Source organism: Durio zibethinus, chromosome 18, assembly GCF_047325235.1.
Source record: "Durio zibethinus cultivar Kanyao isolate XHJ-2024 chromosome 18, ASM4732523v1, whole genome shotgun sequence".
NCBI classification, from domain to species: Eukaryota; Viridiplantae; Streptophyta; class Magnoliopsida; order Malvales; family Malvaceae; genus Durio; species Durio zibethinus.
The window spans coordinates 20400530-20472618 of record NC_143179.1 but is presented as its reverse complement, the minus strand read 5'-3'; the positions used below and the strand labels follow the sequence as shown (position 1 = coordinate 20472618).

At 31.7% G+C, this 72089-nt stretch overlaps 3 protein-coding genes and 3 pseudogenes across 5 annotated transcripts; 3 read left to right on the top strand and 3 right to left on the bottom strand.

Moving 5' to 3' along the window:
• Window positions 1-15655: 15655 nt before the first annotated feature.
• LOC111299896 (glycine-rich domain-containing protein 2-like) lies at window positions 15656-21519 on the bottom strand. Its single transcript, XM_022895408.2, has 9 exons — window positions 21440-21519; window positions 21152-21329; window positions 20706-20823; window positions 20351-20605; window positions 19487-19942; window positions 18439-18980; window positions 17496-17694; window positions 16772-16927; window positions 15656-16679 (listed from the first exon to the last, which is right to left on the bottom strand). Exons 2-9 carry the CDS (start codon window positions 21313-21315, stop codon window positions 16002-16004), a joined length of 2568 nt encoding a protein of 855 aa, XP_022751143.2. The 5' UTR covers window positions 21316-21329; window positions 21440-21519; the 3' UTR covers window positions 15656-16001.
• Window positions 21520-23138: 1619 nt separating this feature from the next.
• LOC111299897 (uncharacterized protein At4g37920-like) lies at window positions 23139-28703 on the bottom strand (annotated as a pseudogene). The gene is made up of 5 exons (XR_016329975.1): window positions 28420-28703; window positions 27864-28138; window positions 27351-27518; window positions 26937-27180; window positions 23139-23326 (listed from the first exon to the last, which is right to left on the bottom strand). The product of XR_016329975.1 is annotated as an uncharacterized protein At4g37920-like (transcript).
• A 7506-nt stretch (window positions 28704-36209) lies between these two features.
• On the bottom strand, window positions 36210-41261 carry LOC111300697 (serine hydroxymethyltransferase 1, mitochondrial-like). The gene is made up of 15 exons (XM_022896316.2): window positions 41004-41261; window positions 40876-40923; window positions 40629-40715; window positions 40348-40469; window positions 40141-40217; window positions 39773-39897; window positions 38879-38971; window positions 38476-38568; window positions 38167-38364; window positions 37884-38054; window positions 37558-37635; window positions 37205-37316; window positions 37022-37132; window positions 36676-36842; window positions 36210-36419 (listed from the first exon to the last, which is right to left on the bottom strand). Exons 1-14 carry the CDS (start codon window positions 41094-41096, stop codon window positions 36697-36699), a joined length of 1554 nt encoding a protein of 517 aa, XP_022752051.1. The 5' UTR covers window positions 41097-41261; the 3' UTR covers window positions 36210-36419; window positions 36676-36696.
• Window positions 41262-47030: 5769 nt separating this feature from the next.
• LOC149513858 (uncharacterized) lies at window positions 47031-48358 on the top strand. Its single transcript, XM_089746863.1, has 2 exons — window positions 47031-47752; window positions 47876-48358. The coding sequence occupies exon 1, from the start codon at window positions 47070-47072 to the stop codon at window positions 47394-47396; it is 327 nt and encodes a 108-aa protein (XP_089602989.1). The 5' UTR covers window positions 47031-47069; the 3' UTR covers window positions 47397-47752; window positions 47876-48358.
• Window positions 48359-53507: 5149 nt separating this feature from the next.
• On the top strand, window positions 53508-56382 carry LOC149513857 (L-type lectin-domain containing receptor kinase IX.1 pseudogene; annotated as a pseudogene). Its single transcript, XR_016329974.1, has one exon. The product of XR_016329974.1 is annotated as an L-type lectin-domain containing receptor kinase IX.1 pseudogene (transcript).
• Window positions 56383-60722: 4340 nt separating this feature from the next.
• On the top strand, window positions 60723-66699 carry LOC111301033 (L-type lectin-domain containing receptor kinase IX.1 pseudogene; annotated as a pseudogene).
• The last annotated feature ends 5390 nt before the right edge of the window (window positions 66700-72089 follow it).

Below are 72089 nucleotides of genomic sequence, written 5' to 3'. Positions count from 1 at the left end.
AAACTTGACCTTGAGAACTATTGTCAGAATGGAAAGCCATCTGCTAGAGTTGCTCTGAAGAATACGATACTGTCCCAAAAAATAGCTTCTGTCGAGGCTTCTATCAAGTGCACCATCTGCTCTCTTTTTTAGCCGGCTTAGTTACCAGGGCTGGGAGAAAATCAGAAATATTGGGCAGACCCTAAAGTCTCTATTATTTCTGAGATGATGTACCCGAACTTGGTGCCAAGGCTGGCCATTGACAGGCGATCCAGCCTTGCTGTACAGCCTTGTTTTCTTAACATCCTGCACTCAGGACCATAGGGGTTAGCCGGTAATGTTTGACCAGCAAGCATTCGTGATCTCCTTCGTTGGGTAACTTTGTTTTGGCTCGAGAGGGTGCCTCCAGCACCTCGATCTAACGGGATGCCCTCAGGATTTTGATTTTGCGATAGACCATGATCCTGGACGGGATCATCATTCATTGTGGGTGTAATACCCGAAACACACCACTCACTACTTCTGTAATATTTTATGGACTGCAAGAAGTGAAAATGATGGAAAAAAGAGTCATGTATGACACCCCGAATACCCTCATGGTCCTCTTTCCATATACCACTGTCATAAAAACCAATCCCTGACTTGATTATGCCTTCGCCTCTGAACACACAAAGCATGGGAAAGAACTTGTCTTTTTATCACCAGCTTGAAGCCGCTGAACCCGAGACTGACATCTCTAAAATTTTTTTTCCCTCTTAAGATCCTGCTTCAATGATTTCGCCTTTACATGGTCACACACGGGCTGTCTAGCTAGCTTCTCCCTCACCTATTCGATTCTCCTTCTCTATTTTTTTTTTCCACCAGTATTTTTTTTTCTTCTGTTTTCTATGTTGTGCAACTGATACGGCCTTGGCCTGCTGAGAGCTGTAGGCGTCGTGTCGTTGTTGAGTGCTAGCTATTGACTGCTTGGGTTCTATTACCGAATCTGGAATTGTGGTTCGGTGAAAAGTAGTTTTGGATACTGCTGGAAATGGTTATGAATGGAGATAGTGGCTCTGGCAGCAATGGTGGGAGTTTGGCTTGAGTAGAAATGGTGGTGTAATATGAGGTCTGGTTTTCAATTTAGCAATGGCATCCCACGGGACTAAGGCTAGTGATGGCAATGATAGAGAAGGGTGACGTTGGGTTCAGTTGCTGCTAGAGTCCAAGAGAATAGATGAATATCAGAGTCTTTTTATGACTCTTTCCTTTTTTTTTTGTTCTCTCTTTTTCTTCTCCTATTCGGATTTCTCTCCCTCTCCTAATCAAATTCTTCTTCTATCTTTTCTCTTTTTTTTTTCTTTCCGTCTCCTATTCGGATTCTTCTTCTCTCCTATCCCCCTTTCTCTTCCATCTTTTTTTCGTTTTATAAAACCATGCTGTTTTTTTTTTTTATAGAATTTCAGTTCTATTCCACTTAGTCCTCCAATGCTAAAGATTAGCCACCAATCATGCTTTCTGATCATCATCCAACTTAATCTCAATCTTTTCTTTTTTTTTTTAAACAATAATCAGATAATAAAAAAATGATAAATATGAAATAAAAAATCTAAAATAAAAATGAATGAAAATTCCTGCAACTGAGCTTGGATTAGTCTCAATTGATAAAGAATCCCGGACAAAATGGGGTGTCTACAAAGTGGTTATTGTAGAGCTCTTGATATAACTCCATATAAGTTATGGAGATTAGATCAAATATGAGTTTTTTTCAGGGTAGCTCGTAGCTCTAGTGAACCATTTGTTGAGCTAACAGGATGAATTTGAGATCTTACGAGAAGTTAAATGTTAAGGCTGTATGTAGGAGCTTAAAAATTAAAAATGGGTTGATATATGGATGAATAAGATGGTTGTGGTATAGCAAGATAATATAGAGAGTAATCTTGAGGTGGATAGGGTTGATATCCTCTGAATTATTTGTCGAAGTTCACAGCTTGAGCTTCAATCTCTTTCTTCTTTAATGCCTTCTTAGTTTTTTCTCTTTTCAACTTACCATTTTTAATGACATTCTTAATGATTTCACCTGAGATCACCATGTCAATGAAATTTTTTGTTGCATTCTCTATTATATTTTCATAATATGGAGATTTTAAAATGTTGACAAACAGTACTGTGATCTCCTTCTCAATAAAAAAAGGTTGCACTTGAAAAACTACATCCCTCTACCTCTGGGCATATTTCTTGAATGACTCAGTTGTCTTCTTTTTCATATTCTATAAAGAAAGGTGATCAGGGGCTAAATCTATGATATATTGGTATTGATTAATGAAGTCATGGATCATATCACTCCAAGAACGGATACGAGTCCTATCTAGCAAGACATACCATCTAGCAGCACAGCTAGTGAGGTTGTCTTGGAATATATACATCAATAGCTTCTCATTATTAGTATGGGCGGCCATTTTTTGATAGTACATAGTAATATGAATTTTTGAATACTTTGTACCATCATATTTTTCAAACTTTAAAATCTTGAATTTTGAAGGAATAACCACATCTGGGACTAAACAAAGTCTAGTAGCATCTATTAAACCATGAAAACCAATACCCTTTATGGCCCGTAACCTTTCCTCTAATAAGTTTATTTTCTGCTCAGCTTTTGAGCCTTCTAAAGTTTTTTTTTCTTTGGGCCTTAGTTTTTTTTTCTCTTCTGGATCATCAAATTAGGGATCGATACTGGTTCTACTATCTTTTTAGTAAAGATAAAATTTATGTAGCTTTGGTACTGTAGTGGATTTGAAACTGATGGTAGCATTTTAAGGTATGTGTACCTTATAAGATATATGAACTGTTATGATTGTGGACCTTATGCAGGTTGGGCTTGATGTAGCCCAAAACTAAAAGAGTACAATGGGTCATCTACCTCTTATGATGGATGATCTTGTTGACTAGTGCTTTCTTCTATACATTTCCCCTTGTTTAATCTGTTCAAAGCCTCTAAAATCTTATTCAACTCCCCTTCTAGCTTCTCTTAGGCTTTCTCTATCCTCTTAAGACGATTGAAATTTTTTTATTTCATCTGTCTAGTTCGAGCCCTTATATTGTATTGGTGAGTGAGGTTGCTTGGTGGAGTTATCATTAAAGCTTTAGCACCATAATTATGATTAGAAATGCTATGCTATGCTTTATGTGTGATATGTTGATGCATGAATGGAATGTGCATTTTCATGGATGTAGGTATGAGATGATGCATAGAATAAAATGATATATAATGATGCATAGAATGAAATGAAAATGATTTAGGTGCACAAAATCAAGCAAACAAATTGGTTAGATCACATATTATTCCTTCTTGTGTCTTAACTTTGGGTTACATCTATCACTGGGTAGGAATGGCTCTATTTTAGGGTTGGCCTCTTAGGAGTGAACTATATGCAGGGTTAGGTGATTTTGATCACTAAAGGTTCTCAAATTGTTTCTTATATCATAGTCAATCACAAACTAGTAAGGCAGTCTAATCTTCACCCATTACAGGCTACAAGCGAAAAAGGTTCAATTTGAGTAGAAGTATTTCGCTAGCCACTATAGAGGCATTAGAACCTCACAAAAGCATAGATACTTTACTCCCTCCTAGAGGGATGAAACTCGGGTATAAAGCTTATGTTATACATATGCATATGAATGACATAGTTTGCAACATAAATAAATAAAATAAATAGAAAAGAAAGAAAAAAAAAATCTTTACAAAGAATTTAATTTTATTAGGCTTTTTGGATAACACAAATTTATTTGTCGGCCTGACTCTCGGCGTCCCCAGTGGAGTCGCCAAACTGTCATAACGTCTAGATCTAGGGATCTATTGCTAGACATTGACGTAAGGAGTCACCACCATTCTTTTTTTTGTTAAGGTGCGATTGGTCACCTAACTGAATCTGTCCCTTTTAAAAAGGAATCCTAAGTTCAACTTAGGTATCTCTAAAAGGTAAATTCAATGTTTGCAAAACCAGAACTAGGTTCGAAAGTACGATTACATGTGAGAAATATTATAACATCCTCACTACGCCTATCGAAAGATGGTACCGGCTCGATTTCGTGTTATCTAATAAGCCTTTAAAATTATCAAATAATTAATTATTGGAAATTATCCTTAATTAACTCCAATACTTTTGGTAAAAAATTAAGAAAATTCTCTCACCTCAAGAATATATAAGAAAACTACTATTTCACTTTCAGAGGCTCTATCGTCGGATCATTTAACATTAAAAATTTTTCAAAAATACAAAAAGAAAAAGGGATGATTTTGATATGGGTCTTTTTTGTGTTTTATCAAACAAAAATTCATGCTTTTATACAAGAAAAATTGATACTTTCAATATTTTCTTAAAGCATTTTAAGGTTTTCTTTCTATTTTTAAGAAAAATTAATACTTTCAACTTTTTTCCAAAATGTTTTTTTTTTAATTTTATTTTCAAGAAAAATTAATACTTTCAACTTTTCCTTAAAAATATTTTTTAGAAATTGAAAATATTTTTAGAAATTTTATTTTCAAGAAAAATTGATACTTTCAACTTTTCCTCAAAAATATTTTTTTTAGAATTTTATTTTTTAAAAAAATTGATACTTCCAACTTTTTCTCAAAATATTTTTTTTTAATTTTATTTTCAAAGAAAATTGATACTTTCAACTTTTTCTCAAAAATAGTTTTTTTTTAATTTTTAATTTTTGATTTATTTTTATTAAATTAAAACATGCAAAAAAATGCTCCTAAAAATTAATAACACATAAATAAACAAATAAATAAATAAACAAAATACCAAAAAAAAATGAACGGCTCGGCTCGAGGGATTCGACGCAGCTCGGCTCCAAGCACAAAGAATGGCTCGAGAGATACGGCTTGGCAGCTCAGCTTGGCTCCAAGGATCGGTTGGTAAGCGGGTCAAGCGCGGGTTAGAAATGGGCTGGCATTCGAGTCGAGTCGCCCGCTAGAAAGCGCGTAAATCCTGGTCCTTTCTTAATCTACAAAACGATGCCGTTTCACACCTATATAAAAGCCAAAATCCTTCTTTTTTTTTTTTAGATTCCTTTTCTTCCTCTTTCTCTTTTTCTTTCCCTCTCTCTCTAAAGTTGAAAATTCTGGTTGAATTTTCATTGAAAACTGAAAAATTTTCCTCCGAAAATCATCGAAAACGTCAAGTTTGCGAAAAATTTCGTCAGAATTTGAAAATTTTTTAGAAAATTTCCAAAAAAAAAAAGCAAAAAATTCTATAAAAAAATCTTAAAAATCCTATGATTGCTTCTGGCTCTCTTAAACGTTTTTTTTTTTTTTGCTTTTTTTTTGTATTTTCATGTCTCTATTTTTTTATTTCTCTCTTTTCTGTGTTTTTCCCTTGTGTTTTCTGTGTTATCTGTATGAGTATTTATAAGATCAAAGCCCTAATCCGAACAAAAATTCTAACTTAGCTCAAATTCAACCACATAATCCCAATCAACCTCAACTTCTTATTTTCTCATTTTTCAGCTTTTTTATTTTTTTATTTTTTATATTAACAAAAATCAAATGTAGACCCTTAGACATATTGGGGTGTCTACATAAATGAAGAAGTTAATTGACATCAAAATATCAAAAAAGTCATTTTAAATGATGGTAATAATAATGAAGTAACAATTAAAAATATACTATCTTTTTATTTAGTAGAAGAATTTTTTTATGGAAAATGTGAAATATTTTTTACTCTTTTTAAAATGAGAAGTTGATTGGCATCAAAATATCAATAAAGTTATTTTGAATGGTGGTAATTAGAATGAAGCAACAATTAAAAATATATCATATTTCGTTTAGTAAAAAAAAATTATGAAAGATACAAAAGTAATTATTGAATATAATATTTTTTAAAATTATTGTTTGCTTAATTTTTATAAATTTTACTTTGTAAATAAGTTCAAAATACTTTTATCATATATATAACAAAATTTTTACTTAAAATTACTTAAAAATAAAAATATAAAGTAAAGTTTATTACTTCCATCGATGATAGAACACTTTAAAATTTCAATCTTATATATATATATAATTTTACTTTGCTAATAAGTGTGAAAATATATATACTGATAATTCAATCAAATCATCAGTAATACTTATCTTAATATCTACTATTTTACCATGAACTAAAAATTTTGAAGAAAATCTTTACAATATTGACTTAATATATAACATATATTTTAGTTTTAATACTTATATTAGTGTAAAAGGTTATGATTTTAACTTATTATTACATGTTAAGCTATGGAGTAAATTTAGAGCTTTTACTCATACTTTTCAAATCATTTAAACTTGAACTTTTTCTTCTTTCTTTCTCTATCTTACAAATTACATCATCTAGCATACATTGTGATTACTTTCTTTTTGGTATACATAAATCAATGATAACATAGTAGTAGATAATTAATAACTTAGTAATTAATCAGTATAATATAGTAATAATCATCGATAATTTAGTAGTAAATTAATAATAACTTAATAATAAATAAACGATAAATAATTGATAGTTTTTTTAGTAAATCGGTAATAATATAATAATATATGATAATACCTTAATGATAAATCAATTATAATATAATTGTAATTGTATAATAACATAATACTAAATCAAGGATAACTTAACAAAAAATAAGTGATAATTTAGTAGTTAATTATTGATAGCTTAATAATAAATCAATGATAATTTAATAGTAAATTAGTAATAATTTAACAATAAATCAATTTCAATTTAATATAATTTATTGATAGTAAATCAATGATAAATTAGTAGTAAATAATTGATAATTTAGTAGTTAATCATTGAAAACTTAAAAGTAAATCAATATAACTTAGTAATAAATAATTTATAACATAATAGTTAATCAGTAACAACTTACTAATAAATTATGCATAATTTAATATAAATCAGTAATAACTTAATCGTAAATCATAGATAATTTAGTGGTAAATCAGTAATAATTTTGTAGTAAATAATTATAAATTAAGTAGTAAGTCAATGATATCCTAATAGTAAATATATAAAAATGTAATAACAAATCATTGATAATTTAATAGTAAATTAATAACTTAGCAGTAAATTGCTAATAATATAATAGCAAATTACTAATAATTTAATTGTAAATTAGTGATAATTTAGTTGTATATTAGTTAATTATTGATAACTTTTTAGTAATTTATCGATAAATTAGTAGTAAATTAATTATAATTTTATAATAAATTACCAATAACTTAATAGTAAATCACCACCAATTTAATAGAAATCATTTACAGCTTAATAATAAATATTTTATAATTTAATGATAAATCATTCATAAATTAGAAGTAAATATCATTGATAATTTAGTAATAAATAACTGATAAATCAATTGTCAAATAACCTTTTTATACTTGAAGTTGCCTATGAACCTTAGTTGCTAATAGAAACGAAGTCAAAACTTTCATTTTGACAGCTAGGATAAACTTACCATGAACTTATTCAATAAAAAGAATTTGTGAAAAAAATTCTAAATTTAAATAAAACAATAATGTTATTATGTGAAAAAAAAATTATCTCATATATTATTAGTGGATTGTTTAGATTCCATGTTTCATGGTTTTAAAAGTACAATAGCATATTAGTAAATCAATAATAAGTTAATAAAAACAAGTGATAATTTAGTTGTTAATTATTAATAACTTAATAAAAAATCAATTATAACTTAATAGTAAGTAAATTTCAATTTAGTAGTAGTTAATTGATAAATTTAGTAGTAAATTATAAATAATTTAATAGTAAATCAATGACAATTTAATAGTTTATTATCGAAATTTAAAAGTAAATCAATATAACTTAGTAGTAGTTAATTATCAATAACTTAATAGTTAAATAATTTAATAGTAAATTGTAGATAATTTAATATAAATTAGTGATAACTTGATAATAAATCATGGTTAATTTTATAATAATTATGTGATTATTTTGTAGTAAATAATAAAAAATTAAATAGTAAATTAATGATAACAAAAAAAAATAAATGCATAATAGCATAATAGTAAATCATTGATAATTTATATATAAATTATTGATAATTTAGTAGTAAATTAGTGATAATTTAGTCGTAAATTAGTTAATTATTGATATCTTTGCAATAAATCATCAATAAATTAATAGTAAATCAATTATAACTTTATTACAAATGATCAATAATTTAGTAGTAAATCATTAACAATTTAATAGTAAATCATTCATAATTTAGTAATAAATCATTCATAAGTTAATAATAAATCAATGCTAATTTTGTACTAAATTATTGATAATTTAATAATATATCATTGATAGCTTAGTAGTAAATCGTTGATAATATAATAATAAATTAATGATAACTTAATTATCAATCATTGATAAACTTTTTGGACTTAAAGTGGTTAGGAATTGAATCTTGATTATTAGCAAAAACAGAACTTGAAATCTATCTTGGGAGATTTGGATAAATATATCTCGTACCTATTCAATAAAAATTTACTAAAAAAAATTTTAAATTTAAATGAAACAATATTGTTATTATATAAAAAATTAATTTATACTAGAATTGAATCTAAACTTTCTTACGAGAATCCATTATTAAATATATGATAACTCAAATTTTATCAACAATTACTAAAAATATATTATAAGTTACTAAAAGGTTAATTATTAAAATTACATCAAGCTATTACTAAAATTTTATTAATGATTACCAAAATTGTATCAAAAGTTACTAAAATTTTATAAAAATTTATCAAAATCAAAATTAAATTAATATTATTTATCATTGTTATCATAATATCAAAAAAATGTATTAATATGAATTTTTAAAAATAAAAATTATACATACATCATGCACATATTAAAAACTAATATATATATATATATATGATTGCTTTTACATCTAAATAGATATTTTATAACTAATTTCACTAAAATAAATCTCATTATCGGTTCATACGATCTTAGATTGAATGATTTCGTATGGTGTTTTTAGGCAAAGCACCCTTCATCGTCCCATGTCTCTCCAACACTGATTCTTCTCTCACAACTTTTTACTTTACTGATTTCAATCTCATCATTAAACCCAAAACCAGAATTCCCACGTAAACCACCCCACTTTAACTCCTACCCATTCTGAAATACTTCAATATCTATCAAAGACGTAGCTCAGTCTCTCATTTCTCTTCTGAACCTCTAATAAAAAAATCCAACAATTGTCCAACAATGCTTCAGAAATTCCAAGACTTGCAATTCCTGCTTGTCAATGGTGTTCAGAGTCTCTTCATGGGATTTCCAGTAATGGTCCAGGGGTTTCCTTTTAACCAAACGAGGGAAAAATATATTTCCTCCATTTATTTCATTCCTTTTATTTCCCTCTGACATTCACAACGTGAGCATGCATTCCAATGAGATATTGGAGTCTTAATGCTCTTTCTTTTGTAGACAAGCATGGTCCAGGCTGTTGTTCACGTTATAAAAGTGAAGGTCCAGATCTTCTCGTTATGAATGAATGTGGCTTTTCTTTTTTCTTGTTGTTAAGTTTGACCTTTTTCGTCATTTCCATACCTTCACGAGACAATCTGTCCCAAAACTCTATATCACCTTGCATGTGCTGGCCATTGCTGGGACTAGGCTCACATGCTTGAATATCATCAGGTCCAGACTGGCTCTGACTAGTTGGCTCTTTCGCGGTATCATTGGCGGCTGGATTTCACATTTTTGGTCTAAAATATCAGCAACTTGTGTTTATCACATTCTCTAGATTCCAATCAAGCTTAACCTACAGTTATGATTTTCTTCAGCTGATAGAACACTAATCAGTCACTAATGAAAAAAAAATGGAAAAACACAAGTTGAGCATCTGTAAGTTGATTCAATTGGTAAGGAATGTCTTGGCTTACATAAAAAGTACACGTCAACTTCATGCCTATGTAAGGAGTTGGAAGATAAAAAAAAACATGGTGCGTGCCATAATGGAAAAGCATGGTGGATTACATCACAGAAGTTTTATATTGCATGGCAATGTATCACATGGTGTAGTCAATCCCATCATCATCCGATGTAAATTTCCAGAAGCTTGTTATCATTTTGGACTGCATATGTTTTTCTGGTCTCATGCAGATTCTTCATCTGCTCATTCAATATAAATAATAGCTATAAAAAGTATAAGGGTGCTGAATTGTACTCCCTCTAAATAATTACAGATTGTCTAAACATTAAATTTTAGTATAAAAAACATCTAAAATTTAAATATAATCACAAATATGTCACTCATATGTCTTGTAATGCCACCCCACCTTTTTTTTTTACAACAGAAAATTCCAATAAAGAGTTTTTTGGTACATGAATTCCAATAAAGAGTTGTTAAATTATGATAAAATCCCAGCCTCTTCTTCTTCTCCTTATTTTTTTTTTCTTTCATTCTTGACATATTTTGCTTTTTGATGAATGTCAAGAATTTACGTGGCTTGTTTGATTCCAAATAAGTCTGAATAAGAAAACCTTTTTCGCATTTGTTATCCTTCAAACTTATGCTAATAGAATGGGTTTTTTCTTGTCTATAAGAAAACAAACTATCAATTAATGTGCTCATCAACGTCTGATCCGGAGATGTGATTTTATCAAGACGTATTAGCATGACATACTTCTGTTTGAACAGTAGTTTGAAATAAAAGTTTGTAAAAAAAAAAAAAAAAGATAGATAAGACGATAAAGGCGAGATCCAATATATAGATCTAACTTTCTATTCGTTATGGGATTTGGGCGTTCCAAGGGAACCACCTAAAAAAGACTATATAGGGTCATTAAAGAAAAAGAAGAAGAATAGGCAAGCAATATCTGTCTTTCTTTTTGACAAAGTGAGAACAACTTCATGCCAACCATGGCTAAAATTAAAAAATGCCAACTGGGGAAAATTTTTTTTTTGTTCTGTGGAGTAGTTTTCTAGGGTGGGGACAACTAGCCAATTTCATTAACATGCAAAAATGCAAACTAGGGAATTCTTTTTTGGGTTTGAACTAAATTCACTATCTAAAACTTCCTAAGATAAACCCAAAGATAAACAATAAAGCAAGCAATAAAAAATACAAAATCATAAAAAAAAAAATCAATATGTTCAACATCTCTATACAAAAAAAATGTTGAACATGCATGTTACTTGTAAAAGAAAAGTGTAATTACAAACTACTGTATGGAGAATTATATATCTTAGATTGAGTTTTAGTGGTACAATGGTTCAAAGGCTAACTTTTTGCCATCATAGCTAATAAACCTTTACAAAACAAGAACTAAGAATGCTAAAAAAAAACAAAAATTCCTAATTGAATTTTCCCGATCTGATCTTCACAAGAGTGGGGTTATTTTTTTTGTATAAAAAGTCGCATTTTAAAAATAAAAAAGAAATTATAACTATTAAAATTAAAATTAAAATTTATTCGATATTAATAATTTTTTAAAATGATTATACAGTAGAATTAAATCTTAAATTTAAAAGTGAGTTTGCTCTAGACAAAAAGTAACCAAATTTTCTTTTGATTTCATTTAGAAAATATGACGTACTGCTGAGCTGTCTCAAGGATCCTAAGGCTTTTGCTTGCACCACTCCACTCATTTCTTCATTAAGCAATCCAGTGGCCACCTGTCATGACATTAGCTCTCCATGTAAGCATATATAAACTTTTTCTCAATTTAACACGTCATTATTTTGAGTTTGCGGGGGCGCCCGAGGCAATGATGAACTTCGAAGAAACCAGATAAAGTGATATAGACAATGAGAAAGTTTGAATAAAAAACAAAACAAGATTGTATTCCACCATCAAAAAAGCGATATAGACAGCAGCGCAAACATAAACTGTGCCACCGAAAGGAAACTGATTGAAATCTTTTGATTTTTGACATATAAAAACCCCACCAGACATACCCCAAACTCTTTCTTCCCAAGCAAATTTATCCTATATAGTCAGTTCTATAAATCTTTGTCTTTTTTTGTATTTATTTTCAGTTGCAATTTGCAAATATGAGTGACCCCAAGTATGCTTATCCCTACCCTGCTCAAGGTACTCTGTTTTTGGTTTCCCTTTTGTGTATTTTCCCCTTAGATTTTACAGTAAGCGAAGTTGTTAAGTTCCCAGTTATCTTATGTTTACGGTCAGGGGATTCTGTTTGCCAGGATTATTTTTTATTCCAAAAGAATTGAGAATTTATGGTTTTTTTTTTTTCCCTTTCTTGGCTCTTTCTCTTGGATTAAAGAAAAATTATGTGTAAATATTTTGTTGTAATTTGGTTTAGTTGGTTTGATGTCTGAATTTTTGGTTACCAGGTTATTATCAAGGGCCCCCGGTGATGGCACCACCACAATATGCTGCTCCACCTCCACCACCAAGGAGAGAACCTGGTTTCCTTGAGGGCTGGTATTTCTTCTTCACATGTCCTCACTTTTCATCTCTTTTTTTTCCTATGTTATATTTTATTTTCATGGTTCAATACTTCAATTTTAAATGAAAATTTTCTTTTGTGTTTAATTCAAAATTTTGTATGTTTGCAGTCTTGCAGCTTTGTGTTGCTGCTGTCTCATTGATGAGTGTTGCTGTGATCCTTCCATCATCTTTGTGAGCTGATAACGTCTGTAATTACACTGCATCATTAATCCCACTTCTATATTTTTTTTCTGATATAGATTGATAAAATGTAATGTAATGCAGAAAGTCTGATCTTAAGGAATCTTTTTAATAATTTATAAATACTAGTAGTGCCTTTTATTTTGCGCGCGTGGTTTGGACTTCAGGTCTGTTCCTTGAAGTTGCTGTATCTTTATCCGGTTAATTTTCTTTAGCAGTGAAGATAAAGAAAATTATCAAATTTGTAATTGTGAAGGAGCTTCCAGATGTATAGTCTCCAGACTTTTTTTTTTTTTTCAATAATTACACTGCATATATACTTGCAATTTTAAACACCATACGATAAAATTAATACAAAAAAATATTAAAATAATACAATTTAAAATTTTAATTAAAAATTATATATAAATTATTAAAAATAAAAATATATTTTATATTTAATATGTTCGATTAAATTTATAATACAATAATTTTTATGATTTATATATTTAATATTAAATAAATAGACATAAAAACTTGAATTCAAGTGCCCTTTTCTACTTATTGTTACTAATATTTCTTCGGACTTGAGAAATTAAAATTATTTTATTAAGGAATAATAGTGTTTCTGTTCATAAATGGAAAGAAGAGTTAATTTTGGGTAATGAATGTAACATTGGTGGTGGTTCAGTTTATTGAGTTGTAAACAGTTCAGTCTGCTAAGTTTTCCAGAACTGTGGGGTCCTAAGGTGATTGAAGGCCAGAAGAAGTCAACAACAATAATGGTTGATCAAATCACTTAAGTTTTGCTTTGGAGGAAAGATTGAAAAAAAAAAAAAAAAGAGAATAAAATTTTATAATTTAATGATTAAATTAGAAGGTAAAAAAATGATTGTGAATTTTAATCATTGTTTTTCATTATCACTCTTTTTCATCTTTCCTGCAAATGATTATGAATTTTAATCATTTTTTTTTCATTATCACTCTTTTTCATCTTTCCTGCAAAGCAAACCTTTAAACCTGGAACGAGTGTGAAAGGCTGGAAGTAACACCTCTCCTACGCAAATAAAGGTTAAGAACTGTTTAGTTTTCCAAATGAGAACTTAATTTTAGCAGAGAAAGATTGCCAAAAAAGAAAAGAAAATTGAGGCAGAGACAAGCATAAAACCTCCCATGAACCCTGGCTTTCTGTACATATATTATTGGGTTTTGGATTATATATGAAGGAAGGCAGTAGTAGTCTTCCATTTTATTAATTAATTTCATTCTACCATTGAAGTTACCTTCAAGCACGGTCTTTATTCCTCTATGTGGGGGAGGACCAGGCCATGCGGCATTATCTGAGTCTTAGGTCTGACTTGGAAACTTGCAATGTTTGGTAGTCAAACCTGGTGAGTCATCTTATTCTTATACGCGTCTGGCATGGTTTTAGAAGGAAAGGCTTTTAGCCGCACAAAACTCAACGAATTCGCATGTGGGTGTCCGATGCCTTAATTATTATAATAAGCTCAGCCCGTTGGTTGGATTGAGTGGCTCAATGTTTAGGTATCTGTTTATAAATTGGGAGTTGGGGCCTGGGGGAGAAAATTCAAGGATGTTAATAAGGACAGAACGATGTTTGAGTTTTTTTTTTTTTAAATAGTATATGTTGTTATATATTATTTTAAATTTTTTAATTTAATATAAATATTCATAAATTTGTATATAATAATACTATTAATAATTTACAAAATTATAAGTAATATCTTAAAAAACTAAATAAATAAGTTTAAAAATAAAAGAAATAATATCTTTAATTTATTAATATTTTTAAACACTTAATTTGATTATATAATATTTAAATAAGTATTTTTTATGTAAATATTAAGATAAAAGTAAATAGATGAAAAAACTAACCTTCACTTCATAATTATTAAATTTTAAAGAACGAACACAATTGTTTTCTTGAAAAAAATTAAAATATTTATGAATTTTACTTTGAAAAATAAAATATAAAAAAATTGAAAAACAAAACTTTCAAGAGTTATTATGTCAATTAATTTTATTTTTATTAAGTTAAAAATAATCACATAATAAAAAATAAATTAAAAATTACAAAACATTTAATTTATCAAAATTTAATGAAATTAGTTAAAACCAACGAAAATAATTAATATTATACAATACTAAATTTGACATGAAAAATTACCTTTAAATATATCATATTTTGATATAACTAAAATATATCGACTAATACAATCAATATTAAAACTAATTTAACGATATTGAAAATATTTCAAAGGTGTGCTAACATTTTGCCAAGGCTCCAGCATCACAAATTATATATTTTTTGTTGAAATTGTGAGAATTTAAATTTTGATAAGTGAAACAAAAAATTTTGCCTTTTTCTAACAAATCACGTCACATTATTGATAGGTCACAAATTATATTCTTAATCCCATCTTCATGGCTTAAAATAAAGGAAAAGGAATTGTTAGAGTTGGAGCCAAACAACAGGCGAGTTTTTCTTTTTCTATTAAAAGGATCAATAATCAATGACAGATCTACAAAACTTTAATTTTACTGAAAGAGACGGATAAAAGCTTTTCACCTCTAACATCAAGAATGCTGCTGATAACCAAGCAAAGCCTGTAGAGAAGCCGTAACAATGAAGAAATCGACAATTCCATGTGACCCTGAAGTTGGTTTGCTTTATAACATGGCCTTCAGTTCCACAGCAAAGTTATTAGTAAGGTTGTAACCCTGAAGAGGAAGCATAGAATAGAATAGTCGCAGTGCTGGACCAATAAAAGCCATTGTCATGCTTCATTTTACAAAAATTCTCCCCTACATTAAAAATGCATGCTTTTCGCTGACTTCTCTTTTTTTTTTTTTTTTGGTTTCAGGGCAAAACCCTATTATAAGAAAAAAGAGAAAGAGACTTTGATTCGAAACCAAACCGTTATGTTTTCTTAAAGGCTTCTGTGGCCACTAGGCCACGAAGCGGAAGACAATTTTTCGCCGACTTTTCATTCATGCAAAAACAGTTAAAAGCTTTTAAAATCATGACAAGACTTTGAATTCCAAAAGAAAGAGTGATATAATTCACCGAAATTCACCATTAACTAGAATTTTTAGATAGTAGTATCACGAGTACTTTAATACATTCATCAAAGAAGTTTATTGTTGTAGGAAACTATATATGGAATCTGAAGAAACAAAACAGAATCTTAACTTCAGGCACAATACATACAAGGACACAAGCTTCATGCAATAGCTGCACTTATTCACGAGGGGGGAAATGGAAACAAGAAGTACTAAATGCAATTGTGTATTGGACAGGCACTGTGTATGATGGTTATTAAAAACTTGCTAGGGCTACATCAAGATGCGTCCGAGTGTCTGCTAATATTCACTTCCATAGACATCAAGCTTTTACAGCCTCCTCCATGTATGGGGGATTTTCATATCCATTAATTTTTACCAAATTCCCGGTTTCACCACCAGTTTTTATATCGTCGACAAAACCACTGCCACAACTGCCACAGCCTGTGGTCCTCACCTTGCTTCCACAACCTCCGCCACAGCCACCGCCACAGCCACTGCCACAGCCACCGCCACAGCCGCCACAACCACTGCTATTAACCATGCTTCCACAACCACCACAACCAGCACCACAACCACCACAACCGCTGCTATTAACCATGCTTCCACAACCACCACAGCCAGCACCACAACCACCACAACCACTGCTATTCACCATGCTTCCACAACCACCCCCACATCCTGCACCACAACCACCACAGCCACCACTTTTTACTGCAGTTCCTTTCTCACCTCCATAGTCCCCATTGGATGAACCATCTTTTTTGGGTATCATTGCATTTTCCAGGCTCACATCATCATCCGAATGGACTTCAGTTTCTAGGGAGGCAGCCAGGTTAGCATGCTGTTCATTCTCCACATTTATCTTTTGTGTAGCAGTATCTATCTCTTTTGTACTTTTGCCGTCCATGGTCAAGCAAATGTGTCCTTTCTTCTTTAATGTGTGAGAAACTATAAACGCTGATATCAATCCAGGCAAAACGAACCATTCCTCCTTTGCCTATTCATTTTTAATTAAAAGGTAGTAGCAGTAAGAGATAAAATTTTCTTTTGTGATTGTATATTTGTATGTGTAATGAATAGCTAACCTACCTTCAGATATCCAGATTTCAGGTCAAGCAATGCAACTGCTTTTCCATATGGATGTTCTGCAGAAAATTCAACTGCAGTCATAAAGTCACCTTCATTTCTCTGTTTCTCACAATATTTGGGTTCATAATCCAGTTTTCTGCCAAGAAAAACCTTTACCTGTTCAAAAAAGATAAGTTCAGTGGATGTAATTTGCTACAATAACCAAAACAATGGAAAGTTTAACTGCAAATCTATTGTTGTAATTATTGCAGTAAGATGAGTTCAGCAATAACAGTAAAAATTAGATAAAATGCATATCATTGTATATGCACAACTAAAACATGCAAATACTTGGGCAGAGAAAATTCCAAGTAGCAATAAAATACCTAATGTGGTTTCCATGAGCACTCTGCAAGAAGTGAATGAATGTTTTGGGTAGCCAACCATGCAAACTTCTAGTAAGTTCAAGGTATTGAACGTCCTATATGACATGTAGGGGATGTCTGTGTGTGCACATGTACATATGCAGGTATGTGGAATACGTGAGCTTCTGGGCCAGATCAGGTTGGCTGTTGAGATAAAAACAACCTTTACTACTTTACGCTTGAGTTGCCAAAACGAAAGCTCTACTAGGATTTGACAATAGGGTGATAATGTTGTGACACAGTCTAAAATAATTGTTTTTGGCCACATGGATGTCAGAGAAGAAATTTTGCTATAAGCTAAGGAAATAATGGATGCATACCATTCTATTGCCTTTAATATCAAAGAGATGACCATTTTCACTGACTTCTTCTGAAAGCTGAAGGACCCATTGAGAATCCATCAAAGACCAATGAGTCCCAACGAACTCTGCTACAGCATGTGTTTCGCCATGCTTTGTGATACCAATTACTTGCTTCCTTGAGAGGCAGTTTTCTTTTATCTTTGCCTTTCCAGATTCTCTATAATCAAGCCCCCAAATGTTAAATTATTGCTGAACATTACATATCTTGCAACTAACAGCGGTGAGCAAACAGAAAGATGAAAGGCACTATAATTTGTTTTACAAAGAATTATCATGGCTTTAACATAAAGGTCAACGAACAGAAAATCCCTGAATCAAGTAATGTCCAAAACAAATGAACTAAATTATAGTTAAAAAATCCTAAAAATTGTTTGTATGTTTTTAATTTTATCATGAGAAATGGATTTACCAGTTGAACAACGCTTTGTGAGATGAGTAAAATTAAAGGTCGTCCAATGGCAAGCATCTAAAATACTGGTTGATATACACCTTACTTTCAAAATCTAGGAAAAGTGAGAGCTCTTTTGGGAATAGTGTAGCATAACCAAAGATTCAATTTGGAAACTGCAGAATTTCTGATATTAGAAATTGGGACAAACAAGTAGGAAATTCTAGTGTCACATAGAATCTATATGAGATTATGCAGTGTTAATAGCATGTCTACCAAACATTTCCACTGAAATGTTTATTGAGTAGTCCATTACGTGTGTATGCTATTATTACCATAAAAATAAATAAATTAATTAACTAACAGCAAGTACGTACACATACAGAGACAGAGAGAGGTAAAGATACACATGAACAGACAGGGATACAAATATCTAATAACACACAAAAGTACATGGAAAGTAATTTTAGAGTTGCTAGCCGGCATAAAATTTGGATGAAAATGTAAGTATACCTCATTTGGAGTCTTATAACCTCAGCTTGAGTTTCATCAATGACACGAGTGCAACTCTTACCAGCTGGAACCCTTCCAGCTACAGGGAGCTGAAAACAAGAACCTTTCGAAAAAGGACGGGACCTAACCATGTGAAGCACATGTTGTGCTATTGTAGGAACCGTAAATGAAACAGCAATGTGTAGGCCAATGGGTTTTGATGGTCCATTTCCAGAACTGGGAATCAAGTCCAAACATTTTTCCACAGCAAGTTTAGAAACCGGAAGTAGAAACTCTTTTAAAGAGAGTGAAGCAGTACCTAAAATTTTGCATGTCTTTGTTCCTGTTAAGTTGGAAGCTGAATGTGATACAAGTTCAAAAAGCAGTTCGCCAGTAGGTTCACACTGAAACAAAGCAACCTTTTTCTCCCCAGACTCAGAAAAGATAGTCAGTTTCTGCTTAGTATTAAAGAATGCATCAGGTTGAGTTTTACTGAACAGGACAAAGAGGTTTCCCTTTTTCTCATCTGGTAAGTTCTTAACTCCTACAAACTCCAAAAGGACCTGAAAAAAGCATTTAACATAATGAGGAAAAGACCTTTAAAATATGAAAGCTGCATCAGTACCCCTGGATCCAGGCTAAATATAACAAAAATCCAGAAACTGTGTAATTTATTACAATCAAAATGAGTTAACAACAAGCGGCACCTACTTGCAGAAGAACAGTAATGGCTTTAACTACATAGCATTGTAGAATTAATATCAGAAGTTATGTTATTCAATCATCTTTAAACTAATAATGATGTAGCTGTAAATTGTGATCTAACAACATGTTATATAGCTTCTTCTCTTTTTCAGTAAAAATTCTGAGGACACAGCACGGCTTTGTCTTCAAAAGAGATAGCATATAGATGGTTGCCAAGAAATTATAGCATGTATCAAGAATGTTACATATGCAGATAAAGTTAAGCTTCAAGGATGGGCATCATAACACAAGAACACGAAACTGGCAGATAATAAAGGATCTCTTATTTCATAAAATGCTAAAGAAAAAAGTTAACTAAATCTACCTCTACAACCTTCATCTCTGGAAGCTTCAAAATTTTTGGAAACTTATTTGAGGCATCTACTTCCTTACTCAAAATGTTGGGCATGCAAGAAATGACTGTGAGAGGAGAAGGAGAAGTCCCTCTATACATGGCCCCTGCCTTCCAGTACCTTATGCCAAATGTCTCTTCCCACTGCTTAGTAGTCCCGGAAAACCCAACATCAAGCTTCTTCCCCTTAGTTCTGTCTGAGTCTGTATCATCATGCTCCAATATCTTGCCAAGTGCTTTATTCAAATCTTTGCAGTAAGAGACAGGATGCAACTGGTGGGTGTGCCAGATAAGGTCAATGTCATAAGTTGGAACGCAGAAGCACTTTATGGACTTCTTTCTATTTCTCTTGATCAGATGAAGGAAACCTTTATATCTGGCTACAGCTTCCTTAATAAAGATATCATTGTTCATATGGGCTCTGGACACCTGTCATAGAAAACAAGATCTGGATGATTGTAAAGAAGAACTGAAAGATGGCAAAGGTGAGAATCTAAATCTTCAATTTTATGTGGCTAAACTATGATCTATTATGTAAAGCAATTTCCAAACTCAATACGGGTTTGCAACCAAACCAGATACCTTTAGCATTGCATAAAGCTTTTAACCTGACAATGGATTTTTTCGAGCCCCATACATGATTTTCTCGATTGATAACAAATCTAGGTTGAAAATTTTAGTCTCTCTAGTGGCTAACAACTCATCTTCTAACCTACATTAAAGATATCACAAATTGGCAAACTAAATGCTTTAACATTATCTAACCTTCAAAAGTATAAGATGAATGCTGAAAAAATCACAATTTCAAAAAGCTAAAATGATCATTCTTAGAATTACCTGATAAAAGAAAGGACTCTGCCTTTTGACAGCTGAAATTAGATCATATTTAGTGTGTTTTTCAAGTCCAGAAAGTGTTTCAGAGGCATTTTCAGATAATGCTTTAATCAAGTCAAAGTCATAAGGTTCATCTGGATAAAGTCTATTCCAAATTTCTTCTGTTTGCCTTTTGCATGTGCCTTGAAGAGAAGATACAACATTAGAGTTGTCGAGGATCCTTCCATAAAGTTCCTCACAGTCACACTTGTAACGAACCTGAATTACAAAAACAAGAAATCCAGCTTAGCAAATCAAAATAAAGAACCAAAAAGAACCAAAATTTGTTATACTTGTATTTTCCAGTTTAGAGGCATACTGGATTTAGCCTGTGACAATGCCAAATCCATTCACAATCAAGAGGAACAACCAGAGGCCCTTCTGAAATCTCTTCCTCGTAAAATTTGGCAAGCAAGGGAAGCCAGCAAGCATTGTACCTGAAATTAGCATGTCTTAAAAAGTCAAACTTCCATTCAATATGCACATAAAATCATGATCTACTTCCCAGGAATCATAATAAAAGCATGAATCCAATGGAGTTTATACTAGGAATCAAATTTGAAAAGCCACTGCCAAGTAAACATATATGGTAATTACAAAAGACAACCAAGAATAAAAAAAAAAAAAAATCTAAATCAACACTACCCAACCCCCCCCCCCCCCCCACAAAAAAAAGGCTCAGATTTTGGAAATTGGAAAAAGATGATTCTAGCAACAACAAAAGAAGTTAAAATAATCAAGAAATTGAGCTGTGAAATTGATCACCTGTAAATGGCTCTTTGGAGAGTAGGACCATCGTAGAGCCAACGATTCCTATCCACAGCTGCAAGAAACTCAAGCTGTTTCTTGGCTGCATCCACGAGGTCCAAACTTATCTCTATCTTCTGTGCTTCTATCCATTCCAATTCTTGCTTTTTCTCTAAATCCATCTCTTAATTCCCACCTAACAAACAACCCCATCAATCAAAAAAAAAAATCAAGGAAAAATAATTAACCCAATAAAAAGAATTATATAGTTGAATTTGATAACTGATAAAATGTTAAAAGAACTACCGGAAAAAAGTCAGGCAACCGCCTGAAAGGCAGAGGGTGCAAAATCTATGTCGTGTAGTTATATTATTTCAGCTGGCTTTGGCTTCCTTGCATTATCAGTTGCGATATTTATGCTGACTTTAATAGGATAGTTTTGTCTGAAACTTCAAAGAAGTAAATTAAATTACGAAAACTTTTACTTTCAATTTTTTGTATTTTTTCTCTCCCTTCGTTCAAGTGATCAAATTACTCTTTTACTTTGGACATTATCCTTTGATGTATTTCTTGAAGCAATTATATATTTACCTTTGGGAGTCAAAGATCTTATTCACATAGGATAATATGCTTCAATTATTTTATTTCTCTCGACGCAATTTCCATGTTTTTTCTTTTGTTATAATGAAATACTACTAATACTACTACAGAATTGTATAGGCGGAAGTTAAACAAAATCATGAAAGTGACCAAAATAGTGAATTAAATTAAAAATGAAGGATTGAATTTTATATTGTAATATTAACAAATTTTTTGGGGTTATGGCCCTTCCCTTAAATTCATCTATTGGTTGCATCTTTATCATATATAAATTCATAAATTTATTATTATGATTGTCCAAGAAGAAACAAAATACATAGAAACGGAACCTCCACAACAAAATTGGACAGAGCCTAGTTAAAATGACCCATGAGCTCTTTGCCTAGTGGTGAGATTTTTACAAACTTGTGATCTAATCTAAAGCCCTGAATCGTTTCTTTTGCTGACCTAAATCAGTGAAGAACTCCAAAAATTAGTACAAAAAATGAAGAAACTTCCAAAAACTTAAAAAGCTTTTGCGTAGAGAATTACACTGCTAATTTCATTGGTTGATAAACATTGACGTTTTTTTTTTCCAGTAACACTGACTTCTTGGCTTTCTTTTCTCTTTTCTATTTCATTTGGTGGGAAAATATATGGCTAGAAGACAGGAATTTAGCCACAATTATTAGCCTTTTGCCCTTTTTCTAATCTCGAATGAGGAATTGAATTATTAAAATCGTAGGCTGATGTGGATCCAACGCCGGTCATGATGTTGATGTCTCTTTTCTGGTTGATTTCTGTCGTATACGAACACGAGAAGCGGAGGGAAAGGGTGTTTAGTACAGAAAGTGAGATGTGCAGTACAATGCTTGGCTCATCGTAACTGCAAAAGCCATGTGCTGTTTGAATCATTTGAAAAAGAGAACTGAATCTTCCATTCCAAAAGTGTTAAAATCCATGTTCATTACATTTGTATCTCTTTTTTTTTTTTTTTTTAATGTATAGACTTCCTACTATACAAAGCCTAACAAGAAACATATGGGCAAATTACAAGAACTACATATAAATAAAAAAGGTTGATACAATATTTGCCAAATTCATGATCTAATTAATAATTGTAAAAATATTGCTTAGAGACTCTTGATATTATCAGGGATCATGTCTTTTGACTCAGCTCATTTCCTGGCCTCCTGATATTCTGCTTCTGGGGTCTGATCCTCGCCCGTGGACCTTCCAGAGGAACCACCATCGGAACCAAACCCTTACTAATGTGCTCTCCAATCTTTGAAACTGCCTTATTTGCAGCATCCATTTTGGCCTTGATTTCATCTGATGCAATCTCATTGGGAGTCTTGTCTCTTTACTCACTCAAGCTCTTCTCAATATTATATATGCTTGTGTCAGCAATATTTCTCAAGTCAATGAAAATTCTTCTCTCTTCATCTCTCTAAGAATGCAATTCAGCTTCCTTCACCTTCTTCTCAATCTCATCCTCTGAAAGACCACCAGATGATAGGATTGTGATCTGCTGTTCTTTTCCACTTGGCTTATCCTCATACGAAACAGTTACAATCCCATTGGCATAGCAAAAAGACCTCCATTTGGATTGATCTGAAGCCGCAGTGAGACGCATTAATCATCAAGTTCACTGGACATCCGTTAGGATGTCACCCTTCAGTGAAATTGGAAACTTTTGCACCGCACCAGAGTTAAAATTTTAACTGGGCTCCAGAGGAAATTCTTCATTCCTCCATCCCCACTTTGTTCCCATTTTACCTCTTATTTTTCACTTTTTTAAAAAAAAAAATTGTTATCCCTTATTTAATTATTTAATTGATAAATAAATTTATATTATTGATTTTTTTATGTGTTAATTTTTTTCATTTTTTTACTTAAAAGTTTTTAAATCTTTTTCAGAAATGATTTTTATTTAGATACAAAAGTTATCATATAAAAAAAACAAAAAAAATTAAATAATTGTCCAACCATATATACAAATTTTAATTTAATATCTTTATTAGTCAATTTTTCATTTTAACTATACTTCACCTCACCTCACCTCACTGCAGCATTCACAATTATCCCTGCTTGAATTCAAAAGACTTACATAAACGCCTTTGCAACCTATTCTACAATTTAAATCCTCAGGAACATAACAATAGAACTTAAAGAAATAAAAGAAAATTAAGATAAAAGAAGGTACTTGTGATTTGAATATTTTTCATCTCCTTAAGATGCAATAATCAAGAAAAAGACTAAGATGGTTGTGGAGTCCTTTGCTGATGCCCAAGCACTATTTATCAATACAATCAAATGAAGAGTCAAGTTCCTTTGCCTTGGCAATGCTTTTGATCTTTTCACATGCCACATCCACTGAAGGAGAATTTAGTATGTCATCAAATTTTGCCCGGGCAGCATCTAAATTCTCCACAGCCTTCAGTTTCTTATCATAAGCAGAGACAACAGACAAGCATCTTGCTGCCAGTCTAGCGACCTTTGCTCCAAAAAATGTCGACCTTTGCTCCAAAAATAGTGAACTCCTCCAGCCTTACTTTTTATAGTGTGAATGGGTACTATCTTGATAGTTGGGCAGTTAGCTGATATACACTTGGCTTATTATTGGCCAAGTGTCAATCACTTGTTTAGCAGTTAATTGACATTGACAGGATTGATTGCTACCTGTCGATTGACTAATGAGAACTAATCCTGACTTGGTAATCAAAATATCAACCAGACGATTACTGTATAACAATTCAATTATCTTCAAATGCAAAGACGATGTCATGGAGTTAAGGCGACTCACACCCCTCTTTTCTATGTAGGGATAATCATTTTACCCATAAATCTCATTTCTTTCCCATCAATCAAGTGATTTCATAACACTTAACTTATGCCAGTCTCATTTAATGGTCTAATGGTTCCTTGTGAATACAACCCATTAACATCTGTGTAGATGGAAAAGGCAAAGGCTTCTTAAATTTATGAGACCAAATAGATTTCACTAGAGAAATTGTACCCATGACCCAACAAGATTGTATTTTTTCTTAATTTCTCAATATAATATCTCTTTTACTCCAATCCACATATATTGGATAATCATAAGAAATGGGAGCAGGATTTGCCTTCTTGATATCTAATTGTATGTTTTGATTTACTGAACAAAGAAACGAACCAGAAAAAAGAGTAAAATGAAAAAGGAAGAAGAAAAAAAATCAAGTTTCAAATGGATTTTGATAAATTTTTTCTCTTTTCAAATAATTACGTTTCTTAACCATTTTCACATTATAAATCTTTCTACCTATTCATAAACTCTTGCATCATAATGGATCCAACTTTTACATACATAAAAGCAAAAACAAAAATAGAAAAAGATGAAGAGGCTAGAAATTATTACCAAAAAAGAAAAAGATGATCATAAGTATAGTGATGCAAGAGTTTATAGATAGGAAGGAAGATTTATAATGCAAAAATGACAATGAATCATAGTTATTTAAAAGGAGAAAAAAATTACCAAAATCCACTTGAATTTTGGTTCTTTTTTTTCTCTTTTTTGTTTTACTCCTCTACCTTTTCATTTTTTTATTCATTTTCTTTATTCAATTTTGTAAATCAAAATATGCAATTAGATATCAAAAAAGTAGACATGACTCCCAGATGATTATTTGCTATATGTGGATTGGAGGGAAAAGAGATATTGTACCAAAGAAATCAAGAAAAAATGCAATTTTGTTAGGCCATGGTTATTGGTTCTCTAGTGGAATCTGGTTTCATAGATTTAAGAAGCTTTTATCTCTTCTATCAATAATTGTATTCATAAGGAACTACTAGACTATTGTGAAGATAAACCAGACTGTTGAGTTTTACGAAAGTACTTAATTGGTTGAAGAGGAATGAGATTTATGGAGAAAATGATTATTGTGGAAAAGACGGAGAGTGTCACTTCAGCTCTATTACATCAACCGTGCATATGAAGATAAGGAAATTGTTATATACTCGTCGTCTGGTCAACATCTTGATTGCCAAGTCAGTACCAGTTACCACTCCTCAATCACAAGACAGACGATTAATCTCATCAACGCCACTTGTTTGCCAGACAAGTGACTGACACTTGGCTGATAACAAACCAACAACCAATATGCTATATCAACTAACTACCAAACTACCAAAGCAGTACCCATTCATATTACAAAAGGCAACGTTGAAGAATATGTACACCATTTGAACCTCTTTACTTACTCTCAACTTCTCCTATCTTCACCCTTACCCTAACCTTTTTACTTGACTTAAACGTTGAAGCATGCCTCGAAGTGCTACCTCTACCGCCCTTGAATGTCCCTTGCCTTGCAGGTCATTACCATCCCAGTCAGCTTCCCCACAATCCTCCACAAAGCATCTAGTCACCATCTCCAAAAGACTATTAACAAACGACAAATTGATATTTTAACTATTTGCTTATTACTATTAGCTCTACTCATGTCAATTTGGTCAATTAGCCTTGGCGGAATATGATATTTCAAATTTTGTAGGTCCAATCCCATTACCTCTTGGCTACCTTTAAAGTTTTTTAATTTAATTAATTAACTCCTCACATTTTAAATGACTCACGTCCACTTCAAACTCACTCTTGGGTTCAGTTTTGGCCCTGACATTTCACCTAAATTTGAGACTCGAAGTGCTGATATATAGGATAGCCTTGACCCACTAACAAGGGATAACTAGACTTAAGAACCTAACCATGTTTTCAATGCCTTCAATTACCTTCAGAGAGGCAAACTTTACATGACAGAGACACGTTTGATTCCAGAAATCCTTGACATCAAGTTTAACACTCCACTTGCCGATTATGTTTGGTTTAAGGGTTTTGTGTCTAATGAAATTTCTAGACATATACTTGTTAAATCATCAGTACTGATCGGATGCAATGCTTAACATTTGAATATGTTTTCTTTTGTCTATGACATCTTATTGACACATACCATAATCACTGTTCTCCTATATTCTAATGGTTGATTGAACAATTATCTCTGCTTAAATTTAAAGACTTACATACACGCCATTGCAACATATTCTACAATTTAAATCCTTAGGAACATTATTATAGAGCTTAAAGAAATAAAAAAATAAAGCTAAAATAAGCATGTAATTGTGATTTTAATATCTTTTATCTCCTTAAGATGCAATAGCTCAAGAAAGAGACCAAGATGCACCGTAATAGCAATACCTCATTCTTCATAGTTGTGGAGTCCTTTGCTGATGACCAAGCACTATTTACCAATAGAATCAATGATGAGTCAAGTTCCTTTGCCATGGCAAGGCTTTTAATCTTTTTACATTCCACATCCACAGAAGGTGAATTTAGTACACCATCAAATTTTGCCTGGGCAGCATCTAAATTCACCACACCCTCCAGTGTCTTATCATAAGCACCGACAGCAGACAAGCATCTTGCTTCCGGTCTGGGATCTCTGCACCAAAAAAAGTGGAAAACTTGTATAATTAAGCCAACTTCAAGCAAGTGAGACGCATAAGTGAAACATGTTTAACTTTTGAAGCATTAGATTTGTCACTTCTTAGCAACTTAGAGCATCCACTTTTCAACCATCGAAATAATTGAGTCTGCAAAGGTTATGCATACTGTTTACCATCTTGGTCCTCTAGACTATCATATGTTTCTGAAACTAGAGTGAGGTAGTGGACAAATTCATCAGTGAAGTCTTTACACCGCCTTGTAATTATTGCATTTATATCTATCGAGCTATCTTGTATCTTCTTAAGAAGTTTTTCTTTCCATTTCATCATCAATCTGCAATGCTAATCCTGATTACACAAAGCCAAAAGATTTTTTAAAACCAAAAGGAGTATATAAATTCAAATTTAACCACATAATAGATTATTATTAGTCACTTTAGAAAAGTTTGGAAAAGAAACAAAATAGAGCTACAAATCTTAATTGTTTAGATACTGACAACTATACCAATTTGACCCGACTAAGTCCCCAACAAAAACTTGGTTTACTAGGGTGGGTGAGTTTTGTGATTTGTTCAAGTACCCAAATCACATAAAACATAAGCATTCAGAACATACATCTTTATAAAACAAGTTATAACAAAAATTCAAACGTTTTGGGATATTAAAACATGGTTTATACCTTCTTCACCTTGATCTGCAGAGAAATTAATTTCTGCTTCTTGGATCAATCTCCTTGTCAGTACAGGGCTCGACATCAATTATAGAAGCTTTCTCTATACTTGCTGCACTCTTCCCTCAGTATCAAGTACTTTTTCCATTGTTTTACTCGGGTTTTCTCATTCAGAAAGGCATCAAGGATTGTATCACAAAATTGGGCCATTGCATAACCTTCTGCAACTTCAACCTCTACTTGTTCTTCAACTTGAGCATTAGCTATACTACATGCTTGAAGATCTGAAAATAGCAGTTTTTCTTTTAAGTAACCAATAAATAAAACCATAATTTTCAACTTCATTTTTGCTTTCTGAAAGTAGGGTTTAAGTGGGCTTTTCAGTAATTATAATTACATAAATAGAGGCAAAAATCCAGAAAAAACATGAAAAACAACTCATTTACAACAATCAAAGCAATAAAACAAGAAAAGAAGAAATACCCACAAACAGAAAACAGCGTATGAATAAAAACAGAGCTGAATAAAGAAAAAAAAAAAAAAGAGGAAGCAATTCGTTACTTACTGGGATTAAAAAGGAGGTTCCTTTCGGGAGACCGAGTGTGGCATTGTGTTCTTCTACTCCTAGGCTTGGATTTGCAGGGGAAATGAAAGAAAGAAGATATAAAAGGGGATTTAAGTGTTGTGGGAAATAATTTGTCGCTGAAAGAGAACAATAGAGTGTTAGGGTTCCCGGTGATTGATAGTTCAAGTCCCAAAAGACTGCTCATTGATGCTTTCCAACTTGCAATGGAGCGGGTAAGAAGGGAGAAGCGGTTTTCTAATGCTCCATGGACCATGACCCGGCCTGGGTGGCTGGACTTTTCAGGTTTGGATAAAATAAATATCTCCGAACTGATGTCGTTTTGATTGGTACTGTTCCTATTTTCTTGTTTTGGTTGGGCTTATAATGTTGTCATGTAGTTTTGGACCATCGAAGAAGCCCACTTCTTTAGACCCTCTTAAATCCAAATGACAAACCAGTAAAGAAGATCAATTTTATTTTTTTCAAATACAACCTAAGACTTTTGGGTTATTATTATTATACAGGATAATAGGATAATAGATAAGATAATATGATAATTATTTTATATTATATTTAATTTATATCTAATTAAAAAGAATAAGATTACAAGAAAGATTATCCTCCTGGTATAAAAGGATTCAATCTTCCCAAACTAAAGATAATTAGTTTTAATCTATGAGATTAAATTTACATGTTATATTATATCTTTAAAAATTATATCAATAATTTAAATTGTTTAAACTTTGAGAAAGAAAATTTTTGATCAATAAATAAATTATCCTATAAATTATCTTATGTCAATCCTTATACACATTAAACTAAGATGACATTATTTAATCTAATTCTATTCATAATATCATTTTATTTTATTTTATCATAATTTTATGTACCAAATATAAGAAATACACCTTAATTTCTACATGTTTTGGTTAAAACTTTTATTTTTCCTAGGTACACAATTTGTAGGAATTAAACCAATATGAAACAAAATTACTTCAAGCTCTAATATCTACCTCAACTCTTTTAAGAACTAATTGATTACCTTTTGATTAAAACAAAAGATTTAAGTGGTTGGGGTTAATAAAAGTTGGATTATTATATTGTCCAACCCTAAATGGACAAAGGTAAAAAAAAATCCATACAATTAGTACAAAAGCTAAAGCCAGAAAGATGAGGACTATAATAAGTCATTTTCTTCCTTTTGATTAAAATGGTTGAATTCAGATTTTTCAACAAAACATTACCATACAAAAACTTTGGAATGTCCTCTTCAAAAGCGCTTGCTTTCAAATATGACCAATCTTCAAACATTTTTTTGTGCTTCCTCTATCTATCCTTATGTTAATGAATCCCAAACGAAATCAACATTCAAGGAATCATTAAATGTTTTTTCTTCATCACTTTCCTTATTTATTCTTTATTTTTCTTCTTTTCTTCTTTTTTCATTGTGCTTGTGGAGCTTCTATTGTTGGATTTTTCTTTATTATACAAACTAAATCTTAATTTTACATAATTTTAATGCCTAAGGTCTTAGAATAAAATGATTTTCGTAATTTCCTAATCAAAGAGAAATTATATCTTGATCCATAACTTTTTTTATTTAAAAATGATGTTTTATATATATTTTTTTGTTTTTCTTTATCTTGACATTTTAATCTTTTACATACTTTCTTTACAGACAGAAAGTATTATTTTATAAATAGAGAGCATAGTGTTTCTTTAACTTATTATTTAACTATCTTTATTTATACATTCCATCAACATATGTTTACAACCAAAGAAAAATTTTCTTTTATTTTCATTGATCAAAATGAGCATTAATAACAACATTAATGAAACCATAATTACTTAACTTATTAACTTAAGTTATTAAACCATAAATAAAAAGTTATATACTTAAGTTAGATAATAACATGTAGGTCATAATATCTAACATTTTTTCACTTGACAATAAATAAAAAGTTATTTACTTAAGTTATTTCTAAATTATTAAACAAAAGGTAGAGAAAAAAGTAACAAAGAAACACATTTCCATGTAGGTGAAACTTTATATAAGGGAGTCAAAGATTGATGACATAATTGATCCTAATATAAAGGGAGGGATTATGCAAAAGCAATATGGAGAGTAGTTAAGACAACATTAGTATGTATTGATCCTTTCCCTGCTTATTGACCATGCATGTTTGACGTTGTTCGAGAGCTAAAGGATGTTTTGATCATAAAGAACAATGCATCAGAATATATGAAATCCTTAGACAACATGTATAGTTTGGGAGGGTCCAATCACTTCTCAATGGTTATGAAAAAAAAGGATAGTTTTACTGCCTACCCCAACTGCATTAGAACCATTTCCTAATAACACACAAGCATTAGTTTTTGCAAAGCCAAGATAGTATATGAGTGGATAAGATCATGTTTATCAATTTACAAATGATAATCAGTTAATAAGAGAAATTATCCAATGCTTTTTCAATGAACGACTAAACACCTTCATCTACTCCATTTTATTTTTAAGTTCAAACATTTATTATTGCAACAGACCTCAAATGTTGTGTTAATTAATACACATACCTTATTTACTCCCTCTTTTCCCAATCAATTAGCCAAGTTGAATGAACTTGTAGAAATGTGGGAGACCAATACAAAGATGAATGAGCTAATAACTAAAAAAGTCAAAAGCAATCATTTTAAACTTTTTGTAAAGAATTTGCTATGTGGATATTTTAGTATTAGCTTGATTAAGAAATTAGAATTTGTTATCTAATATAGGATATCATGAATTCAAAATCTCAAAAGTATTATATGGTAAGTTTCTTAAATAAATAATCTCATTATATAATAATTAATTTAATGATTTTTTTCTTTACCTAAAAAAGTTTACTGATTTTTTTACATTAAAAATAGAGAGATACAATGATAAAATATGTATTAATTATTAAATCAAATGTTTAAATTAAAAAAAGTGAGAATACATTCTTTAATCTTTAGTGAAAAAGAGATAACAACAAGAGATACTGTATTTTTCCTGATCTATTCATACATTTAATTTTACTAAATTTAATCAAAACTTGACTATTTCTTTATTTTTTCAATTGTCACCAATTTATCATTTTTTTAAAAAATTTTAAGCATCTATATAATCCTATATAAAAGGGATCCTATATGTGTTTTTTTTTCTTTTTTTATTGAGTGGGTTTTCACTGGATAACAAGCCTTTTTGGTTTTTTTCCTCTTTTATGTTTTACTCGATGGAGGATGAAGAAGTTTCTTTGATAGCTATTCTTTTTGGTGCTTCTATGTTTGACAGGTATAGGTTCTCTCTATGCTCGAAATTTCTTTTTGTTGTTTGTATTTCTATTTGAAACATAGCTATTGTGGCATCCAGAAGAGGTTTCTTTTTTGTGTTAGTTTTTTCTTTTGTTTTTCTTCAGTTATTGTTTTTTTTTTCAGTTGTTTTTGGGTACAAGTTTTTATTCTCTTTTATTGTTTCATTGAATGTCAAATTTTTTTTTTTAGGTTTCATTGTCATCGTTTCGGTATTACAGACTGTAATTTTGTTTAATTGAGTTTGATTGTTGAATGGGTTTTGGGTTTTGTGGTTGAAAAGTTTGCATGTTGTTATAAATTTTTTTTTAGAAGATTTATCTTTGCATGTTGTGATCTTGGATGAAAATGAGTTTTAGTTGTTTTCATTAGCTTTGTTTTTTTAGTTTGGATACTTTTGTATGATTTTAAATAGCAAAGAAACTGACTATTGGATTCTTATGATATTATGAATTGTTCAAAGTTTTACTAAGAAGTATATGATTTTAGTATGGTTTATTTCTTTAACTTTGAATTTTGAGTGTTCAAACTCATATTTACTAGGAAACATAGTATTTTTTTTACTATTTTCTTGGTTTAAAATCATAGAAGCAATTGTCTGGTTATGAGTGTTCAAACTCACATTTATCAGGAGATGTTCAGAGTTTTACCAATAAGCATACTATTTTTTAGTATTTTCTTTGGTATCTTTCCTTGACTTTGAATAATAGTTTCGTATGATTTTAAATTGAATGTGATGGAAAGGAAAAACACTTTTGTTATGTCATGTTATGGATTATTGTGGTTATACTTGAAATTTTGAGCTTATTGTCCTGTTTTAATATGATTTTATGTGTATAGTTAATGAAGAAAAGTAGTTCATAACCAAAGAGTGGAATTCAGGAAGTTGAATATGGCTTAGGAAGACTATTATGTTCATAAAACTAGCTAAAACATATAGATAAGGAATTATGGTATCTATGGAAAGCAAAGAAATTGACCTGCAATAATTTTAAGTTTTGTTATGCTTTTTAATGTTATTCATGAAAATAAAAGTGCATTGCCAGACTAAGGTTACGCTCGATGATTCAAGACCAACTGGAATGTTCATACCAAATGGCAGTTGCTAGTGATTGTTGTTGGGCACAACTTGTCTCAGGAATTGTTAAGGGAAGTTCTATTAATGATTGAAAATTTTAAAAGTAATTGCCCTCAAAGAAGGAATATGGTAGCTTGTGTTGGTGTTTGCAGGAATTGGCGTCTTATTATTAAATAAATGGTTAAAGTTCCTGAGTTTTCAGGAAAATTAACTTTTCCCATCTCACTTAAACATGTTTTTTTTTCTTGTCTCCTTATGTTCTTGTTTGAAAATCGTGTTTTTTTGTGAACGAATATTGTTCTTTAATTTGTTTTCTTTTTTAGAGCTATAATTGTAGCTTAAAGTTGAATTATTTTAGTTGAATTACAATCCTCTATTTGGAAACAAGGTCATGTGATTTTATTGAATTTTCATTCAAGGCTTGCAAAGGTGTTCTACTGTTTTAGTTTTGTCTAAAAAAGTTTTTTCTTTCGAATTTCAAAGTAATGATAAATCTGATTGTACTTATATCTTTGCATTTTGTAGCTTCTAATGTTTTCTTTACAATGAATGCCTTGATCTAAAGTAACTTTACATTTGTATGCTTTCTTTTTATTTTAAAAGCTCAAACAAACATCTATATTGTAAGGATGTGACATTTAAAAAGATGCAATAGTTCTAAAATATAAAGAAAGATTAGGTGTTTCAGAAGTGGGACTACTTGTTGCAATGTGTGTTAGGATGATGAAGATACTATGTTGCTCATTATTTTGGTTTTTTATGACTTTGCATAGTCTAAAAGATATGGTTGATTTATAGGTGCAATTTACACCAACAATTGTTGTATTTTCTACTAGACATGGACTTTTAGAGCGAACAATAGAGTCCCTTAATCATGGCTAGGCATCGTGGGACTATCTCGTAAGTTTAATTTTCATAGTGTGGATTAATGTTTCAAAGCTTTCAGCTTTTCAATACTAAATTTACACAAAATTAAATTCTTAAAAAGATTTAGGGAAGACTAATTGCACATATTACTTTAACTTTTAACTCAAACAAATATCAATTTAATAAAATAATTTAAATTTTTATAACAAACAGTGCGAAGCCAAGTCCTCGTCACTAGTAAAGATGAGAATCTTCACCAATAAAAATTAGAAACTAAGGTATAAAACTAAAATCATTTATTAATTAATATTATAACAAAAAATTAATTAAAAAAGTAAATTTTTTACAAAAATATCTTATAAATTTATGTGTCAAGTTGAGATTATTATTAAAAAAATAATAATTTAATATTGGTTGAAATCGAAATCGAATTAAATTATTTAAAAAATGGATCAAAATCAACATGCACATAAACATGCCCACATGTTGCATCCTTAAATAAAGGTGTTCATGTGGCACCTCTAATTGAAATTTTTTTTAGGCCCTTTCCTTTGTTTATTTTGGCTTTCTTATGTTTTTTTTTTATTATTTTTTTTTCAGTTGTCTATTGTATTGTTTTCTTATCTATATTTGAAAAGGTAAATTGGGCAACTACAATGTTAACGTGACACCTCCATCCAACAGGTTTCAATCTATTCATCCAACAAAGATGGTTCTTTTAAAATTGAAATCGATCGGTGTGGGTTGATTTTTTTTTTTTTTCTTTTGAAAATCAGAATAAAATTGGAGACGAGTTTAAAATACTTTGCTCCACCTCATCTCATTGTGCTTATGTAAGAATATATATTTTATTATTTAATTAATTTTATATTTATAAATGTATTATATTGATAAAATTATTATTTAATATCTTATTTTATTAAAATATAATTTATATTAAAAATAATAGTTTCATGAATGTTAAAATATTGAATATATTTTTTTATTAAGTCGGATTAGATGGAAGTTAGATATTTATATATATGTTCGGTTGAAGTTAAGAGCAAAAAACAATAATTCGATGTTAGGTCAAAGACAGGACGTGTATAAACCTACCTTTACCCAACCTGAAGCTAGTCTTAAGTGAAGACGTCCAAATGTGGCTTTTTTTTTTTTTTTTTTACTTTTTTTTCAGTTTTAATTTTTTAATTATTTATTTTAATATTTTTTAACAATGTTTGTAAACATAAATCTGGAAGAATAGATATAAATTTGATTTGTAATATAAGTTACGAGAATGAAATGTATATATTATTTATAAATTAGTTGATAAATTTTCACTAATTACTGTTATTATTAAAAAATTATAAATAAAATTATATGATTGATTTATTAAATTAATCATAAATATTATTAAATACAAATAAAAAAATTTGGACCCACAACAAAACACACAGGTATGTTGCCAGTCGTTTATAAAGAATACATCCTTTTGGAGAAGAATGGAGGAAAAGAACTGTATTTTAAAGTGATTGTTTAAGATATTTTATATTGTTATATCCTGAGGCACGGTTAATTTATTGCATTTGTTAAGGACATTTTATGGTTTAAGAGGGCATAATGGATTTTTTCTATAACAGAGTAACTCATCGTCACATTAGGATGATTTTAATCATTAGATTGGAGTTAACGTGACGGATCGACTTAATTTATTGGAGCCCATGTCAATTTAGTCAGCATGACATTCACTCTAAGAGCATGTGAATATGCTGACTTGTCATTCATTTGTTGGATCTTCTCCTATTATGTAGGTTGGATCGGGTTCATCGGCCCTAAACTCGACTCTCAGAGCGCAAGTTTCCTAGATACTTCCTCTCTCACGTAAAAATGCCTCTTCTCACTTCACGTAAAAGGACCCCATTTTTCAAGTCTTTTTCGAATACTGACTTGAACATCAAAATACAAAGATCAAGACACTTCCAGCTTTTGTCCTTAATCAATCTCCAATTTCCTGTGATTTTAGCCTTTACCCCTGTCTTGGCATCGAGCTCGGCATCAACAGTATTTATACATATTCTTAGAAGAACTTGCAAGCCCTTAAAATTGAGCTGATGTAATTTATTATTTTTTTTTTCAGAGTGACGGCAACTTTTACTTTGAAACTTGATACCTGTTGGTTAATGGAAAGCCATGGTCTAATATTCAATTTATCTGGCATTGACAGAATGCAACTCAAAAAGAAAAAGATTTGTCGAAATCAGATACTCATTATCTAACCATCCAGTTCTAGCAGATTTAACGAGTGATCTAGAGAAGCTTGTTCCTGTTTACACATATCATTTCCACGAAATCAGAATATCATTTCCAAAATAAATACCATGAGTTATATCTTGTTCCTGTTTCCAATCCACTTTGATTCATTCTTCAGTTCTTGAACAATTCGGTATTCAGATGAACATATCGATTCAAGAGTATTTCTGCTACCAGATGAACCTTGCATGTACCATTTGAACCAAATTTTATGCAGTAATAAGAAACTACATTTGATCTCAATGCAGGTTTATTGCTTCAAAGCGTGAATAAGTATGTTTGTATGTATACACAATTAGTGAAGATCCAAACCAAAGTTTTCTCATTTATACCCATAAAAGCTGTTAAATTCACATTCTACACAATTCGCCTGCTAGTAAACTTTTATTTCTTGTCCGCCTCCACCTGTGGAAAATTCATGAAGATACTGGCACAAGCATACCTGCTCCAAACAGATGAATAATTAGCAAAGAACATGACAACGAGAACAGAATCAGAATAACATGGTTTGTTGCAAATATGGAAACCTAAAATTCATCGTATGGCACTCACTATAGATGCTGAAAGACCCAAAGAGCTTAATATGTGTTGGCAACAATTATTTTGAAAGGGGAAAAACGTAAATGGACTTCTGATATCAACTAATTCGCCTTATCAGAAGTAAGAGATGACTTAGCAGGGTGAAGTTAATCATATACCTTGCAGACAAGGTTGGTTTCTCAGTTCTTGTACTTCATGGTTCCCTTTTCAAATCCAATTGTTGGGAATTGCTTTGCGTACTCCTCAACATTGTGGCGGAGTTTTGCAATCTCAGATTGAAAGTGAGGAGACTGCAGTGTGGCCACGAAATCTTTCAACTTTGTCCCTGGTTTACAAAAACCAACAGCATGCAACCATAAATCAGTAGAATGTTCAAGTAACAGTAGTCAGGACTCAGGACCTAGAACAATTATGTACTATTAACACACATTAAAGAGCAGAGCAGCAGATATAAATGATGGTCCTGAGAGAGTGAAACTAGAGGCAATAAGGGCTTGCAAAAACCTTTTGTTTCAGCCTTGATTTTCACTGCCAAGTTCGCAGCAGCATCAAAGCATTCTGCTACCTTAACAAAGTCATCCTCAACAAATCCCCTAGATGTAAGAGCAGGAGTTCCTGAAGTGCAGTTGGATTTGTCAGGTTAAGTTTAGGTCATTTGAGCACAATATTAATAGTATGAGCCTTTACCCATTCTGATGCCACCAGGAACCATAGCAGACACATCTCCTGGTACGGTGTTTTTGTTTGCTGCAATATGAACTGCTTCCAACACCTTTTCAACCCTGGAGCCATCAATGCCCTGTAGAGAAGATGCTATAAAAGCTTATTTTCATCCTAGCTTTCATGATAAGGTTCATTTCATCAAGCCAGCATCTCTACTGATAAAGAGAATTATCTTTCATCAAAATTCAACACAGTAGCAAATTTAAACTTGTAGTATGGAAGTAAAGCTCAACCAGGAAACAAGGTATGACAAGAACTTTTAAACCAGATTTATTAATTTCTCCAAGTAGCCAGAGGATATAAAATGTCTGTCTTACCTTATTCTTCAGATTAACCAAAACTAGATGGTTCTCTGTTCCTCCAGAAACAAGTTCGTATCCCTTAGCAGCCAGGGTCTGCAAATTTGGGAGATTTTGGTGGTTAAAACAATTGCATTTAAGAAAAGAATCATATGTATTTATGTTTAAATTCTCTAAAACATCTCTAAGGATATCTCCTGGTGTACTTGGACTCATTCTTTTTGAATATGTAAAATGAATAACTTCAGGAAACCAAAGAAGAATTCTCCAATAAATAGATGAGAACGAGGGATGTTTCCATCCTTTATTGCAGAATAACTTCTGCTACATCTTGCCAATGATACCTGTGCAAACTTTGAGCAATTACTGAGAACTTGCTCTTGATAGGCCTTATACTCTGGAGTAGTTGCCTGTTTCAATGCAACTGCTAGACCAGTAATTGTGTGGTTATGTGGGCCACCTTGAAGTCCAGGAAAGACAGCCTGATTGATTTTGTCTTCATAATCATATAAAACCTGCAGGAAAAAGTCACTAGTCTAAATTTCTGTTCCACTTCACTTCAAAATAGCATTAGCAAAAAATGACCTAAATATTATAAAATGATAAAGTTTCCTTTCAGCGGCTAACCTCTTTCCCTTGTTTGTTAATCTCTTTCACTCCCTTTCTGAAGAAAATCATAGCTCCACGAGGCCCACGAAGTGACTTGTGAGTTGTGGTGGTTACTACATCAGCATACTCAAAAGGTGAAGGGATGACACCAGCCGCAACCAAACCACTGATGTGTGCCATGTCTGCCAACATTATTGCTTTTTGCTTGTCACAAACCTGGTTAATGCATAACATGCGACATTCAATAGGGTCAAACTCATGAACTCTGATGTATGACAAATTGAAAATTTTAGCTGGATCGCTTTAGATAAATTGAAAGATGGTTACCTTTCGAATACGTGCATAATCATATAGACGAGCATAAGCACTAGCACCAGCAACTATTAATTTAGGCCTGAAAAGAGTTGCACTCTTCTCCAACTGCAATTAAAAACTTCAATGTCAAAAAAAAATTCTACCGTGATTGAAGGGAATCTGATGAAACCAAAAACTATACAAGCTGCACAACTACACCAAAACCGCAGAGGGGACATCTTCTGTTAATTAAAAGTAATATAAAAAGTTGATGCAGCACAGTGTCAGCTACCTAGCAGATGTGTTCCCTTACTGGGAAGGACAGATGGTTTTAAACAAAAATGAGTTGAAATTGGGGAGATTTTATTCTGTTTTCAATGAGAAGTAATGAAAGAAAAAGTAAGAGGTTATCACAATATGAAAACTGATAAAATACCTGGTCATAGTCAATATAGCCAGTGCTCTCATTCAATCTATATGGCATTGTCTCAAAAAATATAGACACAGCGGATATCTTTTTGGTGTCCGTCTATGCAACCACAAAATAAACCCTGTAAGCATCAAGCCACAACCAGAAAATAATGACACAAAAAAGAATAGCTCCTAAGAAACTGTTGAGATTCAGTAATTTAAACCCAATTAAACATCAGTGCATATAGATGTAGATTCATTGTATTACGACTACACTTCCCAAGGAGAAAAAATATTACATACATTATCATACAGCAGCACAAGGGATGAAAGCTTCAAAAGAAGACATTCATGTTTCAACTAACAGGCAAAATATGAGTGACCATTTATTTCAGGAATTCAACTCAAATGTCTGCCTGTTCCAACATCAATGGTAGACTAGAAAGAATATCTCTGTGTCAGGTAAAAACTTGGAGAATATCACAGGAGACTGGGTCGCTGAAATAAGCTCTAGAAGCATTACTAATATAGAGAGAGTGAGAGTAGCTGTACAGCTTGGAGTTTCTAAATGTTGTATTCAGTATCTATTCTTAGAAATAACAAGGGAAAAATACAAAGAGATGTCAAATTGATGGCTTCATTTCTTAACTATCACCACTACCTTTTTACTCTCTCAACTGCTTTGGATAAATCAAACAAAAGAAGACAAAGATATTAGGGGACAATTCACAATCATACATCTGCAACTCTGTAGTTTCATTTTAAGTAACTTCAGGCAATTGCTGAGGCATCCTTCTGATGTTTGAAGGAATAATCATGTCTGGCACTATAGCTTAAAACTTGATTGCAAAATCATGGTTATTTACTGTCAACAAGGACAAGTCAGTGCAATAAAATTAGCTATGGAATTTTGAAGTACCTGATAACCATGAGAGAGATGCCCACCATGAGGGAGATCAAGAGCCATTATTCTGTCATGAGCCTTTAAGAGCGCAGTGTAAACTTGAAAATTGGCTGGAGAACCAGAAAGGGGCTGCACATTGACTGCCATACAACAGAGCGTGATAAACATAGAAAGTGTTTTAGCAATTAAATGCTAACAATGCTCAAAGCAGCACAAAAGCTCTTTTCAAAAAGCATGCCTATACTATCTTCTACAATCATCCTCAAGTAATTAAATCAGTAAAAGTTCTAGGTTGGTTATTGACCTACAGTACAAACAGCTAACTAAAAAAAAGCTATTACCATGAATTCTCTTGCCATAATCAAAGTAGAAATATCTCTTACCTCCCCATTTTTCAGGATCCAACCTGAATGCTTCCAGAGCACGCTTCTGGCACAATGACTCTGCCATGTCGATATACCTAAAAGATGAAAGTTAAAATCACTCAAGCATCCGAATACAACGTAAACTTACTAATTCTGGTTGCATCAACAACCCAAGAAAGCATTGGTAGAATCAAGATGAGTGAAGAAAAAGAAAGATCAACATACTCATTCCCTCCATAGTATCTTGCACCTGGATACCCTTCACTGTACTTGTTGGTCATGATAGACCCAACTGCTTGCATCACTGACACCGAAGTGAAGTTCTCCGAAGGAATGAGTTCAAGTCCCTTTAAAACCAAACAGGTTTTGCTTCACTAACATTCTTAGAAATAACAAGGGAAATGTAATTCTTGTCTATTTATCAATCCACAAAGGCAAAAACATGATATAAATGTGAAGGAAATAAATTATAAAAAAAAAGAAGCTGGTGAATTTGATGGTGGTACCTTCCATTGGCGCGCTTTTTCAAGCTCGATAATGTCAGCAATTTCAGGATCAACGACTTCAAGTGGAGTATTCAGTTGCTTTGGCCACTGCATAGAAAGAACAGAACAGTTTCTTTTTTTTTTTTTTATAGATAAAAGAAGAAAACAGTTTTTTCAATTGAACAATTCAAATGCAAAAATAAAAAATAAAAAATATATATTTTCAATCTAAAATAAATAAATTGAAAAACAAAAAATGGAGCTTTACAGTGACTCCAGGTTTCTCCTCGTACGCAGCTTCATTTGGCAAAGAAGACTGCACCAACAAAAAGAAAAAAAAAGGGTTAGAAAAGAAATTATTGTAGAATTTCGAAGAAGAAATGAAAGAGAAGAAACCTTGTAATAGAGGGAGGTGACATTGAAAAGTGGACGGAGGAGCGGCTTGTCAATGGAAGATGAGAGTCGTCGAAGCGCCATTGCCATCGCCATTGTTTTTGGTTCTGTAGCTGTGGAAGAAGTTTGTCAGTTTGACTTGAGTTTTTGTTTGTGGCATCGGGTAAGGGTGAGCTTTTGGTGGTTGGAAGCTAATTTTTGAAATTTGTGGTTTCCAAGCCATTTTCCTTTCGGAATTGGTTTGGTTCCTTCTCACTTCTCGGGCTTAGACCCTTCACTCTAAGCGAACAAGTTCCGTCCCTCTAACGAGTAACGTCGGTGGCTCCCACTTGATATGATTCCTTTTTGTCTTTGTCTTTTTTGCTATGATAATCCTATTTGCTAATTGCTTTGCTTTGGCCCATGATTTTTTTTTTTTAAATCATGATAAACGAGCAAAGGAAACAATGAGATTAAGTAAAAGTGATATAGGAATAAAATTTTATTTAAATATTTGGATGGAGGAAAAAATTAATTTAAATAAAATTAAAAATAATAATATTGATAAGTTAAATTTTCAATAAATAAAATATAAAAAGGATAGAATACTTTTTATTATCGATTTTTTTATAATGTACTTATTTTTATACTTATATCAATAGATATGTCAAATTCATTTTTATTCTTATTTTTATGAGTATTTAAGAAATATGAATTATTTTTGTATTTATAGTTTATTTAAGAAAATAAAAAATAAAATTTTTATTTTTATCTTACATATTTATATAAAATTTTTATAAATTTATAAATTTTTATTTTTTAAATACAAATGATTAGTTTTAATTAATTTAAAATAAAAATCATATTATTAAATAAAAAAATTAATTTATTAAATATAATAAATATATATGGTATGGGTATGAAATAGATGATATATTATCTTTTTTTATATTTGTACATGATAAAATTTTAAAACTATACCCATTATTATTTTCATTCTCAAAATTTATTATACATTTTCATCCCCATCTTCATTAAAGTCAAAAATTAAAATTTTGATCAAATTTAGATAAAATTGACATTTTTATCAATGAGATTAAATAAAATTATTATTATAACGATGATATTAAAATTAATGATAAAAATATATATTTTAATACAAACAAAAATGATAATGATAAAATTTAATATAGCAGTCGGCTATTCATAATGGAAAATTTTCTTAATTTTTATTTTTAAACTAAAGTAATACACTAGCTTAAAATCCATTTCACTGAACCAATTACATTGCCAGATACTACCCGTATTTATTGGGTGCAATTAATTCTAATAACGATCATGATGCCATAAAATCCAAATACACCCTAAATTGTTTGAAATTCCCAAATAAGGTTCGGGTGTTAAAAAAATATTTTTTTCATTGCACGGCTCAAAATAAATTCTCTCCAAAAACTTCAATCAAACATCACTTAAGTTATCGATTTGCATTTTTAATGTATTTTTTTATGGATGTAAATAATATATTAATATTTATAAATTATTTAATTTTGATTTAGATAAAATTTAAATTTTATTTAATAATTATCAAGTTAAATTTGAGTTCAATAAATTTGATTTATCGAATGAACTGAATTTAAGTATTTTAATTTTAAATTTGAGTAATTTACGAGTCTAATTAAATTTTTAAATTTTAATATAATTTTATTATTTTAATTAAAAAAATATTAATTATTTTTATAAATATATATTAATTTACGTTCAAAAATATAATCAAATTTGAAATTAAATATAAGAATTAAGTTCATTTCTATTAAATGATATTAATCGAACGAATTTAAATAATTTAATTTTTATTTTAAATTAAAATTAAATTTAAAAATTAAAATCTAATTAAATTTAAATAACTAATAAATTTTAAGTCAATTTTAATTTTTTTATTATATCAACTCGATTTAATTTTATTATATTTTTTATTTTTTTATGATCAATTTTTTTTTTCCGATGGGGTTGAATAATTTACGTGCTTTAATATAAAATAAAGAAGATGGAAATTGATGCCAGATCTGCATGATGAAAAAAACAAAAAAAAAACTAAGCCACGAAGGTCCTATCCAAAACTCTGCATTTCTTAGCCACATAATTGAACCTCCGGTATAAAAGATTGATAGCGTCATCTCAAAGCATTTGAGAGACAGATTTTGCCACCAAAGCTCTGGACTCTTCCTCTAAAACTTTCTGTCATTTTCTACAATTTTTTATAGTTTTCTTACTGGGCCGTCTGCTTGGGTCATCGACCTTTAACAATTTCCCTTCTCTATCAGCCCAAATTGACAATTTAGAAATCAAGCACACCATTGGGCTAACCCACACATTGGAGCTTGGAGAAATAAAAAAGGGGTGTACATCAATCTTTTTCTTATTGATTTTTTACATAAGAGGATCATTTGCTTGGATATTAATTGACTTCTCAAGTTTAAAGGGACACCCTCCCATGTGAATATGTTACATTCAAAATTTTTATTTTCGAATTGCTTTTTATAAAGAAAGATTGAACCCAGAATGATAAATAATAAATTTCCCTTTTACCAATTAAACTAATTCATGACCTTTTTTTTCTCATTGATCTAACTGAAAGGTAAAAATTTAAGGAGAATTTTAAAATGTTTTTATAATTAATTATAAATTTCTAAGTTCTTTTAATAATTAAAAAATTATGCATGAATTATTAAGGAAAAAAAAATTATGACAAAACCGTGTTGGCCTACTGCCTAATGGCATTAAACCGTTACACGTTGTGTTGGGCCAAAAACGTTGATAGGACAAACGCTGTGGTGTGGCTTTCCAACGTCCATATATGTCCACAGGCCCAATCAAACTGCCCTATAGTCTTTATATAAAATAAATGTGTAAATGATATATTTATATTAATACGTTATTTGGGTTTAATTTAAATAAAATTCAAATTTAACTTTGTTTTTATTAAGTCAAGCTCGAGTTCGAGAAGTTTGACTTATCGATCGAGCTAAATTTAAAAATTCTTATACCTAACTCGAGTTGTTCACAAATCTAATCAAATTTTTATATTTTAATATATTTTAATTATTTTAATTGATAAAATGTCTCGAACTTGAGTTCAAATTTGAACACAAATAATCAAATTTTTATTAAATATAAAAATCAAATTTATATTTACAAATTAATTGAATTGAACAAACTCAAATAATTTAATTTTTATCTTGAGTGAAACTCAAGCTAAAAAAATAAAATTCTATCGAATTTAAATCGAATTTCAAATTTTAAATTAAAAATCAAACTTAAATTTAAATTTAATATTATATTAACTCAAACTCGTTCAATTATACTCCTAATATAAAAACAGGCCTCGTTACAAGTAGATAAAACACTAATTATGATGATGAGCCGGAAAAAAAGCTTACTTGTCTGAAGAATCAAATCAACTGTTGATCAACCCTAATCCTTGTGCCACTTAACAGAAGCAGGAAAACAGGCTTACAGTCTACAGCAAACAGGGTTAAGTCCAATGCACCCACCATTTTTGTCCAGTTGCGTCCTTTCTCAAATTGAAAACTCCACGTCTTTGCACCGAGAGATACGCCAGCTTCTGCACATGGGCTTCCTGACCTGATGACCAGATGAGTTTCAAGTGCTCTAAAACTTTCAGCACGTTATTTTCTGTCTCACACCGAAATAGTTTTGCAAAAAACCAGATCGACTGAGACCACCATATCATTTGCTTTGATTTGGTTCAACGATAATATTTTTTTTTGGTTCGAAGAATTTAGAGGCAGATGAACCGAGGAGATCAAATTTAGCCAAGTGAGCCAACCCGTTGAATTAGCTCAACCATAATGGATTATAGTCTTCTTGAATCTCGCAATATTTAAATCATGCTCTCCTTTGTTTATGACCCAAAGCTCATTTCTCCTTTTTGCAATTTCTAATCTTCATACTTATTTAGCTATTGTCGAAATCATTTTCATTCTTACAAACTGTATTTTCCATGATCAACCCATTATTCCCACAATCCCATATATGATAAAAACAGTTGCAGAGCAGGTAATCACGCGCCATAAAAGCGCACAACTTCCTAGATTGGTATGATAAATTTCATGTAAAAGTAAACTGGTAACTGATAAATGCAAATGGAGGGTAGATAGGAGACATAAATAGAAAGAGGAATACATATATCAGTTCATGTTGGGCCATGGTGGGCTTCACCTTCAGCTTACTGTTGCTTGATTTACAAGGGGAATTATTGATCAAAATAAAAATGGACAGAAATTGAAAACCGAGGTCAAAATCCAGGTTCATGATGCTTCAACAGCACTCAAAGCTGTCTCTCATGATTTCTACAACAAACTCAACACCTTTTTTGCTTGAAAACTTATTAACTTTTCTCCTGGAACTAAATTTAGCACTGCTTGAAGTGACATGGGGAGTCCCTAAATTACATAGTTGAAGTTGAAATTATTATTACCCCACTCTTGAATTATGGGAAAATGTTGGATTTTGTTCCTCATCATATTGATCTGAACATTAAGTTTTTGCCAGTAAAGTCGGCGGAATGATGCCATTTCTTTCCACCACCATTTCAGAACCAATGTTTTGTAACATTTTCACCTATATATGTTTTGGTGACATAAACAGAGTGGGGAAGTCCAAGTACTTCGAAAATATGCTTTAATCTAATTGCTTTTGCACTATTTCATAGCTTTATTTTACATCACAATCATCAACTCACTAACCAAATTAAAAAAAATAATTCATGTATATCGTATACTTTTCTTTATTATAAAGATGAAAACAGAATCCAAAGACAGAAGACGATAAAAAGGGGATGGAGCTGGGGACACTGAATCCTAGAGGAGTGAAACTTTTGCATATGACAGTGTGTACCGTGTACTCTGCTTTGCTCTTATCTCTTTTTTCCCATTAAAATATTTTCAGATATTATACGACAAAGAACCCCCAAGTCCCCACCAGTTTCGGTGGGTGTGGCCGCTGCAGGTTTTGTTGTACCAAAATCACATGCTTTAATCCCTTCAGCTAATTCTTCTTTGCTTTGTCTATTTTTTATTTATTGTATTTTGCATAGTTAACAGAATCTTTCAGCATATAAATTAAGGCTTCAAACTCACTCTTTTCACAACTAACACCATTAATCTTACTTAAGAAATAACAAACCAAGCTGCTCAAATCAATCAACATCGTTTGATTGAGATTCTTCATGTGTTTTATTTCATGAAAATGAAAATACTCACGAGCATGTCTTCACAAATTAATGTGCTTACCCATCATATATTAAAAGAAAGTTAATGTTATAATGATTAAAGTTTTTAAGTAGTTTGATGACCAATGCTTTCTCATCTAGCAAAGTGGACAGGTTAAGAACAACACAATGTTATCTGCCACTACATGAATGTTGTTTTGCTGTTATTAACTTTAATTTTTGTAATTTCCTTGCAATTATTGGATCAAAATCAGCAGAGCAATTAGAACCACTTGGACTTCCTTTGTTTAGACCCTGTAAGAATCCAAAGCTCATTTTTATCACATCAGATCAGTTTGGAAATTGATGGGTAGTAAGGAAGGTTATTCCTTGTAACCCATCAGAAGGTCAGTGAAAAAAACATAATAAAATACTCAAACCCAGAGGTTAGTTCAACTTATGCATGCAGCCAGTGACATCTAGCATACTTGAAATTCAAATTTCAAGTAATTTTTTCTCCTGCCTGCCTTCTTTGTAAAAGAAAACAAAAAACATAGTATTTGCTGGGATCACATGATTATTGACCTGCTGTTTTTACTAATCCAATTTAGTCAGGCTTAGTAGCCTACAAGTTTTTGGCATACATTAATGGCCCACTGCAAAAAAGGATAAATCTTGCATTCTTTGCCATCATGCTTGATACTTATAGAAGACACAACATCCTTTTCTCACTCATATGATTGTTGAGGAAACACATGAGAAACTTGACATCATCAAATTCAAACCTAAATCAAGTTCAGCTCTAGTAAGGTAAAAAAGAAGAAGAAGAAAGAAAGAAAAGAAGAAACCCAACGTCTCAAATGGAGAGAGATCTCATCAGCCGCCGGCGATCCTCTTATTTTTCGGGGTGTTATATGATGTCCCCTTCATGCTTCCCTGTGCATGAAGAAATGGAGTACTCACGGATCCATCATATCAGCAGCAGTGACAAGAGACGGAGGAGATGGAGAAATCTGCTGAGAAGGTTGGTAAGGGATGGCAAGAGCAGCATATATGGATCAAAGCCATTGTCTTTTCACTATGATGCTGTCAGCTATTCCCAGAATTTTGATGAGGGTTGTCATCATGAAGAATCCAGTCATTGCCGGCGAGTGTTTCAGGATGTCAGATGGGAAGCACATGAGTAATGTTGTGTTTATTTATGTGCAATTTTTTCTGTAAGTTTCAGATCATCTTTGTTGTAACTATATATATTAAGATCTGCTAATTAAGTTTCCAAGAATCACATTTCAGCTGAATTACAGTTCTGTTGGTAATTTTCTTTCTTTTCTTTTTTCCGGGAAATGATATGATAGATCTTAATAATGATTAGAAGTAATGAATCTATACCTAGCATGATGGCATATTGAATCTGCCAGGGCCATTAGGGATGCATTTTACAGGTTCCTGGACTGACGAAAACCAACAGGAGCAAGACTCTTCTTTTTCTTCTAATCTGCTTAATGAAATTTTGATCATCAGTGAAGAGATGAAATCTTACAAGGTCAGATTCTTTTCAAGGAAATGATTTCACCAATGATTAAAATCTTAAATAACTTAATTTTCATCTGGAAAACATCCTTTCGGCTCTAATTGACTGTGATTGATGTAACTGCTTACTTTGCAGATACTGTAGCTTCAAATGCCATCAGACATTCAGAGTTGCATGTAAAACTCTAGTTTTTTACAAGCTAATACACCAAGATGGCAAGGAAAAGCAAAGTTCCTTCCTTTATTGATTTTTTTTTTCCTGAAACTGGATTCATTGAGATGGATGCTCATAACTCATCAAAGTTAACACTGTTAAAATTTTATGCTTTTTGGATGCAGCTACACCTGTCAATAAAGGTCGCAGAATAATTGAAGGCAAATTGTGGGGTAGAGCCGTGCAAGTTGGCCGGCGATGGTGTAGGCTTGAAACCGTAGATGATCCATATGTTTGTATTAGACTGATCAGAGTGTTTCTGTGATCATCAACGTAGTTGACAACTTGAGATATAGCCAAGAAAATAATGTTATTTAATTTATTTCACCATTCAAATAAAATAATGTCTCATATTCCATTGGGAAAAACAAATGCTCTTCATAATAGAAAAAAGGCCTTTTTTTATCATAGTATTTGTGATATTACTTATAAATAGAGACAAATTTTATATGAAATTTTTTAAGTAAAATTTATGAAATTAAAAATAAAATAATTTAATAAAAAAATTAAATTAATAGAATTTAATATGAAAATCAATAATATGTAAAAAATTTATTAAAAATATTATTTAAAATTTAAATTTGTTTAATACTTATTTCATGGTAAATATTTGGTTAGTATTTTTATTAAAAATATATATCTAAAAAATATATAAAATTTTATTAAAATTTTTTAAATTTTGACACATTTGAAAAGCATTTCAATTTATGGATTTTGATTTAATTATTTTTAATAAAAAAATTTATCTAAATTTTTTTTTATAATAGTACAAAGATAATAATAATAATAATAATAATAATAATAATAATTTTATGAACATTTATTTTTTATGATTAGAACCAAGACAAATGATTATGTATGAGCCATACTAGGCTCTGTTAGATGACTCCCGTAATGCGGTGGGGAGCCATTCATCCCATCGAAGCCCCGATGAAGGGGCATTGATAGTCCTTTTTACGAAGCCTAAATATAGGCTATTTGATTAAGAGAGCTTTTATTTGCCCCTCACTAAATGTATTTCATATTTTATTACTAATTACACTTTATATTTAAAAATCAAAACTTAATTTTTATTCATTACACTCAAAACTCTTAAAATTTAATTTTTCTAACACTATATTTGGATTGAGGGAAGTAAAAGGAAAGGAAAAGAAAATAAAAAAAAAAAAAGTAATGAAAATAGAAAAAATTTTCTTTTATTTAGATAAATTTTTAATTAAAAAAAAAGGAGAAAGGTAGAAACTCAATATCTTTTAGTTTCTCTTATAATCTTCACTTTTTTTATATCCTGATTTGAGAGAAAAGTTAAGAAAAAAAAAGTTAAAAAATTTTTATTTTTATAAAAAGATTATTATATCCATATTTTTATTATGAGATTATATTTGATTATATTACTGACATTTTCTACAAAAATAATTTTTTTATGATTATTTTATATAATATTACAGTTTATAAATATTTTATGATTTTTCAAGTTTCAACAACAAAACAAACTAAATTATTGTTAAAATAAATTAACACACTAAATTAAACACAAAATTAAGAATAAATCAATAACTAGCTAATACATTTTATGATATTAAACATGCTTAATTTTGTTTAAAAAAATTTATTTATACAAGCTAAGTAGTATGAAAATATCTTTGTATATTATATGTTATCTTATAAAAAAAGTTATAATTGGAGAAAACTATTATAATGAGTTATTTCTTTTATTTTCACTATTTATCCAAATAATGATTGTTATAATTCATTTCCTTTATTAATTTAACTATTCTGACAAATGATACATGTATCATTTCATTTCTTTTAAAAAACTTTAATTTTTTTTCCTATCATTTCTTTGATTTATATGCATCCAAACATAACGTAAATATCTTTACACTCCTCTCAAACCATTTCTTTTTCAAGAATCGATTCACTCAAATCTCTTAGACCATAAATCTTAAAAATCAATTTAAAATCATTAAGTTTTGAAGTTAATAAATCACCGAGTATCAATTTTTAATTTTTAATTTTGATTAAATTGGTTTTGATTTCATTAGTTAAATCTTATACATGAAAACATAAATTTCACATTTACATTATAGAAAATTTTTAAAATTTTTTAATTTTTTATGTTTGAAAACTTGTAAAAATATCTAAAAATGTAAATATAAAAACTTAAAAAAAAAAAAAAAAGCAAATCTAAACACTTTTAAAATATGTAAGTAAAATTTTTAAAAATACAATTCTCAAAACTTAAAGGGAAGAAGTAGAGATGATTATGTGAAGGGCTGAAAAATAATTTATTAAAAGTTAATTAAATATTTTATTTGGGGTATTTTGTTATAAAAAATTAAAATGTGAAGAGCATTTTTTGGGTGTAAATAGAAATTTTTTTATTAATTTTACAAGCATATTTGGGTTTTTCTGGGCCTAGTTTTATAGAATCAATTTTGGGTTTGGGTTCGGCCTATATCACAAGGGATTTTAATGGAGCGACACATTCCCTCCAATGTTTAAATTTGTGAAGCCCAGATGTTTTTAGTTGCACGTTGTTTTTCTAAAAAACCCACTGCCTCAGATATTTTCCCTTTCAGCATCTCTCCGGGTAAGAATCCGTTCCTTTCTTTCAATATTCTTTCTTTTTCAAATCCGATGATTTTTTCCTCTGTAAAGTTCAAAATAATGTTGTGGCCGTGGTTTGAGTTGGAGGCATGAGGGGTTTTTGCTCTTATAATTTATTACAAGTTAGGAGTGCTGTGATTTTCAGACTAGGTGCGATTACAGTCCATCGATGTGGTTTTTTCTCTTTGAAAGGAGGAGAGATTTGTCTTCCTTTCCTTTTCACGCTTTGACTGCAAATGCCAGCTTGAACTTGTAATTTTCATCTTCACTTAGATTTTTTTCCAACGAAATATCATTGTTGAAAAATTTATTATTCACAACTATTATATTGTAATTAATCAATTATGATTTAAAATAATAAACCTATTGCATGAATTTTGGTGACAACTCAATAATTTATAAATGGATTAAGTTATAAATATATGAGATTGCAATAAATAAGATTGAGATAGATGCTAGAAAATGTTACTAAGAATAATGATGAGTTTCTGATTTGTTACCATTTTCTTATCATCTTGTGTTGCACTCAACTTCGTAGCCTGAACTGGGGCAGGGAATTATAATTTTCTTTGTTTGACTTTGATCCTAATTTCTCATATTTACCAGTAGGAAAGAATGCTGGGGAAAGGAAGAAAAAAATACATCAAATTATTTACTAATTAGAAAGCCACCAAAGTTAGAAGAAACCCACTGGCCAAGAAAAAAAATGGCCACTCAATATTTTCTTTGTCACCATGGAATTTTTTTGGGTACATAAGATACAGTCAATATGGATTATTGAGAAAATTACAAACAACAAAATGACTATATTTTCTAGTCATAAGATGCAGTCAATATGGGTACATAAGATATAGTCAATATGATCTGTCGAGCCGTACCTTGCTGTACCTTTAGACTTGACTTGAATGTGTGATGGAAGGATTCTCTCCTTATAAAATGTTACTCACGATGAAATTCTACCATCACGCTTTTAAATTAAGTTCAACAAATGAGATATTGTCCAAAGACGAAAAAAATTTGTCTAATGACCAAAAAATGCGAAATTGTTCCCATTATAAATCATATTAATAGCAGTGTGTTTAATTGTATTGCTAATTTATGCACAATTTTGTATTCACAAAAAAAAACTCCATGTCTATCCTAGCTATTTCTTTATCAAAGATAAGTGGATGAAATTAAAACTTGAATTCAAGCAGTAAGCATCATAAGCAAAGAACCATCCTTGGAGGCATCACCAAAAAATATTGAAGCTTGCTTGCTTGCAGTATTTCCTCTTCCAACTCCAACATTAACATCCAAATCGATACTATAAGGATTCATAATCACTGGCCTTCTCCACCAACCAGGCCAATCAATAACATACCTAGTAATTGCAGTGAATCTTATTCGAAAGCTCACCTTCCCATGTCTCCTATCCTCTTGAATCTCCCTTAACAGTGGATATTCCACGATTGGTTGATCACCTTCATTCCCAGTCGTCACAAACTTAACGTACACATCTTTTCTCTCCCTGAAACCCAACTCGAAATCGTCCACGGTAGCTAAGGAGAGAGCATTGTCATGTTTGTAAAGAATTGAAGCGTCAATTTCATTCATTTGTATTGACAAGGCAATATTTGGGTTATATAGTGTAAGGTTGGCCAACCAAATGGCTGCCAAATTTGAGTTTGAGACTTTGAAATTCAAAACAAGAAGATTGTTTAGTTGGATTATTGGTGTTTGTGGGCAGAAAAGAAATGCCATAAACATTTTCAATGAGCAAAGGAGGATGGTGATGGTGATTGTAGATGCCGATATAAGAATAATAATTCTAGGGATGTTGCAGGATTTAATGGAAGGTTTGGAGGTTAATGGCAGCAATGAGGCCATTGTTTGATTGGAAACGAAAAAAGGAGAAGGTTTGAAACTTAATTTGCTTAATATTCAATGTATATATAAAGGATATGCTAAAACCGCGTGATTAACTATTTTTAAAGCTAATTTAATTGTAGGCTAATGACCGGTTGCTGCCAATTAATTCTAGACAGCTAGTTGAGCTGCATTGACGTGAATTCTATTAAAAAACAACTAACTTAAAAGTTGAGTTAAACAATTAGATGATAGTCTAAACTTAGGGTTTAATATCCAATATGTACTTTCCCTCTTAGGCTGACTCCCCCTTCTCTAACTAGTTTTTTTATGCCAAACAAATTGGAGAAAGTTGAATTATAAGTTAACAAAATTAAGCTGTTGGATATATCAGTTCACATTGCTTGGAGCTGTTAAACATATTGTAAATCCGTTGGATAATGCACGATGAAATTATTATTACAAGCAAACCCAGAATTTAATTTAGTTAATTCATATAACTACTTTTAAGATGTAATCTCTATTAAGCCTACAACCTTTGTAAAAAAAAAAAAAATTCACTATTACAAGGCAAGGACGATCTCTATTAAGACGTTGGCTAGTTGAAATCTTGTCTTGTCCCAATATTGGGACTTTTGAATTTGTAGGAAACAGTTTTTGAGAATGATAAAAAGGGCATACTGCCTTTTGATCTAGAATACAGAGGGGAACATGAGAACGAAGGAAAAACTATTTCAATTGGGGAAATTGCTTGGATTAAAAGAAGAATTAGACATTTAGAAGATATCCTCTTTGCAGATATACTTGTATTAAAGGTCAGAAATTAATATTTGCTTGAGAATATGGAAGCTATGAACAGATTGTATAGTCAAACAGATGGAATAAAAGAAAATATCTTCTTATGAAACTATTATTAGTAAGACCAAAGAAAAAGTCGACAATCCTTCTATTCCTTCCCGTTGATGGTAATTGACTAAATGCTTTGTTCCGTGATATAAGTTCAAAACCAGGTGCTCCTCACCTTCCTGTTACTAAGTAAACTAGAGCATTGCTTTCTCTTTTTATTGCCATTTCAATTTAATTTTGTTATTGCAAGTTAATAAAAGTCACTGTTTCAGTGGTCCACCTCTACAATCGGCTGTCAGAATTTGACCTTTCAAGCACTTTTAGATAGCCCGGATATATATGTTCCCACCACAACAAGCTGCAGCATTCTCCCTCTTTCCAGCCATTGACATGGCCACCAGGTTCTATAACTCAGTTAATCTACTCTGCTTCTTTTCCATTCTTTCAGTTCTTCCCTATGCTGATTCAGTTAGCTTCCAAATATCCCGGTTTGACCCATCTATGAACAGCGTTATTTATCAGGGTGATGCAAAACCTGCTGTCGGAACTATAGAGTTTAACCTTGTCAATTATATAAATCGAGTTGGATGGGCCACATATGCAGACAGGGTGTTGCTTTGGGATTCTGAAACGGGTAAGCTCTCTGACTTCAATGCTCTCTTTTCCTTCGAAATTACTACCCCTGATGCTCCTGAGTATGGTCATGGGATTTGCTTCTTTCTTGCTGCTGTCGGATCTCAAATCCCACCAAATTCAGCTGGTGGGTTTTTGGGATTATTTAACACCACAACTAGTGATTCACCTGGCAACCAAATTGTCTCGATAGAGTTTGATTCTTTTGAAAATCCTGAATGGGATCCTTATGGAATTGGGGGTCATGTGGGGATCAACAACAACTCTATTGCTTCAGCAGTCTACACCAAATGGAATGCTAGCTTTCATAGTAAAGATACTGCATATGTCTTTATTACTTACAATTCTACAACTAAGAATTTGAGTATGTCTTGGAATTATCTCACCACCAATAATCCACTGGAAAATACAAGTCTTTCCTTTCAAATTGATCTGATGAAGGTTCTACCTGAGAGGGTCATGGTTGGTTTTTCCGCTGCTACTGGTAAGTATGTGGAGAGACATATACTCAAATCATGGGAATTCCATTCAAGTTTGGAAGAAGTGGACACTAATGGAAAGAATGCAAGAAGGAGCAAAACACTAGTAGGCTCTGCGGTTCCTGTTAGTGTTCTGGTCGCTGGGACAGTTATAGGATTTGTCATTTGGTGGCGAAGGAAGCAGAGGAAAACGAAAATCGCTGAGAAAGCAAACTTAGCATCGATCAATGATGACCTTGAAACAGGAGCTGGACCAAGAAGATTTTCTTTTAAAGATCTTTTATCTGCTACAAACAACTTCTCAGAAAGGAGGAAGTTGGGTGAAGGAGGGTTTGGTGCCGTTTACAAGGGTTACCTTATTGATTTAGACATCGCAATTGCAGTAAAAAGGATTTCAAGGGGGTCTAAACAAGGGAAAAAGGAGTATGCAACAGAAGTGAAGGTCATTAGCCAGTTAAGACATCGGAATCTAGTGCAACTTATTGGTTGGTGTCATGATAGGCGTGATTTCTTACTTGTCTATGAGTTCATGCCAAATGGTAGCCTTGATTCCCACCTTTTCCGACAGAGAATTCCACTTACTTGGCCTGTCAGGTACAGAATATCTCTTGGATTGGCATCCGCACTTTTCTATCTTCATGAGGAGTGCGAGCAGTGTGTTGTGCACCGGGATATCAAATCCAGCAATGTATTGTTAGACTCTAGTTTCAATGTAAAACTTGGTGATTTTGGATTGGCTAGACTTATGAGCCATGAGCTAGGCCCCAAGACAACTGGGTTGGCCGGAACTTTAGGCTACTTGGCTCCAGAGTATATAAGCACAGGTAGGGCAAGTAAAGAGTCAGATATATTTAGCTTTGGAGTGGTATTGTTAGAAATTGCTACAGGAAGGAAGTCAGCTGATCCTAGAGAAGCAACTGAAATAGGATTGTTGGAGTGGGTTTGGGGCCTTTACGGGGAAGGAAAGCTTGTTTTGGGTGCTGATGAGAAGTTGAACCAGGATTTTGATGAAAGACAAGCGGAGTGTTTGATGATTGTAGGACTATGGTGTGCACACCCCGATAGCCGTTCAAGGCCCTCAATTAGGCAAGCAATTCAAGTTCTGAATTTTGAGACAGCCCTCCCAAATCTTCCTGTAAAGATGCCTGTTCCTATATTTCATGCACATTCAACTATAGATGTAAATGAGATATCAATGCTTGCAAACCATTCAAACTCTGCTTGAAAAAATCTCGACTGGATTGTTGTATAATCAAACTTGAGCTCTGATAATTAGAGTTATGAACTAGCCGAGTTAAAATATTCTAATATATAATTCTAGATGTTTACAATTTTAATCAAACTTTTTATTTTTAATATATATTTTTATATTTTATTAATATTTATTATTCTACTTTTAATATATTTATCCACGTCAGAAAACCCCTAAATTCCTAATCTTCGACACAACACTCAAAAACATTTTCTCCCTCTGTTTCCTCATCAGGGCCCCTCTTTTCCTCACTTAATCGTTTCATCCATTTGTTTCTATCAACAAAATTTTCTTCCTTTCTTGCCGACTGCCTATTGCCGATGCCTACTCCCAGCAACATCACCCCTTCCTTTTCCAGTCAGCGGCAACAATAGTGAAGCTCTCTAGAACTCAAGCAACAGCGAAACTCCTTCAGGTCAAGACTGAGTAATGAGAAAACCGACACTATAACTGACGGCCGCAAGGGTAGGAAGCAGCAGCCAAAATCTGTATTTCTATTTTTTAGAAAGTGATTTTTTTTTTGTTTCATTTTATAGGTCTATAGTTCGCTGATTTTAACCTGTAGAGTAGTTTGTTATGAAATAATCTGAATGGAAGTTTACTGCTTTCGGGGCTCTGCTTTAGGCTACTTTGAACTCAGTCATTTTATATGTCGTTGGTATATTCAAGTTGAACTGGTCATAATTTGTACGAATGATTTGGTCTGGCTAGCTAGCAATATAAATCTGAAATTGAATAAAGTCTCAGCTTTCAATCTGCAATCACTCAAAAATGTTGGATGTAAATACCCTCTTTCCCCATAAATCATAACAAACATTTCCTTTCTTTTTAGACAAAGAAAATGTGCCTAGCTACTTCATTTGATAAATTAGTTAAATTCTTATGGTTTTTGTTTGGTAAAAAGAAATTCCAGAATAGGTATATAGACTGCTTCCATCTCCAAATTAGGATACGAAATGAACAATTTTCTTACTCGCCAAAGCGTACAGTCTAGAATGAAGAAATACTTGACAGAATATTTGAGCTTATAAGTGAATAAGAAAGAGGCTAGAGACATGCTTTGGCTATTGAATAGAACCTTAGCTTTCAATGTTAATTGTTTTCTTTTTTTTCCTATCATTTTCATCAAATTTGATTGAAACATTGATTTCCATTTTTAAGTACTGATCTAGTTAATAAGCATTTATCTTTATTAGATTATTGAAAATTTAGAATGAAGTTCAGTTGCTTTGAAAAAAATTGTGCTTGAATTATTTTTTACATTGAGTTTTGCCGTTAAACTTCTCTAGAGGCAGCTATGGAAACTTCACCAGCTTTGGAGATTTTAGGTACTTAATAATCTTATTTTTCTTTATAATTCATCTTTATATAATTTGTTGTCTTTTTTCTCACTTTAATGTTGTTTCAGAATCCGAGGGATATTCTATTGTTGAATGGCTTCCATTCAACAATAATAATCAATCTGTACTAAGCTTAAAAGTAGTGTTGTAGTAGTGTTCTTGTATTTGGTTAATTTGATTGAAATTTTTTGTGTTTAGAAAAAATTTAGATTTGGTTGTCCGGTAAGATTTTAATTAATTAATTTATTTTTATGGTGTTATTTTGAAAAATATTATTATTTATTAGATTTAATTGATACAAATAATTATATATGAAAAAATTTTAATTTAAGATCGAGATCAAATTTGAATCAAAATATCAATAATCGAGTTAAAAATCAAATATAAAATCAAACTTATTTATTATTAAAAAATAAATATAAATGAATTTGAATAATTTAATTTCAATCATAAATTAAATTCGAATTAAAAAAAATAACTAAACTCAAATTAAATATCAAATTACGAGTTTAGAATTAAGTTAAAACTCAAATTTCTCACTGAATCATCTCGGATAACATTCCTACCTCCTCCCTCATTCATTTCTAAGGAGCCTGGAATAAATGACTCGAGCGCTGAACCAGGTTGGTCGACATGATTTTGCCTTTCTCTTTGTGGCTAGCTATCATATATTTCCTTTGATCCTCATCGCTACGAGACAGGGCTTACTCTGGAGTATGTGCTTTATGGCTTTACCAAATACATGTATATATCCATTGAAACATCTTTGTGTCTATGTTAGGTAGAGTAAACAAATTTTTAACCTTCGTTTTGTAATTTGGATTTAAAAGAACGGGTTTGAATTTTAAAATTAGTACAAATTGTGAGATAAAATACATGTAAATATAATTTAATAATTAATTTTCAATTTCGTTAGATTTGTTGAATGTTTATTTAATGTTAAATTTGAAATACTTATAAATATTTGTGAATTTAAAATTCTTTTTATATCTTTCAAAAATATAAGTATATTAAACTTTAATTAATTTGTAAATAAAATATGCATTTTATTTTCATAATTTATATAACAAATCAAATCTAATGTTATTCTCTCAAATCCATCTTCTCAAATATAACATCAAAGTTATGCGTTTTGCTCGAATCTTCATTCAACACCTTAGCGCTATGAGTGAAAGTGATCTGAGTCGTTTTGCAATCCATGTCTTAATTAGCTAAAGAGAGCACTTAAGCATTTGTCTCAATACATTTTCTTATTTAACGAAATGAATTAGAATAATCCTTTCTCAAATTAAAAAAAAAAAAAAAAAAACTAGAGAGAAAGAGAGAGATTTTAATTAATCCAATTTCTTTAGCATTTTTTTAACATTTCTTATAAATCATAAATGTCTTGTATATTTTTTATATTAAATTTTATTTGGAACCATTTTTTTTTAATTAGCATTAGAATGGACAATGTTTGCGACGGTTGATGTGGATACATTACCTTAAGGTCTTTGATACAACGACCTTATTTTATTAATAGTTGCATTTTTATCCTCTGTATCGCTGTCCACACAATAAAAAATACATAAATTTAATTATTATTTTTCTAGAAGCAATACTGTCAACAATCAACTTGCACATGAGACAATCAACTCATGACTTTAGTAGTAGACAATTAGTTAAAGCAACTTTTGGATCGTCCCAATTTCTATGTTGTCTTTTTCAATTATAGGCCCTAGACTTAGATTCGTGCTCTAGAGATAGTTTTTTTTTTTTTTTTTTTAAATTATATATATTTTTGGTAAAAAAATTAAAATAAATAGATTATTCAATTTTTAAATTAAAATAAAATATATATCTATAATTAAATAATATTTTTATTAATATAATGTATATATAAATATAAATTAAATAAATTATAAATATATTTTTATATATTTTGAGAAAAATTGAGGTCAAATATCTTAAACTTGATCTTGACTTGATTTAAATTATTCAAAAAAATAAAATTTGACAAAATCTCTTTAAAAAAAAATCACATCATTGGATCATAATGAATCGAAACTCATTAAATTTAGATTGTTTTGTTGTTTATATATTAATTGATTTTTTCTTTACAAAATTTATCTAATAAATAAAATTTTAAAAAACAAAAAAATGACAAAAAATTAAATGGGATGACAAGTGAATTTATTAAATGAACTTATATTTATTATGATATTAAATAATATTATTTATAATATATAAATATAAAATTAAATAAATGATAAAATATATATTTATAATATCAAAATCAAGATGTAACATCTAAAACTTTACTCTGACCTGAGCTCTATTTAAAAAATTCGATTAGACCATGATGAATCAAAACTCATTTGATAAAAGTTATTTTATCATTTTTATCTTAATTAATTTTTTTTATTATAAACATCTAATAAAACGTAATAGTAAAAAAAAATTAAAAAAATGAAAAAAAAAACCTTTAAACAAAAAAAAAAAAAAAGTATCACATGGGCACTTGAGATGAGATAAAATACCTTAAATTAATCTCTAAGTTGACTCTATTTTAAAAAATACCTCGATCTGATCTATTTAAAAAAAAAAAAAATACTTATATTGGATTGGTGCAAATTACAACCAATCAAACAATTATTGCTTTATCATTTTTACCTTTATTAATTTTTTTTATAAAATTTATCTAATAAAAAATAAATCAAAAAAATAAAAAATTTTAAAAAATATATAAATAAAATAAAAAATTTAAAAAAAAAATGGAGGAAGAAAGTTGTGCCACGTGAATATCCACTTCTTCCTTCATTTTCTACAAAATTAAGTATTAGAGGTGATTATAAATTACTCCCTCCATCCCATATTCTAGTTATGTATTGATTTTCACGAAATTTAAGAAAAAGATTTGATTTTAATATATTTAATATTAAAATTTAATTTTTTTTATAAATTTAAAATTTCATTATTTTTAATGTCAAAAAATAAAAAAATCATAACAATAATTTTAAAATAAAAAAGATAAAAATTTTAGATGTTTAAAAAAGAAAATATGACATAATTTTAAGACATTTCAAAAAAAAAAAAAAAAAGATGGACAAAGAAAACGGGAAGAAAAGAGTATGTAATTTTGTAGGACAAAATTTAGATAAAATTTATAATATTTTTCTTTATGCTTTTCAATGATAATAGTAATAATTTAGATAAATAAAATATGCTTTCTTTTGTTTCTATTGGATTTCAAATCTCAATAAAGATTATTGACGATGTGATTAATTTTAATGAGATTAAAAATAATAGTAAAAATAAAATTAGTTATGTGAGATAAAATTGAGTTTGTAGCAATGAAAATAAAATTAGTGATTAAAATATTATTTGAATGCTAACGTAAAAATAACAGTGAGATAAATTTAATAAAAAATAATCATTAAAAATATTAAATTAAAATTTATATATAATAAAAAATTTAAATTATTTAATATTTATAAAATTAATAAATTATTACAAAATTATTAAATTATTTTATATCAAATAATACTTTTATTAATAAATAATTAAAAATTAATAAAAATAATATATCAAATGATATTTTAAAATAAATTTATTAATTATGTAGTTATTTATTTTAGCTAAAATAATATAATAATATAATAAATTTTATTTTTAGTACATAATATAATATTCATATATTAATTTTTTATATATTAATAAAATTTATATAATAATAGTTTTTTAGTTCATAATATAATAATAAAATTTATTTATTATTTTAGATTAAAATATTATTTCATACTTAAAAAATAAAAAAAGACAAAAAGACAAAAATGTCAAAAATATAAAAAAAAAATGATGTGGTGAGCGACCACACACCTTTGTCGTCAGTAGAGTTTAACTCTTTCATGGGAGCCACGTAAGAATAATCAGAAAGGGCCCTCGTGCCTCTCCTAGCCAAACAGTAAAGCACGGTGCAATTACACAAAAAAGTGCTCAAATGCACTCATTCCAAATGGGGCCTAAATTCGGCTGCTGGACGTCTAGGCTCTTTTAACATCGCGCAGTGGGTTTCGACTTTGGGCCAAGTTGTTGTAGTTGAGTTAGACACTTAAAAAAATGGTTGGAATCCTGATCAACTTGATAATCCACACAAGGATCGACGAACAACTCAATCATGTCAGCCGTCTAAACCATATGGAATGTAACGATGCTGAGAATGAATTGATTACTTACAATGCTACTACTAAGAATTTGAGTGCATCTTGGAGCTACCACACCACCAATAATCCTCATGACAATTCTAGTCTAGTCATCAAATTGATCTTATGGAGGCTCTACCTGAGTGGGTCATGGTTGGGTTTTCAGCTGCTGCAGGTGTGAGTACAGAGCAACATATTCTTCAATCGTGGGAGTTCAATTCAATTTTGGAAAGAGAGGAAACTGGTGGAAGTACATCAAGAAGTGTCAAAATAGTATTAGGTACTGTAGTTCCACTTGGAGTTTTGATAGCTTGGGACCGTTCTAGCGATTGTCATTTTCTGGCAGTGGAAGAAGATTACAAAAGGGATAACAAAAGAGACAGGAAACTTAACATCAATCAATGATGCCCTTGAAAGAGCAGCTGGACCTAGAAGGTTTTCATCTTGTCTCTGCTTACCAACAATTTCTCAGAACAAAGAAAGTTGGGTGGAGGAGGGTTTGGTGCAGTTTATAGGGGTCACCTACCTGATTTAGACATGGTAGTGGCCGTAAAAAGGACTTCAAGAGGGTCCAAACAAGGGAAAAAGAAGTATCTAAGTGAAGCTCATTAGCCAGTTAATTAAGACACCAGAATCTGGTGCAACTAATTGTTTGGTGCTATGACAGCAGTGACTTCTTACTCGTCGCCGAGTTCATGCCAAATGGTAGCCTAGATTTCCACCTCGTAGGTGACAGAGCTCCACTTTCTTGGCCTGTTAGGTATAGGATATCTCTTGAATTAGCGTCTGCAATTCTGTATCTTCATGAAGAGTGGGAGCAGTGAGTAGTTCATCGGGACATCAAATCCAGCAATGTAATGCTGGATTCTATTTTCAATGTTAAACTCAATGATATTGGGTGGGCAAGGCTCGTGAACCATGAGCTGGGTCCCAACACAATTGGGTTGGCAGGTACTACTTGGCTCCTGACTATTCAAAAGCACAGGAAGGGTGTAACGGGCCGCGCGTTTCTTTTACCGAAATTACTTATCCGTAAGACATCATAACTACTCTTAATTGAAATCCGCTTTTTTTTAGTTCATTTCTCCGCGGGTAGATCATTATTGATCCTCCAAGCTGCATACTTAGAGAGCTCTTTTTAACTCAAACTCTATAGGGTTACACGCAATATTCCCAAATTCAATACGGAGGAACCCAACTCCTATCATGATTCTTAGTCTACAATTCTAAAGGTGGCTTCCAGCACTCATTTCTATCCACAAGCATCAAGGTTTTAAGCACCGACCCACTTTTGCTCATAAGGGTGCACAACCCCAGTTCTCGTGATATTATCTCAATTTGGTATAGTAAAAACCTAACAATATGCTCGCCTGCAATATATGTAAGCTCTCGTTCCTTGGTCCCAAAAGCACTACTCAAATGTTGGTCAATAGCAAGATCAGAGCCACACTAGGCTCATATCATCCCACGAAGCCCTTAACCTCATTCTAGGCAACCCAAACACATGATGGACACTCGACATCATGCCTATGGCCTGCAACACACCTCTACCGATTGGCTACAAGGACTAGTAGGGTACCTGCTTGCTAGCCTGCCCATCTTTCAGGCTCGATGGTAGTGTTCTTACGCAAACACCATCTTATGATTCTTTTGGCTCAAAGAGGGGAAATCAAGGGACATAGTGAATGTTATCGCCTAACCCTATGGTTCAACGCAATGGTGCGATATGAGGCCTATTAGCCTCAATTGTCATCGAGTTTACCATGTCTTGATGAGACACTATGCCACACTTGTGACCCGATGATACTCGCCCACCTATACACCACATGTGCTTAGGAGTAGTTTACTTCAGACTAATTAAGCCCCCATCTACCCACTAGCTAAGGAGATGATGGAGAGCTGACATCAGTCATTCCCCTATAAAGAACATAAGAGCTTTTCTAGCCATCTTATCAAGAATCGTAAGATTGTCTGAAATGGGGATACTTTTCTTTTCAGTCATTTTAAGGCTTTTTTTTAGCCAACTCAGGATCTCGTGAGCTTTTTCTTAGTTACCATGATTCTTTGATTATACTCTTTGCTCCATCAACCTATTCGAAGGTGCCTGCATATGACTTCGATCGATAGCATCTAACTGGCTACCAGGCTTTAGGGTGCTCACCCACTGGCTCGCATTTGCCTGCGCATCTTAGGACTTAAGGCTCACATAGCCTACACATACTATCAGCAACAAGTTCCCATGCTTAAATGCCTACGCACAGCTCTAAGAGCATTGTTTTGACAGCAAGACCTTATTTGTTACTCAGCTTAGGGTCAATCATGGCAGGACCGAAGCACCCTAGGGCCTGACCATAACATTTTCCCCTACTTACTATGTCGATGCCTTCATTGATGCCAAGACCACACCTAACTCTTTTGTTATATATAGTTGATATTTTCTCATATGTCTCTCACTTGTGCCCTCAAAGATTAGTTCAAGATCCCATCACATGGGGCACCCCTCACAGTATTCGTCTATTACCAATGTAAAGGGATCATCTTAGCTTCAATGCATTTTTGTATTGATTTCATCTCTGGTCTACACTCATTTCATTTTTTGTTGGTGCCACTATATTGCTTTACCCATGATCACATCATGTTGTGACCTCGAGGCACTCTTATTGAGCATGACCCTCAGTAGAATGAATGATCACTTGCTTTACCACACATTGATGTGCCCCGTCGGACGTGACCTATTACACCAACCACATGCCTATAGCACTGGCTCTTCGATGTGCTCCTCTAGACGTGGTGCTTGGGTCAACCACACTCATACGACACCACTTATGATAAACCTTAGCAGGGTAGTATTCGAACACTTTGGTCATCTCTCAACTCAGGTCCTTTCGACCCTTCCAAAGTCATCCCTCTAGGTGCGACCTTTTGGCCAACCGCTCTTGTGACGGCACCTTAACACTTGTTATCTTAGAGTTAAACTCACGCTTAGATATTTTATAGGCTTCACCACTTTTGCTCAGTTCCACAGGAAATCACAAGTCTCTTATACTTTTACTTGCACTCAACTCAGCGTTATATGCAATCATGTCTCCGTAATGGTTCCACAACTCATCCTCAAAGGACCAACTCAAAGCCCGTACAAAACTCTAAGATCCTTTGATTTACACTAAACACTGAGTCCTCTAACTTGTTCAAACTCGTCTAGTCCACTAATCGGATGTAATTTGAATGCCAATACCCTCGATTTTGCTTAACTCAATCGGTCTTCTAACTTGTACAACTCAAGGCCTTGTTAATTGGCCAATTCATGCTTACTCGCTTCCTAAACCAAACAACATCATGGTCTATTGACCACAAACTCATGGCTTTAATCCTCAGTCAACTCAAACTCATCTGCCTTTGTAGCATGACTCAACGCTTGGATCTAAATACTTGGCTTGTACCCCTGCTAAGGTATTGCATCATACAACAAGTGCCTATGTTAGTAATTGATCTCAATACGCATGACTCATGTCCCTTAAGACAAAACTCATTCGACCTACATGGTCTTACTCAAACAACATTTCCATGGTGTGTGCCTTTTTTGCATTTTAGTCTCATCTATTATCCACCACTCAATGAGCATTACATGCTCGCATGATCCAACGCTGTCTACTAAGTGTAGCTAAACTCCTGTACCTTTTCACTTGGCATCTAAGAGTTCACTCAAAAGCCTTTCATCTAAGTCATTTTTGCCATAGCATGCATCGATGGCTAATTCTCAAGCCCACATAGCCACGATATCACAATCTTGCCTCAATAGCTATTTTCAAACTTAGTACAGCCTCAATTTTTCATTATCATGCCCATACCTTCGAGCCGCGTTAGTCTCACCATTGAGCTAAACATGGCTTGATACCACGTGTCACGGCCTGTGTATTTTTTTTACCGAAATTATACATTCATGCGTCACTAAGATTACTTTTAGTTAAGGTCAATTTTTCTCAAGTCTATTTCTCCATGGATAGATCATTACCGATCTTTCAAGCCGCATACTCGTGAGCTCTTCTTAGCTTAGACCCTATAAGGTTACATGCAACATTTTTAAACTCAATAGGAAAGAATCCAACTCCCATCGTAATTCTCAATCCATTATTCTTAAGGTGGTCTTGAGCACCTATCTTTGCTCATAGAAATCAATGTTTCAAGCACCAACCTATCTTTACTTATAATGGCGCATAGCTTTAGTTCTCGTGGTATTATCTCATTATGGTATGGTGAGAACCCAACACCATGCTCGCCTGTAACATATGCAAGCTCTCGTGCCTTGATCCTGAAGGCACTACTCGAATATTGGTCAATAGCCAGCCTAGAGCCACATTAGGCTTATCTTGTCTTACGAAACTTATATCTCAGGGCCTCATTCTAGACTAACTGCACACATGATGGACACCTGACATCATGCTTGTCCCGTCTTGAAAAACTCGAGTGTGCTACTCACCCATAGCACACCTCTGTCGATTGACTACAAAGGTCTAGCAAATTGCCTGCTTGCTACCACTCATCCCTTAGGCTCAATGGTGCCCTTCCTACGTAAAACATCATCTCATGATCTTTTTGGCTCAATGAGGGGAAACCAATGGGCATTGCAAATACTACCATCTAACCTCATAGTTTAACATAACGACGTGATACGAGGTTTGTCCACCTTGATCATTCTCAGGTTTATTATATCCCGAGAAGACATCGTGCCACACTTGTGACCGTATGATGCTCGCCCACTTAGATATCACATGTGCCTAAGAGTAACTTACTTAAGATAAATTAGACCCTCGTTTGCCTACTAGCCAAAGGAGTGGTGGAAAGCTGACACCAATCATCTCTCTATAAAAAGCATAAGAGCTTTTTCAGCAATTTTGTCAAGATTTGTAAAACTATCTGAAATGAAAACACTTTTCTCCCCAATCGTCTTAAGGCATTTCTTTACCCAATTTAGGGCCCTGTAACCTTTTTTGTGGTCACCATGATTCTTTCATTCTGTTCGTTGCTTTATCAACCCATTTAAAGGTATCTATACATGGTTTCGACCGATAATACCTAACTAACTACCAAGTTCTAGGATGTCCGTCTACTGATTCACACTTACTCACATATCTTGAGGCTTAGGGCTTATACTGCTCACACACATTATCAATAACATGTTTTCGTACTTAAATACCCATGCACAGCTCCAAATCACTGTTTCAACAGTAAGATCTCATCTAGTGCTTAACTTAAGGTTACTCATGATATGATCGAGGCGCTCCAAGGCCTGACCATGACAAAGGGCGAGTAAAGTAAAGAGGATTTTGTTTTTTTGTTTAAATGGTAAGTAAAGAGTCGTATTCGGCTTTTATGTGGTCATTTTTGAAATTACCACCGGAAGAAAGGTCAACTGATCCTAGAGAAACAATTGAACCAGGACTGGTAGAGTAGGTTTGGACGGATGGACCTTTATGGGGAAGGAAAAGAAAAGCTTCTTTTGGCGGTTGACGAGAAGTTGAATAAGGATTGGAAGAAAAACAAGTGGGTTATTTTATGAGTAACCTATATTTTTAATATTTTAATATTTTACATATATTTTTAATATTTTAATTATTAATAATATATTTTTATAATAATATTAAATATTTAAAATTTTTAATTATATTTTTATTGTATTTTTTAAGCAATTTTTTTAATCTAAAATTTTCAACCGTGACAAGAAGCGTAAATTGCAAAGATAATCACTCAATTATTCTTGATTTCTCAAATGAATTATCCAACTTTAATTTATATTAATAAAAATATTAATATTTGTTAAATATATAAAATCCAATTATTTTAATAAATTTCATCAAATCATTAGCCGAAAAATGATGTAACAGTCACTTAAACTATCATGTCAGCCATATCACCAAATTATTTCACTCTTTTTTTGGTAAATGATTGACCAGGCCCAAGTTCGGGTCTCCCCGGGTGAGCCTGTCAAGCCACTGCATTGTATCGCCGTCGGCCTACGATCGACGATAGTCTTTTCTTCTTCCGTTCCTCTTCCTCTTGTCCAGATTAAATTCCCTCGAATCTCCTCCTTCTCTATAAAAATCCAAAAAAAAAAAAAAAACTTAAAATGCTAGATCTAATGGACATTCCCTCTGTTCCCTTTTTCTTTCCATCAAAACCCGAAACAAATGCTAGATCTATTTTCTCACGCTAGGATCTCTCCTTTCTTCAGACAAAATCCTCCTAATGTCTTAGTTCAAGGCTGATTTTTTTTATCGTAATTTTTTGATTTTGTCTGATGAAAAATTTTATTGATAGAGTTTATGTGGGTTTTGGGTTTACTGGAGTGCTTGTTGAGAAACCCTTTGTGATGTTTTACAAACTAGTTTGAAATTCGAATGTAATAAGATAGAATTGGGTTTTGATGTTACATAACATAGGTGAAAGCATCTCTTGTTCCCTGCAAATCTTAAGGCAATGGTTTTTCCCCACCAACCGAACTCCCATTCAAACCAACATCCACCACTTGAATCATCCCCAATCACGTGCTCCTTTTTTTAAAAAATTTTTTTTTTTACCACTTCTCAAATTCACTTTTTAGTCCACTACCTCACATATGTTCCTCTTGTTATATGAAAAGTCAAGAAAAATCTACCTGTCGGGTTTGGTTATTTTGAGGAAGGCAATATTTTGAGCTTTAGATCTCCTAGTAATAAATATTTTGGGTTCTGTTTTGGGACTGAAGTGATGGTGGTGAAGGTTTGATTTTGGTACTGGAAATTTGGATCAGTGCACTCTCAATGTGCTTTTGATGGCTGTCTGAGGCTCCTCAAAGAATGGATTAACTGGTGGAATTGGGAACTGATCTTGAGTTTAAGATTTGTGTGCTTGGGAGGTTTTGTGTGCTTGGGATTGGTAAACGAGGGTATGGAGGCTGTCAACGGTGGTTTTTCTGATCGCTTGCGGCGGAGACTGAGGTGTTCTTTTGTTTTTTGATTTGCCCACTAAGCCGAGGGCTTCGTGAAATGGAGAGTGACGTGGATTTTCGCTTACGTAGCAGTTGATACGATGGTTTACGAGTTATCATGTATTTTTTTTTATTAATGATCGAGGGGAAATTTGTTAGAATGATTAAATTTAATATATTTAATAAATTTTAATGATTTTATCAGCCCAAACTAAAGTTTAATGATTTTTTTGGAAAACCAAGAATACTTCAGTGACTATCACTATAATTTATTAACTCTAAATCAAAGAGTTGATTTTTAAAAATTTTTTTATTACTCAGGAGGCTGCTTATGAAAATTTTAGCTTACAGTAAAAAAATAAAATAAAATAAAAGCGCATAATACAAGGCAGTGGACATCCGACCTTTTTTTAACTGGGGTAGAGCTAGAACAATAATCTCTTTTTGGTTTGATTTGCTCCATTCACAGGTTTTTATGGGAGAGTGTTCTTTTTGTGCACGTCCATCAGAATTCAGAATCCTTCCTAATGTCTTCGTTCTTTACAATACTTTCTTTTGAAGTTTCATACTCCTTAAGAAACTAATGGAATAGTTTAATACCGTTACCATTTCAACTTATCTTCGTAGGCAACTTACTGAAAGTCAACAAAATTTGTTTAGATGGTTAATCGCTTGTTCTGTTCAGACTTTTTTTTTCCCTCTTTGGTGCGTCATCGACTCATCAGCTGACGACAATTCAATCATGTTCTATCTTAGGTGAAATATATCTATCTTGATTTTGGTTTCAAGTCATTTTATTTTATTTTATTATCTTTCACATTTCAAGTTCTACAGTTTTTCATTTTCAAGGTAATTTCTTGGGTATGTTTCACTTTCAAGGATGTTTATGTGAGGTGCTTGAAGTCCACTACTGGTAGTTTAAATTTCTATCTCAGGTCATGAACTAAGTAACAGCACCATTATATAGGTTGAAAGCAGCAGCTCCTGCCTTTTTGTTCAATTATATTCATCTTTATCATTTGTTTAATGTCAGTTGAAGTCATGCTTGCCAATGATCTGTATCTTATGACTTGAAGAATGATTGGAGATATAACAAACACTACAAAGCAGGACAAGACCGTGTCAATTGGTGTGGTCACTATTCTTGCTTCTGGCTCCTACAAACAAACAATCACCAGTATCCATATCCAAACCGCAAGGGTGTGTCTACTGAACAATTGGTTGACGGCCTTCATGCCTTGTGGATGCTGATTTTATTTGTATGATTTTTGCTCACTCAATGTAGAGCCAAAACCATACACAGGTTTAGAGAGAACATGTTCTTAGCTTGTCTATAAAAGTGACTTTCAATGCAGTCCACAAAGATTTTTAAATGGAGAATCTTGGCTCCAACAGAAGAGAGATTGCTAAATAGTTCACATAAAATTTGTCTTATTCAGGGCTATTGAATTTCTCCTCATTAATTAAAAATTAAATCAGGAATAGTTGTAAAAATTACTGTTTCCTGTATCAAAACCTACTGGATTAATTCTCCTCAGAGAAGGCAACAGCCATGATCAATCTTTTGAACAAACCCTTCTTATGAAACTGTAGCACCCATTGATATATATTTCATTTGGGTTCGGTCCTTTTCAAGGAAAGGCCAAAGAAGAGCATCAGGTATTTATTTTAATTACATTTCCGGCAATGAATTTTGTTCTTTAGCTTTTCTTGGATGTTTACGTGACTATTGAATCCCATATTGCGAAAATTTGAAGTTTTGCTATGATATATGTGTAGAAATTTAATTTCAATTTTGTGAGGAGCATTTTATAAGATAAAACTGTGAGATCTTCACGTTAAAATGGACAATATCTCACAAATTGAATGCGAGTCTTTACAAATGATATCAAAGTGGTCACCAGTCAAATGAGAGTTAAGTGCTTTACCGTAGAGCCACTAATATCTTACAGGTTGTGTGTGAGTCTCCACAAATAGTATCAAAGCGATCACCAGTTGAACGAGAACTAAATGTTACACCGTAAAAATTACCTCTAGAATCCTGCGAGAGTTAAGTGTTACATAATGAGAGTCACCTCTAAAATCTCAGTATTTGATTTAATCCTGTGATCTATGCATGCTTTGTATTAGGCTTGCTTAACGTTTAGTGTGATTCGGTGGATTTGTGTGTTTTATGTTGGGCATGCCCAACTTTGGTATGATTCAGTTGATCTGTGTGTTTTGCATTAGGCTTGATGGGACGTCAAGCTTTAATAGGTAGAGTTTGTGACATCTTAATCTCACATCGGATGCTTTGAGGATTTGTTATGATATATATGTACATGTTTAAACCAAAATCTGTGAGGCATCTTTTGTGAAATAAAATCGTAAGCCCTTTGGATCAAAATGGATAATACTTTGTAGGTTTGGTATGAGTTTCCACAAATGGTATTAGAGCCAGGTTACTGTCATAATATATAGATTTGAAAATCTATGGCTAGATTTAATAAATGGATGGAATCGCCACCAATCTTTTTTTAACTAGGTGTGATTGGTCACCTAAGGAATCTATCTTTTTAAAGAACTCCTAAGCTTGACTAAAAGTCCCTAAAAGCATAAGTTCGGGTTTACTAACCAGAATATGGTTTAAAAGTTCAGTTACATGTGAGGAAGATTATAGCACCCCCACATGCTTATCCAAAGGATGGTACCATATTATTTTGAATTTATCCTATAGCCTTGAGTCTAATGATTTTAAATTTTAAGTTAAATATTGGAAACAATTTTAAAGATTCATCAATCTGGTAGAACTCTTAAAAAATACTTCCTCACCTCAAGAGTATTTAAGAATCCCATTTGATTTCTTGAAGAGGCTCCGAAAAAAAAGGTTTATTTATTATTTTTTATTATTATCATTTTTTTGTTAAAAATAAATCTAATTATTCCATCATTTGGGCCAAATTAGAAATATTTTCTCTTTTGAATTTCTAAAATTTTCATCATTTAGGCCTATTTAGAAATTCTCTTTTTTTTTAGAAAGAAAATAATATGAAAATTATTTTTATTGAAATTTCATCTAAATTATTTCACCATTTGAGTTAAATTTAGAGAAAATTTATCACATAAAGAGTTATTAGAAATTTACCATTTGAAATTTCTAAGAATCTCATCTTTGGATAATTATCATATATTTTCAACCAAAATTTTTTATTTGGAAAAAGAATATAATTACTTTTATTGAAACTTTCATCTAAATTATTTCACAATTTGAGGCAAATTTAGAGAAATTTTCTCACCTAGAGATTTTTTAGGAATTTACCATTTGAAATTTCTAAGAATCTCATCATTGGGTAATTTGTATTTAATTCCCACAATTTTTATATTTTATATTTTTTGTTTGAAAATAAATATTAATTATTATTATTTAAACTTTATCTAAATTATTCTACCATTTGGGCTAAATTTAGACAAAATTTCTCACCTAAAAATTTTATAAAAATTTATCGTTTGAAATTTCTATAAATTTCATCATTGTTTAAATAATATTTATTTCCAAAATTTTATTTTTATTATTTTTTTCCTAAATTTAATCATGCAAAAAACTAAAAAAAACACATAAAAATAAATAAATAAATAAAATACTAAAAAAAAAAAACCAAAAATAGCTCGGTTGGAGCGGCTCGGCTACAGACTCAAAAAGAGGCTGGAACAGTATGGCTTGGGGCAAGCAGCTTGGCTCGGCGCGGCTGAAGGGTTTGGCTGACAAATGGGTCAAAAAAGGGTTCACACTTAGGTTGGGTCATCCGATGGCAAAACGCGAGGATTCTCTGAGATTATGAAGGTCAAAATGACGTCGTTTCATAAAAGGTATAAAAGGTTGAGTCCAGTTCTTTTTCTTTAGATCCCTTCTCCTCGCTCTCTCTCTTTCTTTTCTTTTCTCTCTTTTTCTAGCACCCCAAGAACACCAGTTGAATTTCACTAGATTTTGAAAAATTTGATCTGAA

Excerpts from the sequence above, each read along its gene's own strand:
- LOC111299896 (XM_022895408.2), bottom strand. The coding sequence starts at position 21,315 with ATGGATTTAGAGAAAAAGCAAGAATTGGAATGGATAGAAGCACAGAAG. Across the intron at positions 19,943-20,350 it reads AGAGTCCTTTCTTTTATCAG|GTGTCCAGAGCCCATATGAA; the intron begins GTAATTCTAAGA and ends TTTCTATGACAG. Across the intron at positions 16,928-17,495 it reads ATATTAAAGGCAATAGAATG|GTAAAGGTTTTTCTTGGCAG; the intron begins GTATGCATCCAT and ends TTTTTTGAACAG.
- LOC111300697 (XM_022896316.2), bottom strand. The coding sequence starts at position 41,096 with ATGGCGATGGCAATGGCGCTTCGACGACTCTCATCTTCCATTGACAAG. Across the intron at positions 39,898-40,140 it reads GGATCCTGAAAAATGGGGAG|TCAATGTGCAGCCCCTTTCT; the intron begins GTAAGAGATATT and ends GTTGTATGGCAG. Across the intron at positions 37,133-37,204 it reads TCCTGGTGGCATCAGAATGG|GAACTCCTGCTCTTACATCT; the intron begins GTAAAGGCTCAT and ends ACTGCACTTCAG.
- LOC149513858 (XM_089746863.1), top strand. The coding sequence starts at position 47,070 with ATGGAGAGAGATCTCATCAGCCGCCGGCGATCCTCTTATTTTTCGGGG.